Source organism: Squalius cephalus, assembly GCF_949319135.1.
Source record: "Squalius cephalus genome assembly, chromosome: 8".
NCBI classification, from domain to species: Eukaryota; Metazoa; Chordata; class Actinopteri; order Cypriniformes; family Leuciscidae; genus Squalius; species Squalius cephalus.
The window spans coordinates 33,654,117-33,726,205 of NC_137129.1; the positions used below are offsets into that span (position 1 = coordinate 33,654,117).

At 37.0% G+C, this 72,089-nt stretch overlaps 5 protein-coding genes across 8 annotated transcripts in view; 1 reads left to right on the top strand and 4 right to left on the bottom strand.

The window, feature by feature from the left end:
• Nucleotides 1–1,429: 1,429 nt before the first annotated feature.
• vamp1a (vesicle associated membrane protein 1a) lies at nt 1,430–8,409 on the top strand. The gene is made up of 6 exons (XM_079878340.1): nt 1,430–1,504; nt 1,733–1,748; nt 2,851–2,969; nt 3,456–3,614; nt 6,543–6,594; nt 7,321–8,409. Exons 3-6 carry the CDS (start codon nt 2,862–2,864, stop codon nt 7,335–7,337), a joined length of 336 nt encoding a protein of 111 aa, XP_079734466.1. The 5' UTR covers nt 1,430–1,504; nt 1,733–1,748; nt 2,851–2,861; the 3' UTR covers nt 7,338–8,409.
• Nucleotides 8,410–10,413: 2,004 nt separating this feature from the next.
• Nucleotides 10,414–13,045, bottom strand: LOC307162813 (uncharacterized protein). 3 transcript variants are annotated; one of them, XM_079878452.1, is made up of 2 exons: nt 12,919–12,998; nt 10,414–11,680 (listed from the first exon to the last, which is right to left on the bottom strand). In XM_079878452.1, the coding sequence occupies exon 2, from the start codon at nt 11,609–11,611 to the stop codon at nt 10,478–10,480; it is 1,134 nt and encodes a 377-aa protein (XP_079734578.1). In that variant the 5' UTR covers nt 11,612–11,680; nt 12,919–12,998; the 3' UTR covers nt 10,414–10,477. The 3 variants fall into 3 exon arrangements, with proteins under 3 accessions (XP_079734578.1, XP_079734579.1, XP_079734577.1); XM_079878453.1 differs by having other exon boundaries at nt 12,691–12,989; XM_079878451.1 differs by having other exon boundaries at nt 10,416–11,680; nt 12,914–13,045.
• A 2,214-nt stretch (nt 13,046–15,259) lies between these two features.
• Nucleotides 15,260–45,780, bottom strand: LOC307163038 (uncharacterized protein). Its single transcript, XM_079878853.1, has 3 exons — nt 44,738–45,780; nt 17,558–17,658; nt 15,260–15,337 (listed from the first exon to the last, which is right to left on the bottom strand). The coding sequence occupies exons 1-3, from the start codon at nt 44,896–44,898 to the stop codon at nt 15,285–15,287; spliced, it is 315 nt and encodes a 104-aa protein (XP_079734979.1). The 5' UTR covers nt 44,899–45,780; the 3' UTR covers nt 15,260–15,284.
• Nucleotides 45,781–55,226: 9,446 nt separating this feature from the next.
• On the bottom strand, nt 55,227–66,590 carry LOC307162848 (uncharacterized protein). The gene is made up of 18 exons (XM_079878553.1): nt 66,184–66,590; nt 65,827–65,974; nt 64,993–65,094; nt 64,723–64,806; nt 64,575–64,631; nt 64,302–64,385; nt 62,618–62,698; nt 62,341–62,436; nt 61,509–61,601; nt 61,300–61,383; nt 60,947–61,051; nt 60,539–60,691; nt 60,115–60,231; nt 56,949–57,041; nt 56,746–56,832; nt 56,539–56,625; nt 56,315–56,410; nt 55,227–56,230 (listed from the first exon to the last, which is right to left on the bottom strand). Exons 1-17 carry the CDS (start codon nt 66,230–66,232, stop codon nt 56,326–56,328), a joined length of 1,605 nt encoding a protein of 534 aa, XP_079734679.1. The 5' UTR covers nt 66,233–66,590; the 3' UTR covers nt 55,227–56,230; nt 56,315–56,325.
• Nucleotides 66,591–70,408: 3,818 nt separating this feature from the next.
• kmt2ba (lysine (K)-specific methyltransferase 2Ba) overlaps nt 70,409–72,089 on the bottom strand; it is a 28,657-nt gene continuing 26,976 nt past the window's right edge. For both annotated transcript variants that reach the window (XM_079878823.1, XM_079878822.1), the window contains exon 37: nt 70,409–72,089. This exon is cut by the window's right edge and continues 270 nt beyond it. In XM_079878823.1, coding sequence (XP_079734949.1) covers nt 72,084–72,089 — 6 coding nt within the window. In that variant the 3' untranslated portion in view covers nt 70,409–72,083.

Genomic DNA, 72,089 nt, shown 5'->3' on the forward strand with positions numbered 1-72,089 from the left:
TGTGCTCCAAGGCTGCCTTTATTTGATCAAAAATACAGTGAAATTACACTTTTAAATTGTAATTTAATCCTGTGATGATAAACCATATCTCCTGTCTTCAGTTTTACACGACGGTTTAGAATGCTGATTTGCTCCTTAAGAAACATATCATGATGAGCATTATCAATGTTGCAAACATTTCTGAACAAATCCTGATGTTTATAGACGTAAACTTCCAAAAAAAAAAAAAAAAAGATGCTTTCTTCAGTACATTAGTCACCATGCAGTATGTGTATCACATAATCCTGAATCCAAAAATTAGACCTTCGCCAAAACTCTAATCATTTCTCATGATTCATCCACTGCTGGGGAAAACAGCATTTCCTTTTTGTCCTACAGAATCTCATTATATTTGTTGATTGTCTGAGTCACAGTTTTGCCATTAGTGGTCAGCTCTTTGGCCATAGTTTGGGCAAAGAGCTGAATATTTCTCTCATTGATTGGTACTGTGAGCTCAGCAGTCATTTCAGTGATGCTGTTTCCACAGCGACCGGACTGTCTCTAGCACTTTGCTGAGCTTTGTTATTGGCTGCACTGCTTCCGTTTGCCGCTTATGCTGCCAACACTAATACTAACCTATAGTAGCCTAGCCTATATATCTACCTGAAGAGCTTTTAGCATAATGATTTTTGAGGTATCTCACCTCATGTCACAGCTCAGAAGGATTTGGAAGCTTGCATTAATCACATCCATAAATGAATCAAGCATTGCACAAGTTGTCAGTGAACTGTGATCAGATGTGCGGATCATGGTTGATGCAATCAGAAAGCTGGTGGTCTGTCCTAAAACATACACCCATTTTCCTGTGCCTCTCCTCCCTTTCTTACAGTTAAAATCCCAGGCCAGTGTGAGGGGGGTTGGAAGTGTAGCTACACTGTGCTCAACCACCGCAGTGCTGTCCCGTTAACGTTAGAGAGAGAGAGAGAGAGAGAGAGAGAGAGAGAGAGAGAGAGAGAGAGAGAGAGAGAGAGAGAGAGAGAGAGAGAGAGAGAGAGAGAGAGAGAGAGAGAGAGAGAGAGAGAGAGAGAGAGAGAGAGAGAGAGAGAGAGAGAGAGAGAGAGAGAGAGAGAGAGAGAGAGAGAGAGAGAGAGAGAGAGAGAGAGAGAGATCTTTCTCTCTTCTCTCTCTCATCCCCTCCCCTTCTCTCTCACTCAGGCATACATACACTTTCATGCGGACACGAGAGGACTATTGTTTTTATTCGTCCTGGTCGTTTTAATCTGTTCTAGAGAAGCGTTTATCATGCTTATGTCTCTTGGTTTAGGCCTACTGCTATTTCTAACAGCCTAACAAAAGTTAAATCCTGTCATATTAATCAAGTCGTCACTTCTGCGTATGTTTTTTCTATAGCCTACTTGCTCTCTGGAGGATATATAGTCGCATCCAGTGTGAAAAACTGAAGGAAGCTCTTCATACAGAAGATTGGATTTGTGTTTCGAGGCTTTGGTCGCCTGAGGCTCTTTCGGTAATGCAGCACTTTTTGTGATGACGCGGTCTAGACATCGCTTCATGATTCCATCCTCATGGGAATATTATATACAGCACTGATATAGAGTTTATTACGAGGGATATATAGGGGTTTTCTTCCTTATGTGTGTTTTTATCGTCAATATAGGAAGTTTGGCTTTTGACTACTAATCCTCTGTCCTCTCTCTCTCTCCGCATCTCGGTGACGACGATCTGTTTTATTAAGCACCTGCCAACAAAATGTGAGTGCACTGTATTTCTACTGTATTTAAATACACTTAAAAACAAAAACTCAGTATTTATTGAATTTTTGTTTTTAAATGACGTTTTATACCTGAGATGTATGCAATAGGCTATATATAGTTGGGGTATTAAAATGTTTTTTATATTTTTATTTTATTTTTATTGTGTTCTCTTTATTACATTTAGCAAAAGTAATTCAGCGTCTAAGGTTATTTTCTAGACAGTTCGTTAAAGCACCGCAAAATCTCAGATTTTAGAGCTGATACATCATAATTTGCCTAGACTTTAGTGCTCTGCTCCATCTATCGGAATTTAGGGGAAACTGCATCGAGAATGCTATTAAATCAGGGTCGTACAGCAGGCATACATAAAACTTATCTGCATTAAACTGTGCGATTTGGCTGTTCGATGATGCTAGATGATCGTCTCGCGCAACCCATATCGATTTCCAACGCCCGTATAAGACAGTTAGGCCTATCTCATTCACATAGGCCTACAAAATCTTCAAATGCGTTTTAAACAAAACACTAAAGTTAATTATTGTGGTATGTATTTATCGATATATATCCAATACTAATCCAACCAAAGTGCTCGAGCAACTTCTGTGTCTGTGTTTACAGATGTGAACACGACTTGTGTGTTTATTTAGCATTTTCTGACTAGCCTCGCTTTGACGGTTGTTTTTTTTTTTTTTCAAATAAAACTTCAAATAATCGTTTGGGAGCTTATAAAGCTTTTTTAAGGCTAAATGTGATACAGTATAATTCAATAAAACTCAAATAAACCTAAATAAAACTTGTAGGCTTATATCATTTAATAAAAAAATTTCATTGACAATGTCTTTCCAATGTCAATGTCACATCTATCAGGCTTTTATCAATGAGCGTTACCGCATCATGGCCTACTGAATTTAGGCCCAATTCAAATTAAATGATTCAAATTAATGACATGACATAGTCTAAAACTGACAGGATGTAGCCTAATATTTGTTTAAAATGACTGAACATTTTACAAGTCTCTGAATAAGCCCTTTGCAGAGCCAGTGGTGCAGAGAAAGGCTAAAACATATGCCGTCTCAACCCCTTTCTCCTCTTCCATCAGGTCTGCCCCGGATGCTGCTGCAAACCCTGCCCCAGAGGGTTGAGGGGGGCGCACCTGCCGGACCTCCCAATCTCTCCAGCAACCGTCGTCTCCAACAGACACAGGCCCAAGTGGATGAGGTAAACCCTGTCAATGTGACCTCAAATAAGATACTGAACAAGTAGGATGAGGTGAATTTCAAAAAAAGAGTAACATTTAGAAATATAAAAACAGAAATTGCTATAATAAAACTGAGACAAAGATAGAGATATTCTTCACAGTGGGCATAAATGTTGGACCTTGAGTAGAGGCCTATGGTTCAAGGAAACATGGACATGGACGTGACATTAGTAAACTGTCGATTGTAGCAGTGAGGGAGTCAGAGAGTCAAAGCTATCAAAGCTAGATGGACTATTAGTAGGACTTTCTTGGAACCATAAACATTTCATGAAGTACAATTTTGAGGTACTAGCCAGACTCTCATACAATATTCATCCTAGACTGCTTTCAATGTTTAGTGTCTGAAGACATTAAGAAATTTCCGTTCTAAGTGACTTTCAATTTCACATTGAATCTCTGATGTCATGCTGCTGATGTCTGTGTCTGTCTTCTGTAAATGTGTTCAGGTGGTTGACATCATGCGTGTGAATGTGGACAAGGTTCTGGAAAGAGATCAGAAGCTCTCAGAACTGGACGACCGGGCGGATGCGCTGCAGGCCGGAGCATCACAGTTTGAGAGCAGTGCCGCTAAACTGAAAAACAAGTACTGGTGGAAGAATATGAAGGTGCGCTCTGGGAAATTTAGCTGCTCGGGTCTGTTTATTTACATCTGGAGTCTTTGACCTCAAGTCGCATTTTATTTAAATCATTTTAAGATACCTATATACATTCACTCTGTTAGAATTAAATCACTAAATAGAGATTTGACCTCATTCATGAAACATAAGCAAAATGTATTTGTAAACCGTTATGTAAGCTGTCACATTCACTTCAATGCGGAAAACATAAGAGGTTTACGAAAGATCAGGGTTATTGTAGTTAACTTAAACTAAAACTAAAACCATAAAAAATGTGTTGCTTGAAATAATTTTAATTTTCCATTTAGTTTAACTTGATGTACTAAAATAACTAAAACTAAAACTAATTAGAATTTTTTATTATTATTATAAAAATGACAAAAACACACTACAAAATTACTAAAACGTGAACTAAAATTAAAATGAAAGCAAAAAACTAAAACTAAAAAAATCGAAATATTAATAAAACTATAATAGTACATCAATAATATTAAAATAGTATCTACACAGAAATTCATTGGCTTAAAATTGTTTGTTCACTTGTAATACTGAATAAGATTTAAAAAATCGAAATGATTATATTAGACTAACCTATGGATTAACCCTATGGAGTTATAGTTTAGCATCAATAACTAGTATTGATATAAACTAATAAAATAAACAGTGTCTCCTTTGCTTTGGTGTTTCTATATTGCCAGCAGTAAAGATGGCTCTGCTGACTCAACACTAAAGCAGGAGCGTTCTCATTTTCGACATAACCTGAATGCAGCCCGGCCCATAAGTCACAGCGCTGGCCAGCGTTCGAGATATATTAGGCGAGTTGCAGTTGTGACGCAAGCTTAGATACTGCAGTAGCACAATGAGTTCCGCCACTCCTGAGACGATCAGGAAGTTACCGTCAATCTTTAATAATTTACCCGTATAATTCCATGAATCATCTATTAATAGAAAGAGCTTTTTTGGAGCATGACTTGGATCTAAATATTTAAATATTTTTTGATTATAAATAGAGAATTCATTTATAATTTAATTTCCTAAATTCCTTTAAATAGAGATGTCACACTTCTGATATGTGACATCTTGTACAAGCCTGCATTGGTCCTCTGACAGCCTCACTTTTACATATTACTTTTTTATCTCTCCATCCAGCTATCTGTCAATCCATTCCCTCGGCATAGATTTATAAGCTCCCCCCTCACCTCACACCCCTCCAGATAGAATAAATTCATTGCTCCCTTCCACCAACCCCCCACCTCCCGGCCCAGATGGCCGAACAGCTGCCCGTCCAATCGCATCTCTGAGCGGGGTGGGGGAGGAGGCTTCTAGTCCCAATCTGGATTACAGCCTTTCTGGATTAAAACTCAGACGTGATTTGTGATGTAACCTGCTCTAATAATTCCCTTTCGCTCCTCCTCTCTCATTCCCTTTCCCATATCCCTGTCTCATTCCGTATCCACAGATCCTCCTCTTTTTATGGAAACGTCCCACTTTTAATCTCACTCATCCTGTCCCGCCTTTCCAAACCAGATTGCTTAATTATTCTCTCTCCTTTGTGCATTTCTTTACTCTTACTGAAGCCTTTCTTTTTGTAACTTTTCTCTGTGTTTTTAGTGGAGCACATCCTTGTGAAGGAGAAATGTTGATTCTTAAAGCTAATCTGCATTCATATAGGTCTTTATGGTTATTTATGTATTTATTAAATAGCATTTTAAATTGTCTGCGGTGTGACAAATGAAAAGTGAAAAGTATAAATGTTCCACGTTCTCTGTTAATATGAGGTCAGAAAAGCTGCATGCAAAATCATTTTTAAAATGCCGTTTAAAACAGTTTTACGTGGTGTATAGCATGTCATACTCTTCCCAAAAGATGAAATAGAAAAATGTAACTAGGAAAAGGGAAAATGGAAAGATGCTTTAAAAATGTTTTAGTATCGTACCCTTTTTTTTTTCAAAGATAAAATAAAAACAATTAAGGAATCGATCAAAAATGTGCCTATAATTCATAAAAAGAAATGTTATTCTTCTCTGTCACATGTAATGTAAACTGCTGGATAAATAAAAATATTTATAATCTAATAACTTGTACAGCACTGATATAGGAACATGTTTTTTTTTTTTATCTAAAGTACTCAAATTAATATTCTAATGAATGTCTTAAAAACAAAATAAATATTTTAAAGAAACTAAATGTATATTACAATTAATTTAAATATTATTTCCTTGATTTAATATTAATATTATTAATATTATTTCTTTATTTTAGTGCCTTCAAATCGATTAATTGCAATTAATCGCATCTAACATAAAAGTTTGTAAATATATAATATGTAATACATAATACATATGTGTGTGTATGTGCACACACACACACACAATTATATATATATATATATATATATATATGTGTTTTCAAACCTTTATGTTAGATGTGATTAATCGATTTGACAGCACTAGTGTATTTATTTTTATTTATTTAAAATGTATCTAAAGGTATCTATGTTGTAGCTGAACAGCTAATTGTTTGATTAAAAACATTTTATCTTAAATAAATTATCATCTTCATTTTGGAATTCTAATGGGTAACAATTTATTTTACAGTGTCCTTGTTGCACGTTACATTATTATAGGAATAACAGTCAATTATGCATAATTACATGCAACTAACCCTAAACCAATCCCTGATCCTGACCCTACCCCTACAGTAAGTACACGTACTTAATTAAACTTATATTATTGTATAATTACACTGTAACAAGCACACCTTAAAATAAAGTTCTATAAATTTATCGCTCTAAAAAAAGAGATACAAAATTGTATTGTATTTATTAACAGAATTGATTGAAACAGAATTGATTCGTTAGCTTTTCATCTTTAGAGTTTTAATGTATTTCCCTATTTTGTTCTTTTTATTTCACAGATGATGATCATGATGGGAATTATTGGGGTCATCTTGGTGGGCATCCTTTTCAGTGAGTAGAAACTATAATGCAATTCCACAAACACCAGTGTTGGCTGATTTACAGTAAAAATTTGAATCTTAATTTTCTTTTATTCCCAGCATAAGATGTTTTGCCATCTTGCATTTTGATCTGAGATTAAGAATTATTTATGGGCGTATTAAGTCATACATGTTATAGCATTAGTAAGAAGAACAAATCTTGTGTTGCAGCTGCTTCAAGCAAATACTGATCTTATTAAGATCACTTACTTTTAAAATGTAGCCTCGAAACCATCCTACATTTGATCTAAGATCATCTCTCAAATGTGAATGTGTGATTCAGAGAAGTGAACGCATGCACCAAAAAAACTTTTCCAGATGTGAAATCTATAAATCGCATATGATCTTGAAATTGTGCACATCTGAATGGTTTCAGATCTCCGCCTTGTAAACGCCCCCTAATTAATGTCATTTGCATATAAATGAGCAGATGTCAACGTCCAAATGCTTTACTTCAGAAGCGGCAAGTTTGCTTAGATTTCCAAATACTTGCAGCACTTCGACCACGTCAAACCGTTTTAAAAAATCTGAACGTTGGCGTGGACTTACGCGCACTCTAAGGTCAATTCTGTCTGTACGCACGTTTTATAAATAAGCCCTAGATTTATGCATCAAATTTAAAAGCCTAATTTCTTCCTGAATCAGCCTGGACTAACTAATTTCAATGATTTATTTCTCTTTTCTTGTCTTTTTCCAGTGTACTTCTACTACTGAGCCTCTCGTGGGACACACAAGGACAGGAGACTCTGGCTTTGTGTGAACTCCACCCCCCCCCCCCTTTTTTCCCCACCAATGCCTTTCATTGAATCCACCGTGTGTATGAGTGTGTGTGTGCGTGCGTGTGCAGTCATTGACGCAGTGCCTCTCCCTCCCTTTGTCTGTCACTGCATTTCTTTGTACCTCTCTTGAGTGCTTTGCAACTGTGCCCGAGCTTACTCAAAAACTCCTTCGGTTAGGACTATCTACGTACGGTTTTGGATTGGAGAATGCGTTGGTCCTTTTCAAGGCAAAAACAATGGGTGATGCAATAATATAGGTTTCTAGCGTTGTCCAAATGAACCCATGAATAACTAAAGAGGGAGAACGAAACACAAAGATCAATTTGAGTTTAGGATCAAGTCATGCATTTATGCACAAAAAACAAAACAAAAGTGTACTAGTTTACCCAGAAACAACTGTTGTGATCCTATCATTACGGTATTAACAAAGTGCAACTGCAATGAGAAGTTACAGGAAGTAAAAAAAATAATTAGCCTTGGTTTTTTATTGTTTTAGCCCTCCTCCATATAAATTTCCTAACATACCTGATTTCCTGCAAAAACCTGAATGACTTTAAATAGAGCAGTTACTATGTGTATTAAATGTCTTAAAGATAGGGTATTTCCTTCCACATCATAATGTTAAACATTTCTTGGATGATGCAATTTTATAATTAATTTTCACATTTAAAAAGTGAGGCAAGTTGTAGGAGTCTGCAGTCGACTTGAGTCTGGTCATAAATCGACACTTTTGCTCTTTGATGCACTGTTCATGTCAGCCAGATCAGTGGAGTCTGGAGGAACAAACAGGAATGGGGGGAAAAAAACGTAATATCAATGGAATATCATCAATCAATCTCACTATATATGGAGATTTAAGATTTTAGCAGTGACCACAATATAAAATAATGTGACTGAAATTTGGTTTGAGATTTTTACTGTGTTCTATTTTTTATTTATTAATATTTCTATATTTGAGATTTCGTGTGACAGTGTGGTCCACGTCTTAACAAAACGTGACCGATAAATGGGTAAAACGAGTGTTAAACTTCTCCTGACTTTACTGGCACCATGATGTTTTAGGTTGAATGAACAACTACTGATATGCAAACTTGGAAGATAACTGATAATGTGATTTAATGTCTTTGTAAATATTTGGGATTCAGTGTGGGAAGCGGATACGTAATCAGCACTGGAGACGACAATGTTCAGGGATGTACCTCTGCATGTGTTTGTGTTAAATATACATGGGCACTTTAACCACCTTCGTTATAATGATTGTAAGTTCATTAAGATTGTGAGAGGACTTTTTTTTTGTTTTGGTATTAAGGACATATTGTCCAGCACCTAAATCTAAGAATATTTGCTCTTATTGATGTGTACCATCTGTGTGAATAACATCCCCTACATTAAGCATTAACCCAAATTGCAAACCTAATGCAGGGCAGTGAATGTCATTCTCTTCAAAAAAAACAACAAAAAACTCCTGAATACATTGTGTTTTATGCAAACTATTCATTTGTAAATATGTGCTGCAGAGCTGCATAAAATAACACCCTGTCCCTGATCATTTGAAGCTAAGCTGCTAACTAGTGGTTCATTTTAAAGCATGTCTGCTTGCCCACCATGTGCTGATTCTAATAAAGTGCTGATGCTGTTACTTGCTCCTCCCCGTCTGTAGTTTTTATTTGGGAAACTGAAGGAAAGTCACTTCCACGTGCAAAATTCATAAATGAATGTCACGACAAGGCTTGGTGAATATGGTATGGTTTAATTGGTTATTAATCTGCAACAATGCTCATTCAAATCACAAAGTGAAATGATTCATACAAAGCGGCGATACAGAAATGTTTCGTACTACAGCACAGATGAGAAACCTAATTAGAAAGCGTGTACATGAAATGCACATAACGTCTATTGAACCATCATGTCGGAAACCGTAACAGGTTTTATTAACATGAAAACACTTCTAGATGCATGATTTCTGCTAAAACAATCTGTTTTCAGCATCTACTGGTACATACAGATTAAAACTAAATAATACATGAAAATTAATCAAGACAAGATCTACAGTTTATAACAAGAGAAATCTATACGGTTTTACACAAACTAAGCAAATCAAGAGGGAAAAAAAACTGGTTAAATGAGAAAAAGTTCAAAAAGACAAGAGATGTATATAAAAAGCCAAACATATGACATTTTTTAAATCAGGACCCATGAAGACTTGTCAAAGCAGAATATGAATGTATTCACATTTGGAAAAACAAAGGCATGTCTTAAAGAAGCAATCACATTATTTGAGCAAAAAAATGAGGGGGTGTAGTAAACTAAGCACTCGACACCTATAAATGACCAAACTATCAGGCAACTCGGATGATAAAAAGTAGAAAATGAGACTGTTTCACTATAAAACACTGAACTCGGCGGGATTGGCTTTACAGAGTTGAAGTATGAACGATGATAAAAGAAATAAAACTACAGCAAAGACGCACTTAACCGTCATCAAAAAGCCGCAGATTTTTCCACAGCCGCTACTACATCAAATTAAAACCATCTGGGCGATTTGAATTAAAAAGCCTTGAGTTTAAGAGCCTGTGCACACGGACTACTGTGCAGGTATGAAGACAGTACATCTGAAACAGTCTGGTTTGGTAGTTGCTTTGAAATTGTTGGCACAAACCATTGGTAACAAATAAGGTGTGCTTAGCATGGTAACGTTTTCAATGGAACCGTTAATTGTGCATCATCTTTTAGGATCCCGTGATGTTAACAGGCTACATACTTGTCCTTCGATTTTGCATGCTTAAAAATTTAGCAATTTTTTTCCCCATGCAAAATAATAATAATAATAATAATAATAATAATAAAATAAATCAATTGTGCTCCATCACATTGTGAGCAAACATTTCGGTTAATAATGAGCTTAAAAAGAAAGAGGAAAACAATACAGTCTGGCATGGCAGGCAACACCAAAAGCACACTTATCAGATTTAAAAAAAAAAAAAAAAATTGCAAAAACATTATTGACATAGCCTATTAAAACCCTTCGAAAAATATACCCACCAATTTTCAATGAAGCCCCCCCCCCCTATCTTTTCATTTCTTTTTTTTGAATTTGCCCACCATCTCGTTCTCACTAGTGTTGTTCACTTTTGAACAGTCGATGGCGTCGTCTTCCTCTTCGTCTTCAGGGTCTGCGTCGTTCTCGCTCGCCCTGGTCTCTTCTTCATCGTTCTGATTTTGCGACGAGTCGTCGGAGGTGCGGGACTGTTTGGGAGAGGGCGCGTCGGTCTCCTCTTCTTCGTCCTCCGGTGACGCCGAGGGGAGTTTTTCGAGCACGACCGCCAGTCTGACTTTGCTTGGACGACCTCTCTTACGGCGTGGGGCGGCGCCGTCGGCGTTCGCCCCTTCTGCGTCTCCACCTTCTGAGGTGCGAGCCTTGATTTTGCCTGAACCAGGTGGTCGGCCTCTCTTGCGGGGAACATCTCCGACTTTCTTTTCGACAATCTTGACTTTCTTTCCAGAACCTGGAGGCCGGCCCCTCTTTCGAGGAGTGCCGTCTGCGTTCCGTCGAATGATCTTCGGTTTGGTGCCAGAGCCTGGGGGTCGGCCCCTCTTTCGAGGAGTTCCGTCGGCCCGCTGAATCTTCTTCACCTTGTTGGCCGAGCCTGGAGGGCGGCCTCTCCTTTTTGGGGTCCCGTCGTCTGAGGGAATCTTGGCAGAACCTGCGGGCCGACCCCTCTTCCTCTTCATTGTGCCCATCGGCCTCCCTCTCTTTCGTGGAGAGCCATTAGCGTCAAGGCTGATTTCGCCACTACTTGCCTGATCGCCAGATTTGCGAGGTCTTCCTCTTCCCCTTTTTTCTTTGGGGCCTTCTGCGATGGGATGAATGCGGGGTCTCCCGAGGGGTTTTGACAGTTTTCGCTTGCGTTGTAAACTCAACCTGTTAAGTCTCTCTGATTCCTCCTCAGGCGTGAGAGGGATCTTTCTCGGCCTACCGGGCATTTTTATCTTCTTTGGTCGACCACGTTTCTTCACCTTGTTCTTTAAGACTATGTCGGGAGAAAAGAAGTCCACCTTTTTCGATGGCCTGGCATTGTGTGTCGGCGCTTTCTCTGCAGTGAACTTCTTATTGAGCGACCCTCGTGGTCTGCCTCTTCCACGTTTGGGTGGATGGGTGCTGCCGTTGGGCAGAGGGCTCTCAGATCCTTCTTTATTCTCAACCTCCATCACGGCGTTGCTTCTCGCTCCCAACTTCAGGCGTATCAGTGCCACACTTGTCTATTTGGTGCTGAGATTCTGAAAACAACGAGAGGGAAAAAAAGGTTTTACATGAAGACGCAAAACATTTGAATTAAATGCTTGAACAGAGAACTTTCAATAACCTCACATTGTTTTCCCTCCAAATCCGGAATTTACCATTTGACAACACAAATTAAAGATGTTTTTACGTTCATGGGGGAGAAATCTAGTTTCATACACCAACCTCAATGAACCTACTTTATTTTTGTTTTCTCAAACTTTATTTGAGAAGATAAATAATTTACTGCAGACCTAGCCAGATGAAAATTAAATGAAAGGAAAAAAGCACATTTGAAAACATTTAAACATTATTAGACTTTACAGGCCACAAAACTATATTTATTTACAATATTTTAATATAAATAAGATGATTTGGACATGGCTGCAGTGTTTGGGGAGTCATTGTACAACTTCACTGAATTCATTTATTTAGTTTATTCATAAAAAAAAAATAACTATGTTGATACTATTATATTATAGTAAAAAAACTATTCATAGTATTCCTAGTAAAACACGGAAGTAAATTAAGTTTCTCAACCAAATTAAATGGAGTACTTTAGCTGAGAATCAAAGAGCAAAACTGTCTACATTAATTTTAAATATAGACAAGTATTTAAATATAGAAATGCACTCACTGAAAAATATTTTATAAGAATGGAAGGGGTATGAGGTGCACTGGTGATTTTTTTTTATAATTCTGGGAGCAGTTTATTTAAAACTGACCGAATCTTTTGTAGCGCTGTTTGAAGACACAAGACAATAGAAAAAACCCATCACAGTATTTACAACAGAACACGCTACAGAAGTTCAAGCGCGTTGCTAGCGTACTTCATGCATGCTTAATGGATGCAAATGGACATCTTTATTACAGCAGGAAAAAAATGCATCGTTTTATACCGCGAGATCTTACATATTACAAAAAAATATTGACGATAACATTCTACTTGCTTTTAAAAATATATGGAGAAATAACGCAAAATTTGTGAGAATAATTTCGAAATACACACGATTTCATGCAGTATGACACGCATAAAAGAGCGGATGCTGTAGACTGGCTGCCATCATGTACAGTGAAGCCCGCGAGCTTTTGTAGTTCCAGGTAAAATGTGAGGCACTGGCGATTTTTGTTAGCTGCCTGCTAACCCGACTAAGACAACTTTTCAATGGAAAAAGAGACGGCTTTCATTCGTTCGATATTAAAAATCGGCAAATATTCGAAACACAACGCACCTTACTCGTAAAGCGCTTTCACAACAGCAGAGATGATCTTTTTCATGCATTCGACAATATTTTCGATGCAAACAGCATCGGACAGTGGGCGGGCGACTGTGATTATTTGAAAGGCAATGCCTGTTCTTCCTCGTCTCTCGCTCGGCGCCGACGGTTCATGGCACAGCGCCGCCCTCTGTACTGGAGTGCGCAAGCGCGAAGAATGAATGAATGAGTTAAATTAAATAAACAAATAAACAAGTTGTGTTTGTGTGAAACTGTGAATGTAATGTGACAGATCCAGATCATTTAAGCTATATTACAGTATAGCTAAAGACCTCAAGGATACAATAATTCCAGTTATGAGTTGCTGACAAGTAACGTGCAAAAGTGTTTTTTTAAGGCCTATCTTTATTTTTTTTAAGACATTTGTTGAATAACATGTCAAATGCACCTATTGTCTGACAGATATAGCAAAATGGCTTGAGATTTCACGTCTCTCTCTAAACACACACACAAAAAGAGTTGCCGCCCTTTTTAGCCAATGAGAAACGCACTATTCTCTTTTCAATCATTTGCCGCGTTTCGCTTTGCGAACATCCGGTTTGCTGGCATGTCTTGGGGGCGGGATTTCAGGGAGAGGGTTCTGGTTGAAACTTGCTGAAACAAAACAGCTGAAACATTACAAGGGGTAAAATAATCATAATAATCATAGAAATAATATACGTAAATAGTAGGCTAAATATATAGTAGTAAATAAATTGTTTAATCACTATCTTTTATGGTAAATAATTTGCCCATAAACAGATTTACCACAATAAAAAATTCTCTAAAAGCATAAACTAATTTATATGTGTGTGTGTGTGTATACAGACACACATGCACACAGTATAAGCTACTGTAAAAATGCTGGGTTGTTTACATTCAAATTCAACCGCCGGGTTTAAAATTGTCTGTCCATATTTGACCCAAACATGGGTTGAAACAACCCAGCATTTTTTTTTTTTAGAGTTATATATAGCTAAGTGTGCTATTAGTAGGCCTATACTTCTTTTAAACTAAAAATAAGAGAGTATACTGTCAATCTCCTTTAACTGAAACCGACAAAGGATTTTTTCTTGGTAATGAAGCTTCCAGACTAGTGCACACATAGGTCTATTACAAGAAGATACATAATAATAAAATGAAAGAATAAAAAAAAATGAAAAGTATAAAGGCACAGTCACAAGTCAGACTCAGCATAGACATTATAGACCTAGCCTACTCAAGAATACTTGGCTTATATTTGCCAATACTTGTATTTGATTGAGATAATTGTAAATAGCCTATTCTGCTAAGTTGTGATTCCTCAATATATACAGTCTAAATACATTTTTCACGTACTATGGATTTTTAAGGTATACTCCATGTCTTTCATACTATCTTATCTTCATGTTCAAGTTTATGTAACAAGTCAGCTTTAGGAAGAGCTTCCCTTATAAAGTTAATTTTATTAAGTAAACTTAGCTAAGCAGTTGCAATAAAAAAGAAAAAGTTAACTTAGACTGTTAATTTAGTTATATACTTCGTTTTTGTTTATGAAAGCACACTTTAAAGAATACTTTCAGTAAAATGTACTAGTTTAATAATAGCTTTACTGCAAGTATACTTAAAGGTTTTCTTTAAGTGAACTTAATATTATACTTAGTTTACTAGTGTGTGTATATATATATATATTTCACTTTAAGTATATGCACTGAATTTAGAGTGTGTTCAATAAAAATATCCATAAACTAATATCCAATAAGCCAAATAAACTTAAAAAAAACTGAAAAGTGCCAGGAAGTATTACACAATATCATATACAATACTTACCACATAAAGTGTACTTGGAAAATACACTTGAGCTTTTAAGTTTACGTGATAAAAACTTTTAATTATACTTTTCTTTTTTTGTAAAGAAAGGCCGATATAAGAATAAATGAATGGAATATTAATAAAGAATACATTTATCTGAATTATGCTGTCAGCGTTTTTATTTTTAATGTCACTGCCTTAAATGTGATGCCAGAAAGATCAAATCATTATTTTTTAAAGGAAGCAAATATTACAGCATATCAGGGCTCAAGAGAGACTAATTAAATGCATAAAGCATTTTAGAGAAAAAAAAAAAACTACGACAACAAAAGAGTAACATTTACTTTTGATTGTATTTATTGATTTGTACAGCACTTCATAATCCATTAAAATGTATGGTGATGAATGGGGCTGCTATTCTATCAAATATTGTGACTGAATTTGTATGTTTCCTGAGAATGACTCTCCTCCATTAAACACATCGCAGTGTAGAAAAGCACTAGAAAATGACTGTCAAGATGTGAAAATAGTCTCTGATGGGTGCCGAAGTTCCCCATTACGCATGGTGAGATTCCTCATTATCAAAAGCTGGCAAACCTCCTTCAGGCCCTGCATGGGAAAGAAGAACGTGGTTTGTAGGCACTGATGGCCCTCATCTCACTTCTAATGATTTCTTCAGCATTTTATGTTCCCATCTTTCCAAACACAATGTGAAATTGTATATTTCCTCTGCCTCGTATCTTAAAACAAGACATTTGTTAAGGAACAAATTGCTTTCCTCAAAATATAGGCAAATACACACACCAGTTCATGTTTGATAATGGTGAGGGTCTTATGCTGTAGAAAAAAAAAGGTTATTTGGTACCCTGCATGTGTTTGTCTGAAACATAACATTAAGAGACCACCTGCTGATTTCAATCGTTGTGAAACAGATTTCTGGTGTGCCTGTCAAACGAATCCACTGCATACCAGATGGTGAAAGCTGATGTTCCGTATCTGATGTCTCAAAACCCCAGCAGAAAGGAGTGGGACTGTTTCTCTTTGCCTACTCAGATCCAGGGGACTTTATGGAGAGAGCCTGTGCTTTGCGTATAACTTAATCATAACCGTTTGGTTTCATGGTTTGAGGCACTGATCGAACAAAAGACATGAACATATGGTTGGGAGAAAATGTGACGCAGATTATATAATACGGTTTATATATACAGGTTTGCTTTGATTTTCAGGCCACTGCACAACATTTCACATCGGATTTAATGGTTTATTTTCAGGTTGCACAATGCAGAACCAATGTCTAAATGAATTTATACACACACAAAAAAATCACATCTGAACTATGCTCCTTGTGAAACATGTGTTAACAACAACACTTGAATCATACAGCCTACATAGTATCAAACTATATCTAATTGGAAAAAAACAACGCATATACACTCTCTTTATGTTCACTCTGTCTCGTTGCTGTAAAATACAATTATCCTCACTGCAGAGAAACACCATGTCTCGTACGAGCTGCTCCGGGGCAACATCCATCACCAAAGCGTTTGGCAATAATGAGCACAAGATGGCAGGCTAGCCCGTAAAATGGTTTCATGGAACAGATCCACATCGAAGCCTCAGGAGAAATGTATAGGGGTCGTGAACCTAGGCTGGATTTGGATTGGTCGCTCCGAGTGGTCAGGGCACAAAGTCAGCCAATCGGCACCGTCCCCGACAGCTGCGTCAAAGTGGTCTGAAGCTGATGTCACTGCTGTCTGGAAATCTGGGGAGCCGTTTCAGGTAACGTGGAGTAGAAGTAGCAAAGCGAGTTTAAAAATCACAGTCAAACAGTCGTGCTAACGGCGTGCTTGTGGTAACGTCAGTCACGACGCAATACGTGTTCTGAGGAAAGATCTGAAGGTCACTCGATAGGCTAAATCTGCGAATTCATTAGAAGTTACGTGTCAGTCTAATCATGTGTTTATATCGACTTTGCAGTGATGGCATCATATACAGCTGTGTTCCCAAGGACCTCACCTGTGACCTTTAAGACATCACAGGTTAAGGGTCTCAGGGACACAGACGTACACTAGTTCAAATTCAAAGTATTCGGATGAACTCAAAAGTGAGGGGGAAACTCCCACTTTGGGTTCGTCAAAGTTTGTCCCACAAATTGCATGTCATTAGACTAGGATTTCATTGTACATTCTCAAGTAGATATACAGAAATAATTAAGACCACAGATTTATGACACAGCTTTTTATTATTTATTTTATTATTTTTATTAAAAAAGTATAATTTCCCACACCTTATGATATACTGAAATCTATCTATCTATCTATCTATCTATATATATATATATATACATATATATATATATATATATATTATTTGGAGTCTGTAAGCTTAAGGTTTTTTTTTTTTATGAATTCAATTTAGCAAAAGTGACAGTAAAGAAAAAAAAATTGCTGTTCTTTTAAACTTTCTTTTTATCGAAGAATACTGGGAGAAAATGTATTGCGGTTTCCACAAAAATAGTAAGCAGCATGACTGTTTTCAATATTGATAATAATAAATGTTTCATGAGCACCAAATCAGCATATTAGAATGATTTCTGAAGGATCATGTGACGCTGAAGCCTGCAGTAATGATGCTGAAAATCCAGCTTTGCCATCAGAAATTACATTTTAAAATATATTAAAATATTTTTTCACTTTTTGATCAAATAAATGCAGCTTTGGTGAGTATAAGAGACAAACATGTTTAAATCTTACCGACCCCAAACTTTTGAACATTCTTAATGATAACAATTGATCTTGGATGAGGACACTTCATCACCGTCCTACGTACCTTTGTCAGATTTGCCGAAAGAAAAAGTAAATGAATCGACCTCACAATGACGGTTTCTTCTCCGAATCGAGTGACGTCTCTGGATGTCTGGAGGCTGCGACCTGTGGCAAACAGAAACAAGATTTAACATATTAAACTCATTTGGACCCTCAGGAATTGACAGCAACTGCCTAATTAACACTGAAATTAAGGCTTAGCATCTCTGCTTCAGCACCATAAAAGAGTGCGCAGTTTGTTCAGTCCGGCCCCCTGGTGGCAGACACCGAGCACGACGCTTGAACCGAATGAACTCAAAGACAGATATGCACTGCCAGCAAACTGTCTCTGCCCTCTCTCTCTGGCTGCCCTCCTTTTCTGCCAAGCCACAAACACAGAGGCATCGGTGTGTACGCCAGCGACATATATCTATAAATGTGCGAGGCATATCATAAACCGCCTGGCCTTTGTGCGGCAGATCGTACGGCATAGGCGGCGCGTTGCGGATCTAAGATGTATAGGAAGCACGTAGTCCCAGAAAACTGCAAACGCTGCTCTCTCTTCCTCTGTCTGTCTCGGTCTCGTAGTGCCCCAGTTTTAAGGCTCTTTCCAGAGAAGAGTGGAGGGGGAAACAGCAGACAAAAAGGCAGATTTGGAAAGGCATGCATGGAAAAAACAACAGTTTGCAGGGTTATAAGGCAAAGTCAAACGTTTAAAAAGCCGAACGCAGAAGTCGAAACAGCACTGCTGCTTCTTCTTCTGCAGTCTTTTGCTCACTGTTCCTGCTCGTCCCAACCTAATTTATGGCTAAGCGCGCGCTCACGGACACGCACGGTGCACCTCGTATGTTATACACTTAAAGAGTTGTCACGAAATCCGCTATAGTGTCTCCCGAGCGCAATCCGACGTTCGCTTCCTTAGAGCCGTACGATAAACTAGTTTCCTCCATCCCTGTTTGACTTCTATCTCCCCCCGCGCTCTCCTCTCTTCTTCTTCTCTCTCCTAGCGTGGCGTTGATGCTGTGACACTCGTGGCGATCATGAGATAGGTGCGCTTTGAGCAGCCCACCATTATCTGATGCCGTCCCCTCTTCTCTTCCCTTTCTCTCCGTTTCTCCCTCCCTTCCTCTCATTACTCCTTCCTCCCGCCCGACAGAAACCATGTCTAATCCCCCCAGCATCATAAATCAGTGTCACCTAAACACTAACGCACCCAACCAGCGTGTGCCGTGGACGTTCAGACCTAGTGCTGCTCCCTGTCGTCACTGTCCCTGCCTCCGCGTCTCGCTCCGCTTCCTCTAACCAACACCCCCCCCCCCCCCCCCCTTCTTCTCCTACTCTCCTGCATTTTGTCCATAGAATATCTGCCGTTCTCTCTCTCTCTTCCTCCCCCCCCCACAGCAATGTCTGGCACTCGAACGCAAGAACAGTCATAACACCTTGTGATTGATCTCAAGGCTTGGAAGGGTGTCTTTGTGTGTGAAATGGAACAGATGAGACAATATGGGATAGATTGGGAGATTGGGAGTTAAAGATCATTTTGGGAGATGGAGAGAAAGAGAGATTCCTCTCCCAGACAACAAAAGCTTTGAGGTGATTACCCTTGCAGTAATAAAAAGTGTCACCAGCCATCATGCTGCATTATACTAAACTCCTTCCTTTGACAGAAAGATCTGATCTAATGACAACTCATTAAAGGCTGTTGAGGAAACTGTGCATACATGTTAGGTTACACATTTCAATTCAGACTGTATGTAATATGGTACATTTATATGAGCTAGTAGGTTACATAATAATCCTATAGCCTACTTAGTTTTTAACAATATACACTGGGGGCCGATAATCTGAGACCACACTAGACATATGGGATTTAAAACTGGAAATAAGTAGGACATTTATGTTTTATTTTAAAACAATAATGATGATAAAATAAAAAATTAAGTTATTACCTACGTTGAGTTTAAAAAAATTAAGATTGTGTGTATTTCTAGGTCATTAAGCAAAAAATTAATTTGTAACATCGATCGTGTGACTCCTTTACAAATTATGTATAATAATACATATAAAAAAATACTAAAATGAAACAATAAAAGTCTCAAATTAAAAGGAAGGAAAAATGAAGGAAAATGAACATTATTTAGAACAACAACAACAATAATAATAATAACGACAAAATGAGGAGGGAAATTAATAAAAAATAATATTTTGTTTTTTTTGCAATCACTTTTTAATGCAATTACTTTTTATATTCTTACATATGACGCACTTTCAGCACGTTTATCTATGATATACTTTTAAGAGTAAATAAAATGTATTGTTCTGTGTAAAATGTATTACTATTATTATTTTACGAGATTGTAACGCGATGGCTGTAATAAAAAGCCAAAAGATCAGTCTTTAATGACAAACACTCAGTAGAACACACAACCAATACCATAAACAATACAGGACAAAGTAGTAAGGAAAACTCGAGGCTTGAATAGACAGGTAATGATTAACGTAACTTAGGAACACGTGCAAACTCGATGAATTACCAAAGGAAACACAGGTAAAACAGGAACAGAACACAGAGAAACCAAAACCAAAAGAGAACTACATGTCACAGATATAGTATATGAATAGATAATAATACCTTGAGAAAGCTATACGTTGATTCCGACTCATCTCAAGGGAGAATATGCTCAGCTGGTAGGCTATAGGATTCCCTGAAGTACGTGAGGCAGCCATCTTTGTTTCAAGGACACTTAGTTCCAGAAACACCTGGCAGCAGAAAATCTACAGCAATATAAATGAAATTCTTGTGATTTATATGTTACTTGGTAAATTTTTACTTGGACAATTTTGCCATAATACACACTTATGAATAGCTAAGTTTCCATTCACCTATTTTTTTGTGCATTTTGGGATCTTGCATAAAAAAAAATGCTGAATGAAAACAATTCCATGATGCGCATAAATTCACGTAAAAAACGAATGCACTCAATCGAGGCGTACATTTTTTTAATTCGATAAGACGACATGCGCATAAACTACGATGGATGTAAATTTACCGAATAAATTCCTTGATGCACAACAAAATATTCGCATGACTTTACGTCAACAGAGGATGTGATTGGATAACTGGACTAACCAGCGGACCAATGTCTTTGCACAGTATCTTAGATGTTGGTTTGGTCATTCTGAAATGCTTGAGCCAAAGTCATTATCAGAATGATTTGATTTAATTCCCTCTGTTTCCCAGAAACATCTCACATGATTGCGTTCCCTAACACCAGCATCCGAACGCAAGATAACATGACAGTGTTTATTGCGTTTCAACTGCACACTCTGAGATGCAAGTTTGTACGAAATGTACGAAAAAAGAGCCACAGTGGCTTCCCCTATTCCATCAACTTCCATTTTTATTACAGATATTTTGCGCCATTTTCCTATGTGGTTCTCTTGAAATATATGGGACGGAAACGCTGCTTCATTAGCCAACGTTTTATTCGATATTCCAATATTCCATATTCCGCATAAGTAAAATTTGAATGGAAAAATAGCTAATGGCATCAATAGAGAAAGATGCTGTTTGTACCCAGATGGTGTAGTTACGACATCTACCAGTAGGGGTTAACTAAGTAATGCTAGCCAGTCAATTCATCACCACTGGCTTCATCTTAAATACACAACAAGTATATAATCTCCAAGGATCTGAATACCAACAGCCTGTGTACAATACATATTCATGATCCACATTGTGAATTCACAAAACACACACTGATGAGGGAGGCGAATAAACAAACAAACAAACAAACAAACAAAGTTATACAACCAATCATGGCCATATTGAAAAGGGAAACAAACAATTAGACGGATTAATCAAAAGATAACGAGCCAAAACACCAGAGACAGACAAAGTGTTTGGGGAAAATCAAGTGAGCAAGAATCAGGTGATTATGACAGAAAGCATGATGCGCTTTTAAAAAATGGATGGGGATCAAGGTGATGCTTCCAAAATTTCAATACATTAGCTTGCATTATGATGCGAGATATTAAGAAAAAAACATCCCTTGAGACACCTGTTCTAGCATGCCATCAAATGAATGCATCAAGATCTATGGTGCATTTGTTTACGCCACTCAAATGATTCTATTATATGATCAAACATTTGAAAAATCTGGAATTTTCCATCAAATAATAGTTAGGCTTTTATTTTGTGCCGGTTTTTTTATGTGCACAGGACCGTTTCTTTGTTCTCGAGTCAGTCTCGACCCAGTCTCTCCTGAGTGCGATTCCTCTGTTTCTCGTAATGTGGAGCTGAACGTATTAGTGTGTGTTTACGTGTCTGGAAAAGAACGACAGGCACAGATTGCTGATATGTGCTCTTTTTATCTCTTAGAGGAGAAGGGCAACGCAATGCGGATCCTGGCAGACCGTGTGAGCGGCCAGACAGTCAGCGGGACAGACAGAGGAGGAGGAGACTGTGCTCATTCAGAAGAGTGCTGGAGAGATGACTGAGGGGCTAATTGCAAACACACACTGACCACACAACTTAAAACCAATCCTAATATCCTGCTATTATTATAATGTATGTGCTTGAGAAGAAAAGAACAGCAGTTTGCACCTGAATTCACACTAAAATGAGCTAATCTGAAGATTATGGGTAATGGAAAATGGATAATGAAGTGCTGCCTGGTTTTGTCTAAAATACTTTCAATATTGAGGAAAAATGAGAAGAATGAGAGCCACAACAGTGCTAATGCCATAAATACCTGTGCGAATTGAGTCATTTTTTCAATGACAAAATACTTTCTCCTCTTCCAGTTTAGTCAGCTATTGTGAGCTTATCTACAGAACAGCTTGTGATCAAATAAAAAAGTGAAATGCTTTACCAACATTTATCCACAATTTTTTTCTCCATTGAAAAGATTTGAAAGTATCTGTATCTTAATAAACATGTCAATTACTACATAATATTATATAATATTATATTATCCTCCATTTTTTCAGAAATAGAAATAATGATATAAAAATTCTGGGCTAATTAGAATGTTTTATTAAAACACTTAATTACCTTAAGGGGTTTGTGTGGCAAGCAGGACGAGGCCGGTGGTAAGTGATAATATCCTGGCTCTTCCCAGCTTTATAATGGGAGTGAATGGTACCATGTTTTTGGCACCCAAAAAATCCATTAAAGGAACACTATGTAGCTTTTCAACCTTCATAATATATTTCCAAGACCCTTGTGATGGTACATCGACTTACAATAGGTTGAATGACACGTCTGCCATAGCCTGACGGGGTCTGTATCGCTTTTACTGGCACTATGTAACTTCGGGGTTCGGGTAGTATCCCGAGCACAAAAAGAACTACAAAATTCGACTGCTTTACGGCATACGTCACTTCCCCCACCACTTCCTCAAATTTGGACGTGAGAGGCCAAGCAGCGTTTGTTTTCCGGCTTTCGTGCTTATGTTTTTGTCATGGGGCTGTTTACACCTGGCCACTTCATGCGTTTTCTCCAGCCTGATCTCACGGCAATTCGTATGAATTCTACGAGGTGGCTAATTTTTGCTAAATCGCACATATTTTACGAATTGCCCAATTCGTATGAATTCATACGAATGACCTACCCCTGACCCCGCCCCTAAACCTACCCATCACGTGGGCTTAGACAAATCGTACAAATTCGTACGAGTGAGGTCGTACGAATTAGCCACTTTTTTATCACTCGTACGAATTCGTACGAACTGGTCGTGAGATAGCGTTGGTTTTCTCATATCAGATAGCTATCCGATCGTGAAAAGACCAGGTGTAAATGCCCTCCGAAACGCATTCAAGACGGATTTGAATCCGAACGCTCAAACCACTTCAGGAGACGAATTCCGCATTCCAGACGAAACTGGACAAGTGTAAATGCATCTGGTTGTTGAAACCACATATGTAAATTGTACTCCTTCCAAAAACGGAGGGGTATTTACGACAGTGCAAGTATTCCACAGCGACTCTAGGGGTCGCTGTTTGACAAAAACACAATTTCTACACAGTGTGCCTTTAAAGTAATCCATATGGGTTTGAAGGGTTAATAAAGACCTTCTGAAGCGAAGCGTTTTTGTAAGAAAAATATCTACATTTATAACTTTATAAACTATAATCACTGGCTTCCGTTAACGGCCATACTCGAGTTGAGTTTCAGCTGAAGAGTGACTTCTGACCCGACGCATGACGTATTTGACGAACGCGGAAGCGCAGAGGATAGAGCAAATAAAAACACCGGTCATGAGAATTTTTTAAAGAGAAATGTCGGAGGAGTTTGAGTTTGTTACCCAGCCCTATTTGTTCTCTCTTCCGCACGAACTAGACTTGCGTACGGCTGTTGCTGGAAGCCAGTGATTATAGTTTATAAAGTTACAAATATGAATATTTTTTGAACAAAAATGCATCGCTTCGCTTCAGAAGGCCTTTTTTTGGGCTTCAAAATCTAAGTTACCATTCACTCCCATTATAAAGCTTGGAAGAGCCAGGATATTTTTTTGGATTTTTTAATGCCGATTATTATTATTATTAATCTAGTTCATTTTTTTTATCACTGACAGCACTAATAAAAATAAATAAAAAAGAAACATCAATCAGTCTTATTCATGTTTATTTTTATAGAAAATTATGAATTACATATTTATTTATGTTGATGTCTGTGCAATTTATGTGCATTTAGCCTGGCTCTGCCATCCAGCACCCCCCATAACCCCCCCCCCCCCCCCCCCCCCCCGTCCACCAGCATTTCAAACATTGCTTATTAATATATTTTTGCTGACATTAATACAATTAAATGTATTACTTAAAACTACACTTACAGCAGTTGAATGTATTCTATTTTAATTCTACTTCAATGCAATGGCATCGAGCGATTTTTGCAGGTTGTGCAAAAAAAAAAAACATGAAAGTGAGTGGTATTTACACCCACTCGAGGTGTAACTAAAGTAGCCATTGAGCATCGTCGAGAGGTTAAAAGAAATTGGATTGACGGTCATGCAAGAGACTGCTTGCCGTCGCTTCTCTATAATCGTGTTAAACCCGCCAATAGCGCGCCAGGTGGATAAGCCAGTTTGTGATTGGTCCCCGCAGATTTGTAACGGAAGCAGGATAGAAGAATGTACAGGTTTCCAGCCTGAGCTGCAGGGCGAAATCAAATCGCCGGGAGATCGGGCTGGGTTTACCCAGTATAGCATTCCCTGGGAATTGAAACCAATACTTAGTGTTTCTAGCAACACCATCCTCTATACTGTTTGAGCTACAGGTTAAACAACCCTATTAGGTACAAAAAACACATTTAACCTCTTGTTTATTTTCTCATGTCAATCTATTATCTCCACCATGTTGTTTTTAATTAGGAATTTACTAGACTTCATGGATTTGTTGGAGCCCTCTTGTGGATGGGGGCATTTGGGCACTCACCCAAACCGTCCATATGGGAGATAGGGGTGACTAACAGCCTGTTAATGAGCGCAACAAACACTGAAACTACAAAAACAACAACAATGAAAGTGCTGTGCGGATTCACACCATATGTTGCAGCTCAATTTTAAGGCAAAAACGATTGAAATGCTTGTCTGTATGCATCTGATGGTCATTCATACTCACCTCGACGTAATGGTGACACCGCAGGGAAAGCTAGAAGGTTGTACAGTTAACTCCAGGCTGATTATGATGCAAAACCATACAACCAACTACCTCAGCCTGCAGCGCACTGACTCGTGGTTCGATTTCTATATACTCTCACAGTCAGGTGTCAATATATTTCATGCATAATGTCTTCCCCTACTGGACAACTGATGTAAAGCAACACATCATCCACTTTTGAAAAATGATATTACTGATAAAGTATTAAAGTAAAGTAAATTAAAATATTTGATGAAAGGTTCTTTCGGATGTCTTGATTGACTTATGGGGTTAATTCACCTAACTTCGCTCATTATTTACTCACCATCATGCACCAAACCCACCATCCGAACTCGTAAGACTTTCATTCGTCTTCGAAACTCAAATGAAGATATTTCTAATGAAACCTGAGTGATTTCTGTCCCTCCATTGAAAGTCCACACAACCAAAACTTAGATAGTTCGAAAAGTTCATGAAGACATTGTAAAGAGTAAACCATATTTTGTTTAGTCCAAGTTTTATGAAGGAGCACAATTGCTTATCAGACATGACACGGAAGCTCAAATGTGCTTTGTTGACGTGTAAAAAACCAATGATGTTTCTTCTTGCGTGTCAAACGAGTACGACTGAACTCTATATATGAAAGCCTAAATCAAACCTTTTCAAACATATAAAGTGATTGTGTCTCTTCAGAAGACTTGGATTAAACCTTTTGATTTATTTTACAATCTCTGCAAGGCCTTTTTGAAAGAAGTTTTAAGGAGGGACAGAAATCAGTTTCAGTTTCATTAAAGTTTCATAAAAAATATCTTCACTTGTGTTTTGAAGATGAAAAAGTCTTACAGGTTTGGAACAACATGAGGGTCAGTAGGTTGATGCTAGCATTTTCAACTACCCCTTTAAGGAGTGCACTATGGGAATGCATCCTTTTCTTATGCCCAGACATACACATCTTTATTCTTTTCATAGCAGCCATAGCCTTGAAGTCTGGAAAACCTGCATTTCATTCTACAGTGTTTTTGTCAACACGGAGTGTTATGTCGAGGGACATGATTGATTTCTCGACTATTATTTACTACTAATTTAATCATTATGGTGTTTTTACAATTCAAATTCTTACATTCATTCCATGTGTGCACTGAGTCCTTAAATGAAGCTGAGAGAAAATCTAACTATTCTAAGAGAAGGAACTGGTATTTAAAACACAATTCAAGAGACTGACATGAAACTTTTCATAGAGAAAACAAAATAATCAGGATGGATCAAGCCATAGTTATGTTTATGTTCAAAGTCTTACTTATTGCACTACCGAAAACAACCGAAAAGAAAGTAAGATTTGGGGCGCTTGAAGTACTTGGAAATTGCACATGCTTAGCGAGATGAAATCAATAAATTTCGTATGTAGTTCAAACAAGATAAAGGCCCTTCATCTGTTTCATTTTGAACTTTTGTCTGACACCCTGGAAAATGAATCCAGCCTGTGGATAAGTCTATATTTGCTTATCTCTAGAATGAAGAATCTCTCATTTGTAACCACAAAAGCTAGTTTATCTGCAGACAATTACCAGAAACTTGGCACCAACTTTGAATTAAGTTATAGTTCACCCAAAAATGAAAAAAGTCATTGTTTACTCACCAGCATGTGGTTCCATTAATGACATTCATTCTGTGCAAAACAAAAGGAGAAATGTTTTGTTTTACATACAATTATTATAAATGAGGATTTAGAAAATTACATAAAAGCACCACTTAATCATAGCTGACGACTCGTGCACTATATTCCAGTTGACAATAGTGTATTTTACATCACTTCTATGAAAATCTTAAAATCCCCCTTAGAAGTAGCAAGTTGTAACGGTCTCTTTCTGTTTTGGTTTCGTTTTAATTCGGTTCCTGTTTGCCAGTGTTCCCTGTCATTATTAGGGTGCGTCTTAATCAGCTCCCTAGCTCAGTAGTCAGGGCACTGATCAGGGAGTCAGCCATTTTAAAAATCATTCCAGTGCACTGAAACATTCGCTTCCTAAAAAGTCCCACAGTTCACTGTGAAATCCAGGGAGCATCGATCCTCACTATGTTCCCTTAACGAAAGCCCTGAAGCGCGAAACATAAATCAAGTGAGCCAACTCACATGATTGAGATGCACCCTCAGTATCCTTGGTTGCTGATTTGAGTTCCACACCTGTTCGCTGTTACCTTGTTACCTCCCTGTGTTTATAAGCCCTAGGTTTTCTCATGCCTTGTCCACACTAATATATTTCAATTTTTGTTTTTCTCAGTTTTGGCCTTCTGTCCACACTGAGATGGAGTTTTTGTCCTGCAAAAACTGAGCTTTTTGAAAACGCCTACCCAAGTGGATAAATTTGAAAACGGTGTTTTTGCGTTGTAGTGTGGACTGTGAAAACAGAGGTATTTAAAAACCGATGATGCATGTTTAGTCATGTGACACATATTGAACCAATAGATATCTATGTTTATACCGCTATTGTGCCTGTTATGTGCTATTCACCATCACACTGTTGCTAAAATGTTACTTTGCACACTCTTCATATCGCAGTCCTGCAAAGATAACAGAAAATGTCCTCGTAATTGCTGTTCTGCGGCAAAACATGAGAGCAGTTGCGTTTTAAAATGTTGAGAAAACACTTGTTAAAAGTTAAATGATTTCTGTTAATCCAGTGATCAAATGCATTGTGGGTCCCAGTTTTCAGTGATAGACATGTGACTAGTCACATGGTCTGTGTGTGCAATACACTTCTGAAGGTATATAAGCAGTAGGCTTTTTTTTTTAGAAAGGAACATTTTAAATATAACAAAGAAGTAGAATCACTGAATTATGAATAATTGACTGCCATTGTGAGAATAACATGCAATCATGTAATTGAAAGAAAAGTAACATTAGTCTGATTACAATTTTTAAATTGTAATCTAATTACAAGTACTTAATTTTTGGAATCCGATTAAGTCATCCAGATTACATGTAATCAGTTACTACCCAGCACTCTCCATCTGTACCATCTCAGTGAGCTTTTATGAGGGTTTACGCATGCACAGTAAGGTGAATTTAGCGTTTTCTAACATTTCGGTGTGAATGAGAAACTTCTGGAGAACGCGTGTGGAGGGAGAGCGTTTTGAAACGATAACGCAGTTTTCAAATGTATCCGAATTAAGGTAGATTGAGTTATCAAAAGACTTTCTGAATTTCGTGTTTTACACTACCTTACACAAGTGAGCCGTTTCATGTGCAAAACGTTCTTTTGTTTCTTCTCAATGAAAGTTGATCTCTTTCACAAAACAAGACTGAATGATTTGCTTGTGAATCAAACTAATGCGGTTCTTGAGTTCAAATCACTCATGATCCGTTTCGCATCCGTTAACAGCTCACTACAGGGGAAAATGATCAGATTATTGCAATTTTTGAGTGAACCGTTCTTTTAACACGAAACGGTTAACAGTCACACTGTTCCCAGACAACTGCAGACACATATGTTGGACAGCTCTGTTCCTCTGACAATGACAGAGATCTCCAGGGTGAGATGTGAATGCGGTCCAAACATTAACTGAGCGGTCTATTCAGGTCCTTTCTCATTCTCTGTCCTTTTCACAGCCAAACGCATTCATTTTCCAGACGCAAACTAAACTAAAAAACTTGACAGTTGATAGCCTATCAACTGTCAACATAGTTGGCCTATGGATTTGTGCCTTCTGCTCATAATGTTGCAGTTGGTCACTTGTGTGGTTTAATATCCTTTAAGACTTTTGTCCTTCTCTTTCTGGCTCGGCTCCACCCTATCTTCCTCCCTCTTTCTTTTTCTTTCTCTCACTGCCACATTCACAGTCCAATCACGTGCGAATGCGGCACGGTGGTGCCAGTGCCAGCTTTTTGCCAACCTGAATGTGTGTGTGCGTGTCTTTGCCAGCACGAATCACTGGGACATCAGGTCAAACACACTCGTCATGATCTTAATTATCAGACCACAAAGTGATGAAGCTGCCACAAATCTTTAGGAGTTTCAAAGTGTTTTCAGTTTAAAAATTTTGATAAAAAAGTGGCATTGAGAAGGATTATTTTAGATTTTGTATAAAAAAAGCACAACGTGAAAAAATTAAACGTTTATCACATACATTTAAGTTCAATTTAGGGCCAGTTAACAAAAGTCTTTCTCATTCCCTCCATCTATGTCTCTTTTACTTACTCTATTTTATCTCTTTCTGTTCATTTTCGTTTTTTTTTTTTTTTTTCAATTACTCTATCTATTCTTCAACCTCATCCAAACCCCTCTTTCTCCCCGAAAGCCTGAGTGTTTGTCTGCCGATACCTTATTCAAAATGCCAGGGAATGGCAAGTTGCTATGGGAACTCGCTGCTTGGCAACTTGCTGGCTTGGCGACGTGCCCATCGGTTGCCAGGGCAGTGTTGTCAGTGGCAGCAAAGTGCCGTGCCAGCTGTGTGCGACTGGATGTGTCTCTATAATGTGTTCATTTTGTTTGAGTCTATACCTGTAAATTATATGTAAGTAAATATGCATTTAACCATGGCTATGAGATTAAAAATGATGCAGAAAAATGTATTCGTAAAATCCATAACTAGACGAGAACGGCGCATCGAAAGTGGAAATGCTCTAAGTCTTTGTACAGCATGCGGCGAATCTCACGAAACCACGTAAAAAAATTATTTGTCCGTATAGAAACGTAAGCATATTATTAAGATTATTAAGATTTTCTTGCACAACATTATTTTCACAAAAAAGAATGTAAAAAAAAAAAAATCACTCTCATCAAGTAGAAAAAAAACAAAAAAATGTGTTACTTCAATTTAAAGAATTTATACACCATTTTAGTATTTAGTATACTTTAGTATAGTCTATAATTTATGTAATGCAAATTTTTGTATTGCAGCACAGTATTGAGAATAATAAAAAGTGGCGCTTGTCATGGGAAAAATGGGAATTCCAAAGATCGAACATCCAAAGATTTTGGGAGAAGAATGGCTTAATTTAATGAAAATATGAACAAAAATTAGGCTTCATTTTCTTTATGCAAAATATAACTTTTTCCCCTCTGATTTTGTGATGAAATATGTCCATGTTTTTGCAGGATTTCTCTCTTAAACATTTAAATCATTAGTTCTAAACATCAAAGAAACGTTTGAAATTCCCTTCAGTCACAATGTATGACAGAGAGATCAAGATATAAAAGCAAAGAAAGAGAAAGATGGTCATTTTCATTAATGACCACTATTATTACCGTACATGCTAGAATTCCTTCAGTCATTCCAGTCCTGGAGAAACATTCTAAACTGCAGTTCCAAAGCATTCCTGCCATCAAAAAAGACATTAAATATTGATAAATATCTGGAAAGATTTACAGGATAGGGAGTTGGCAATTTATTTATTTACACAAAACATTTCTCATGCCTTAACAAGATATACCTGCCAAAAAGGCAATAAAATGCAAAAGTGAATCGTTCTGAAAGTGATTCCAAAGATATCGTTTCTCTTTGCCGTTATCGTTATAGTTGTGGTGTGTACTCTGCTATTCTTTAATATTGAGAACGATTTTTAGAACTATATCTTTATTGTTATCTTTATAGTTATCATCCTTGGAGTGAATGGGTCTTTACACTGAACAATACAAGCCAATAAAGACTAGAAATGGTAGGAAAGAATGCAGATGACAACTATTACCAATAAAAAAAAATCTTGACTAAATTCATTAAGCCTCACAGAAAAATACCAAATGAATATCTGCGATCCAATTCTAGTTGCAAAGTACATTTCTCAGCGCATTCAAGAACGCATGCAACAAATGCATTCAAAGCAGCTTTACAAAGACTAGCCCCACAGTGAGCAAGCCAATGCTGACAGTGACAAGGATAAACTCTTTAAGCTGTTCCAGATGTATGCAGAGAAAAGGCAATGTACAGAAGAGGAATTTGAAGTGTTTTTCATACTATTTCTACCTTGAAAATATTCTAAACTCTTCAAAGCACTATTGAAACAAGTAATGTGATGTGTATAAGAAAGAATAAGGCTAGATAATATAATGCATTATACCTATTATAACTGAATCTTTAAACTTAAAGAGTCTTTTAATTTAACAGATTGAACATGTTCTCCATTCAATTATTTGAGCCACAAGTAATTGAATCATGGTACTTTGATGTACATCATGGTACTAAATACCATATACCATGCTATTTAGATGGTACTCAAAGTAATTAGCCTTTTTTTAATGCTTAAAATGCCACAGAAATGTTTATGAAATTGCAAAAATCCATTCAAGATACTGTACACCAGGGATAGGCAACTCCGGTCCTGGAGGGCCACTGTCCTGCAGAGTTTAGCTCCAACCCTAATTAAACACACCTGAACTTGGCAATCAATGTTTTCAGGATTACTTGATAGATACAGGCAGGTGAGTTTTTATCAGGGCTGAAGCTAAACTCTGCAGGACAGTGGACCGAAGTTGCCTATCCCTGCTGTACACTGTAAAAAAAAAAAAAGTGTGAAAAGAAAAGATTATTGGAGCATGTTTTACAAGAAAATACTATTTGTTACTACTTTCATGTTTAATTCAATCTGCTATTGCCATTTCTTTTAAATTAATTGTGAAATTTACTCGCAATGAATTTATGTTGAACAAAAATAATACAATACAAATAAATATAAAAAATAAGATGAAACCTTAAGTAACACTTTATTTTGTGATATATATATATGTGTGTGTATACAATTTTTTTTCCCCATTTGGTTTTTCTGAGTTGCGCTGCAAAAACTCCAATCAATTTCTATAATACTCACAAATGACACACACACAAAAACATCCTTTTAATAACGATGATCATTTTTCTTATAAAAGAGGCTCTTCAGAGGTTATCAAGGGACTGCAGCTTTCATTTTGTCACCAGTCAATTCCTTCTCAAATCTTTCCTTCAGGACAGTGATCAATATGGCATCTGTGCCTCCAGTCTACATCATTACACAGTCTGATGGAGGGACCTGGTGCTAGTGTGTGTTTTCAAACCCTTTCCACTCTTTAAACTTCGAAATAGTGCTGATTTTTTAGTGAAAAATCATGTTTAAGAATGAAAAATCTTTCATGAACTAAAGAAATGAGTGGTTTATGGCGTGTGAGTCTGAGTGTGTGTTGGCAGTGGTCTGAGCAGTCGGTGTGTCCTTGTGTTTGCACAATGCGGCAGAGGGCGGATAACTAAATCAATAAGAAACAAATGAATTCAGATCAATATTGAGTCGAGTGATGGATAAAAGGGGATGAAGGAGAGAAAGACTGACAGAGGGAAAGACGGGGAATTCAGGGAAACACTCAAATAGCCTCTTAGACAAACTAATGCACTTGAACCTTCAGATTACACTGTAAAAAATGAAATGATCAATAAGTTATGACAACATGTGTTTTTACATTGCTTTAACTCATCACAATAAGTTAAGCTATTTTCAACTTCTTTTATAAGTTATTCAAGATTCAACTGATTCAGTTTAATGTAATTTAAGTTTAAATGGCTTAAACATCCAAGTTGATTGTACTTAAAAAATGTAAGGCAGTAGGTGCTTTGCAAGTTTGCTTTCCAAATATTTATGAGCTGAAATATTCATATAAATGACTACCTACATTTTTTATTTTAATAATACTATAATACTCCAAAGGTAGGTAAAGGACATGCCAAGATCTGTGCTGGTTATTCTCTTTATTTCTCTATATCTCACCCAAGAACTCACCATGGAAACCATATTTTTTATAAAATATCCTAGTAACTACATTTATCATTAGTGCTGTAAAGCATATTCATAAAAAAAAAATTAAAAAAAATACTGTGGGCAGTACCATGGGATCAGATGAGAATATCATGGTAATCATGGAAATTTCAGTATTTTCCTATTCATATTCAAATACTATGGCATTTAGGGTGTTCACACTTGTAGATCGGTTCTCTTGGTTCCTTTGGTCCAGAACAAAGAAAGAAAATGATACATTTAGTCCTGGTTTGCTTAACACTCACACTGTCATTTTTAATTTCTCCGTTCCACTTAAATGAAGACCTGATGCAAGGAGACTGCGGTTCTGATGCCTGTACCGAACTGTAAAGGGCAAAATAACTACTATGATGAGTAAAAACATGTATGCTTGATTTTAGGGTCGCATCTTGTCTTGGGTCCGTGTTGCATTCATATTTCAGTCGAACCACCCCAGAGTTCGTTTGGAAGTGGACCGAGACCCATCTTTTCAGAGGTCTCGGTCCACTTGTTTGGTGCGCACCAGGGTTCGGATGGCAGCGTTCACACTTATTTAAATGACACGCACTAAAAAGCAAATCGCACCTTCTTTTAATTGAACCAAACATGCCAAGTGTGAACACACCCTTAGATAGCAATTCAACAAATACCATGGTATATCCATTTTAAAAAATGGTGTTTCCAATGGTACTACTACAAAAGTAATTTTAATTTCCTGTTTGATGACAGTGGTGGCCAAGTCACCACTGTTTTAGTGACTTGTTTTAGTGTTTTTCTTAATTTGATCAAAGTTGAAAACAGCTCTGCTGCTTAATACTTTTGTGAAAACCGTGATACAATTATTCAGGACTCTACAATGAATAGAAAGTTCAAAGAACAGCATCTATTAAAAAAAGAAATTCTTTGTAACAATGTAAAAATGTCACTTTTGATTCATTTATTATGTCCTGGCTAAATAAAGGTATTAACTTTTGAACAGTAGTGGATCCAAGAAAACAAAACCGCAAATGATCTTAAATTATGTGCTAATCCTTTTAAAACCACGAAGCCTGAATCCATATATGCCTCGCTCACTTCCTCTTTTACACCCATCACTTAGCAAAACCACCTCATCTGTTTGAAATCACCACAGACTCTTAAATATGATTTCACCCTTGTTCATGTCATCACACAGTCAGCCATATAACACATCTATAGGTCTCAGCTTAACTCCACATCAGTCACTTTCTGATACAAGTCCATTGAGGTACATTGTTCACAGAAACAGCTAAATGCTATATATTTCCATATGAACTTGGACGGAGGGAATGAGTGGATCACTTCATAAGGCTGGTCACATATCAAAACACAATTTATTTATTTGCTTGCTGCATTACGTGATACAGCAAAATGTGTGTGTGTGTTTAAGGGGACATTAAAGGAGGAGGACAGAAACGGATGAAGGGATGGAAATCTATAGTAATTGAACTATTCTGCAATCAACATTCAGTTAAACGAGTGACTCATGCAGCGGAGGGTGAAAGAGAGAGAGAACAATGCAGGCCGAAGAAAAAAGGCACGTATATAGTGACAGCAGATTCAGTAGCAGCCTGCGTTTTTAAATGTCTTAGAGCCTTGAACCTGAAACTTAATTATACTTACTCTTAATTAATTTCTTAGTCTGTGCATCTTATTTCTGTGGCATTTTTTTAGGCTTTTGTGTATTAAAGAGATAGTCCACCCCTACTATCCCTTTAAGACAGCTGTACTGTTTATTTGTGTGGTATAAACCTTTCTTTATCTATTATAGTGGACAAGCCAATTATAATGCAGTGTATACTTGACCTTGACACCTAACTCGTATTATCAAGGTGATAATGGAGTGCATAACAGCTATATAATAAACATGTTTACATCATGCAATATTCACTTCAACCATCACAACATCTCTTATTATACAGCCACAAATACTGTAGTTGTCCACAGAGTAGATAGATAAAGTATTGATTAAAAATGCCATGCATTTGACCATGCACTTTTAAACTTTACTTACATTCTTATGGAACTGGCATTTCTTCCAGCAGAGTAAGAACTGTGATCTGAAAAGAAAATAGGGAGAGAAAATAAAGTGTGATATAAAGTTCTGACTCATGTATCAATTCAAGGTCTATATAATCTACATTCAAGACATTCAGCCACAAATCTCAAAACAATTTCATTTAAATTCAATTTAATAACGATATTGTGAAATTCAATCAGTAGCATCACAATCCAGCATCCTGAATCTAAATTCAAACGCATTAGGAATAACTAACCCATGCACACACTGTAAAACAAATTATAGGATCAATAAGGTAAGACAACAAAAGCACTTTTCAACCTTTTTTAAGAAGTTATACAAGATTCAACTCATTTTCGAGCCAGTAAATGATGGATGGATGGATGGATGGATATGTTATTTGGGTTAAAAGCCGAGTGTCTTGCCTCTAATGCTTGAATTGAATTTCTATGAGTGTCCCAGAGCTCTCTTGAGGGTCTGTTTAGCCACTCAGATCAATACGACTTCAGAGACCGTTTGCACAAAATGAGTGTGAAAAATGTGTTGTGTAAAGATGGATTGTTAAAGGGATAGTTCAGCCAAAAATTTTAATTCTGTCATCATTTACTTACCCTCATGTTGTTCCAAACCTGTATGACTTACTTTCTTCTGCAAAACACAAAAGAACATATTTAGAAAAAAATGTCTCAGTGTTGTTGCTTTGGAACCCAATGTTCTTTCAAATATCTTCTTTTGTGTTCCACAGAATACAGAAACTCATACAAGTTTGGAACGATATTAGTGCGAGTTAGAATTTTCATTTTTGCCTAAACAATCCCTGTAACAAATTACAATTGCGTATTACAGTAACAAAAAAAGTGTTAATGAAATGACCACGACTGAACGCCAGATCCCCTTCGCACTGTAACACGAAACTGGCCAATCAAATCATAAGAGACAGATGTGCTGCCCAATTACTGTAGCCCTTTGAGAATGAGAGCAACAAATCGGACACGACCAACAGTACCAGGCACTCTAATGCACCGATAACAGACACTGTCTCTGTTTCTTTGTCTCTCATGACACACACACACACACACGTTTGCATGTAGATGAACATACTGAAGTATCTATGCATGCATACCGTTGACACACACACACTTCAACTCGTTCACACACATACAGTCTCTCTTCTTGTCTCGCTATCCCTCACACCCAACCCCCCAGCACCTCAGGGTTTGAAATTCATGTGCGAAATAAATAGAGAGAGAGAGAGAGAGACAGAGAGAGAGAGAGAACACATGGGGTAACGCAGGAGGCTGGTGAGGGAAGGAGAGAGGAAAAGGGGGGGAGGGGAGAATCGAGCAGGAAGACAGTGACATATGAGGACAATAGAGGCAAAAAGAAAGTCAAAAACGAAAAAGGAACCACGGCATCTAATAAAAGAGAGCGACTTTGGCGGGGCAAATGTAAATGTCTGCAAATGTCTGCATCAACCTGGAAACATTCCAACACACGCACACACAACATGTGGACACATTCCAGCAAGCTGCAGCTATTAACCCTTACACCACAACTGTACTTCCATAATTACTGCTTCTCCAAAGAAACATATGTTCAGACAGACCGCTGCTACCCCCCACTAGATATTAAGTGCAGTATATTATGCACACTATCAGGCCCAGTCATCAGATTCTTCCTACACAGTGAAATGTCATTGCCTCTAACAGTGATATTCTCAATGTCATGACAACTCACACTCAGACAATAATATCCCAAAGCTGTTCACACATAACCACTTCAACACATCGCCCCAGCTTTCAGAATAAGGGTCAAGGTTTTTCAATGACCAACTAATGAACTTTGAAGCCGAATGAGTTGCATACTTTCATCTGGTATTGTCTCTGAAAGAACACATGCTTTCACCATTGCATTATGTTAAATTGAGCTAATTCTATTTATTTTAATCATAATCAGTAAAAACAAATACAAACCACACTAACATTAAGGTAAATATTTATAGTTTTTTTTAATTCTCTGGCAGATGTTTATTGAAGAAATTGCCTGTATATGACTACAGAAATTGCTCTTAATTGAAACAATAGCAACAGAAAGCATACTATAAATTGTTTGAAATTAATTCATATTTTGTACATTTTCATATTATATTAAATGATTAAATGATATATTATTATATTATGTTATATTATATTATATTATACACAAGTATATGACAAAAACATGCACATTATATACCTTGGCAAGCAATTAAAAGCCGGCAAGCTGCTATACTGGAGAGTGAAGCAGCAAATCTAAGCTAATATGTAAATCAGGCTAAGGGTTTTTAATAAAATATTTGCTGATTCCAGCTCCAAACTTCCACTGCAAGCATATTTTAGTCTGTAAACTAAAAGTTGCGAATTGTGTTTTTCTCTGGTTGTAAAACAGATTGTTCACTCTATAGTGTCAATTGAAGTACAAAAAGTTAAAGCTAACCATCATTACAGACATAAGCATTACATGCATCAGACCAACATTTGTGTTATTGTGTTTGACAATTTGCAAAGTTGATCCTTCATTAATGCAGATTTAGTGCTCTAGTTTTAAGTGGCGGTAGGATTACACAACAAACACACATTTCTATGTGCTTTCCCTTTGGTAAAGATGCATATTCAGTGTTTTTCAAAAATGCCTCCCGATCAAATTAGCGGGAACAATGAACCTGATACTTTAAACTGGTAAACAGCCTCTTTAATTTTCAGCCCATGATTTCCAAATGCATTGTTTTATGCTACTGACTGGAAATCGTATCATTCAGCTAATTGAGACATCTGGCTGAATCATACGCCACTGTGAGTTTGTACTGAGTGTGTGTGCATCTGAATGAAGAGCTATGTGCGGCTGCGGTCTCCCGGCACAGCTCTGAGATGCAGGGGAGGATGATATGAACACGACTGAAAGATGAATTATGAGATCCTTGCCAGTATTAAAACAAGAGCCAACGCTCTCAAAACATCTAAATTTCTCCCCAAACTCAAACTGCAATTTTACAACCTCTGTCTAATTATGAATCACATTCACATTGGCACTGAACCGCATAATCATCTGCTGATAGTAACCAATACAAAAACAGTATTTTCCTCTCAATATAGTCTATCCCATCCAAATTGAAAAGAACAGTAACAATTATTGGATTCTTTGTCCAATGGATAAGACGTAAGCTTTGTAGTTCAAATAATATTCATGCACCTGTGTTCTCCTTGGGTTCCTTTCAAGCTTGGACAAGCACAGCAGACCTTAACTGACATTCCCCATAGGGTTTTGTTTTAATCTTTCTTGAGGAATTCATCCGCCTGCACGCTGGTGGACTGCTACTGAGCTCCAAACGTCTCCTGTGGCTACACTAGAATTGAGATGTCAAATTATCAACCAATTGCTGACACTGACACCGGGCTCTTTTGCTGGCAATGCTCCCTTTTTGGAATTTAAACTGCATATTTTCCTAAAGGATCTATTTCTGAGAAATTTCATGGAACAAACAACTTATCGGTCCAAGATTCTGGGAAATGTGGAAGTTTTAGGTACATGACAGATTCTCCTCTTCAGTATTTTGTTCACCAAGTTCCAGAAAAGCTAACGTTAAAGTTTTGTCCCTGGAAGCAGAGTTAGCCTAAATACTGCTCATCAATTTATAGATCTCCCAAAACCAGACAATACATCATTAACTCTCAAATCAGATTTTCTGAATAAGTGAGAACAATGTGCCTGAGTCTAATTTTATTTCTCAATTCTACCAACCATTGCTTTTCCTTTCACAAATAGACAAATCAGCTAACTATGCTAATTGGTGCCAATACTTAATTCTCAAAACTATGTGATGACTGAAACCTCGTAGGGTAATGCAACTTGTCTTTCAAGCAAGATCTGACCTATTCAATATTCAGTTGCTGCCATAGATACCTATAGATGCAACTAGATATGGGTCTAGCAATCATTATTGTCAAATTGCAATTTATCACCTAAAGTATTTTGTAAATGTGCCTGATTGCATTTGCTCCACTGCTTTGTTTAAACCATATTGTGCTATTGTGGTGAAGTTAAGACGGCTAGAGAAATAGATGATGATGTTTATCTGAAATATGCTGAACATTTGTTATTGAAATGTTCGCAAATCATTCTTTCTAAGAGGTAAAGCTTTCCCCATGCAATAGTATCGTCAAGAGGTCAAAAGTAAATGAAAGTTCCTCACAAGATATTTCACTTTCGCGTGTTTCATCCATCTCTCTTAACGGAAAGATCCAGTACAATCCGGTGACTGGGGATCTCCTGAGGTGTATGCAATCCATTACAGTGTGGTATGTGGTTGAATTTCATCCATTATGAATGAGAAATACATGAGATGGAGAGAATGGAGGGAGGGAGTAAAAGAAGGAGTGGGAGAGATTGACAGACAATGGAATGTTGAAATGTTCTACAGCCTGATCTAGACATTTTGCGAAAGTTGCGACTGGATAAGAGAAGGAATGGTATACTGAAAATTGTTTGTATTAATAAAACTGTCAATATTAATATATACCACTGAACATCAAATTAATGTACAGCTGAAGTATGTAATTTCTGTGCCACTTGCATCAGACCCAGCCCAAACTAATACTATTGGTTGAGTTAATGTTGCTATATCAAGTAATGTTTTGATAGCACATTGATTTCAGAACATTGAGATGTTTTTTTTTTTGTTTTTTTTTATTCAATATGTTGAAAATATTACATACCAAAATTAAACTACACATTTAATTTAATGTCTCAAATTCTTTTAATCTCAATATCAAGATTATGTCAATTTCAATTATGGATTCTAAAAATAAAAGGGGTGTAACAATTCATGCATTTTCTTGGGATAGGTTCAGACTGCAAGATCAGATTTTTGAAAGTCAAGATCAGTGACTGTCCGCACTTTTAAATGCAAGTGATCAAATAAGATATGTGTGTCCAGACATAACCAACCTATCTGCATGGGTTGCTTTAGTAATGACGTAGGCGTACCCACGTATGTGACGAGGCTTTCAAAGTGGAAAAATGGAAAAATGGAGGTGCATCATCTTGCTCTCCAAATAAGCTGTCGAGTTGCGGTGCAGAACTCCTCCGTCGCACAGGAAAACGCAGAAATCTTTGGACATTCCAATTGAAAACTATGAATATTTTCGGCACCAGTTTTGACATTATTGTTATATGCCGCGTTAAGAATAATGCAAAAGACAGTTTGAAATTCTATTTCATGAGGTTTTTTTTTTGCTGTCCAGACCCAAAAACCCATCTGGATAAAATCTGGGTATGCAACAAAAATGAGTTTTAAGTAGTTTAATATTTAATTATTTAATATAATCAATTAAAAGTGCTAACTGTAAATATCAAAACCATTGTGACAATATTTTAAAAGATACAATATTCAAAATATCAAGTATCTTTTTTTCCATCCTTAACAGGATTGCACTGGCTCTACAGCCCCTACGCAACTCTCACTGAAATTAAAGTAGTCTCTCATTCTTCATTTTATTTGCTATTTATTGAAAGTACTTTAAAAGTTCTGTATACGCATTTGTAAGTTACTAAACTGAATGGCTATTCACTGTTCACCCTGAATTGACTTTTGAACTGATTTGAATGAGACATGAATGTCGCTGAACAAGCATTGAAGTTTCTATAGACAGTTGATATGCAATACCCATGGGGCTCTGACATGAACAAACATGGGTAAGACTGATGAAGTTTCTGACCTTGATATTGGGACAAGGCTGATGCTAATTTACACACTGTTTTGTTACAGAGAACCATGGGAAACATTCCACGATGACAACTTTGTAAGAGTGATGAGCCTGAAACAAGGCCACATGGTCTGCTACACAGAGATTGGAAATTCAAAATGTAAATAAAAAAGCTGAAGAATAAAGCTAACTATTATATTGGCAAAATATTTTTCAGTTGTCAAAACACAAGCTTAAATAAACGGAGATATCAATTTCATATACTAGAGTGATTCAAAAATCTGAGACCACACTGAAAATTAGTGGTTCTAAAAGAATTAGGATTTTTGAAACGTTAAACAAAGAAACATTATAAAGTAAAGTGAATAAACGATATTTAACATTCTGCACCATTTCTATGTAATCTATTCAAATAATCTAATATAAGTGACCATGTGGAAAAGATCAGATTTCCTTGCTTCCATGGAAAATTCTTAAAAAATTAAATTCACAACTGGATTGTTTAATTGCATGTTGATCATGCTGTTATTTTAGCAACAAAGGAACTTACTTATGGAGAAAAACGCATGTTGAGTCGTTTCTGTTGAGCTGAATCAAAAGAAGGTACAATGCTTAGTTACATGACTGTGATTCCACACACTTCTTAAATTATGCATCAAAGGACTTCTTCAGCTCCAATCCATAAGTTTCAAATATCCTCCTGATAACAAGTTGAGCTCCAATAACAGAGTTACCACAGAAGCCTGGGTTATGTAACGTTACATAACAGACAGGCGGTATGAGTAATATTTCATAACACTAGAGACCCTAACACCATGGCATCATCTCTCCTTTGCTCTTTTCTCTCACTTCATCTCTCTTCTGATGTTGAAATCAATGGCGTTATTTTCCGGAAAGTCCCCTTGACGGCCATTGATGGCTCAGTATCAAACGGAGCGTGTCGTTGCGGAGCGGCTGTGTTTTTCCCCCCTCTGCCTCTTGTCTGTCATGCACTAGACTAGACACTTTCCTCATCCAAATTTTGATATCAAAGAGTCATCAAATTCATCCCCCACCCTCGACTCTGCTCGCCCTGACTTCTCTCTCCCTTCAGTCCCCTTGAGTGCTAACAGGGTCAGGCTAGGGTCACGGCACAGATGCACGCCATCCACCAACAGGCCATGGCAAGCAACCAATCACAGACAGCAGACTGCAAAACCACTATCATGATGATTATCTGAAGATAATGGATTTTATATATCGCTGCAGATTAATAAATATCAACAACAAGCTCTTTGTTAGATCAGACGTTATAAATATGAAAGCGACAAAATATACAGTAGATACATAGCAGCAACACCGAGCAGACATATTCGACCACATCCTCTTTATATATATTTTTTTCCATCCATGTTACCCCAATAATATAAAAGCAAAATATAAACATGTTAAAATGGGAAACATAAAGCATGAAGAATTAACTAATATTAAGATGTTATAAATGCTCTAAAATGTCCTTAGGGTTCAAAAGTCAAACCAATACAAACAAAAATAGCAACACCACAAGTGTAAAGAATTGAAAAATTAACATGAACTAACAAGAATCAAAAGAAATCAGACCTTTCATGCAAAAGAATTCACATGGTCAGTATCACTAATTAGATTTTTGAGAAATACCAAATTTGCAATGTGGTGTCAGTCTTTTGAAATCCAGTTTTTGCTTATGCATTTAAAATTTATTAAAGGGATAGTTCACACAAAAATGAAAATTCTGTCATCATTTACTCACCCCCAAGTTGTTCCAAACCGGTATGAATTTCTATCCTCTACTGAACACACAAAAAAAAGATATTTTGAAGAATGTCGGTAACCAAACAGTTGATGGGCCATTGTTTTTCCATACTATGGAAGTCAATGGGGCCCATCAACTGTTTGGTTACTGACATTCTTCAAAATATCTTCTTTTGTGTTCAACAGAAGACACGATCATCTCTTCATGATTATATTTCAACAACGAATTGGAGTAAAAACATAATTAAATTGAGAAGTTAATGCAAAAACTGCCTTATGTGCAGTTAATTTATTATTTGAGTGTTGATTATTATATCTAAAAATAAATAGCAACTGAATTTAGGCTAATAGTCTGGGCTCTGTTTTTAACCTTTAATATTGTAGTAATGTGCAAGTAAGGGCTCCCTATATAGTTTACAACCTTAGCAGAGATAAAAAAAAAAAAAGAAAAAAAGTATCCTTAATAAACTTTTAAATTATAACTGAATACATTTAAAGACAGAGACACAATTTGTTCAGTAAACCACTGTTTAATAAATAAAAAAAAAAGCAATTTTATGTTTAGTTTTCTTCACTCTGCTGTACCAAACCGTGAAGTCAAAACCGAGGTACGTACCAAACCGTCAGTTTTGTGTACCGTTACACCCCTACTGATGTTAGTTAAGGAATACATAGTTCCTTTGAACATAGTCTGTCCATAAAAATTGCAGAGCACACAGAATGCTCATAAACACAATACAGATACATACAAAACATTAAACTATATGTATCAAAATGATAGTTAACACAAAACTGATTTACTCACCCTCATGTTGTTCTAAAACTGCAACGTAAAAGAAGATATTTTTGAGAAATGTGTGTAATTGCCCATACAATGGAAGTCAATGGTCATCAAAACAGATTTTCCTAAATGCCTTCTTTCGTGTTCCACAGAAGAAAAAAGTCATACAGCTTTGAGACAGCATGTAGGTGAGTAAATGATGACAGAATTGTCATGTTTGGATGAAAAATCCCTTTATTATGTATAGTTCCCCATTTAAAATGCAGAGCAAAAATGTAAACTTGCTTGAGGAGCACAACCTTACGAAAACCACAAACACACTTATTCTCATCACAAAATGCTAACAGACACACACCCACACACGAACAAACGTTACACCTACCAGATCCAGGTGCATTAAGGACAGCAGCAGCAAATGATCAAAACCAGACACTCCCTCTGTACAAAAATGTGGAGAGATACCACAATAACCCACAAAAATATCATCCAGAATGAAAGGAGGGAGACATTTCTCAGAGGAAACAGAGGTACGAACATCACGACACACACAGACAGAGCTGGAGCATTTGGCTTTTGTGCATTTCAACAACAATGTATCTGATTTAATGCCTCGATGCAGCGAGCAAACCCCTGGATGAGATGTGCACTTTACCACACGTGTCCACGAGCTCGGTCGCTCTTCGTTAGCGGTTCCGACGATATATCGTCGCAAACGTTTGCAACAAAAACGGTTAAGACTGTTACTTTTCCGAACTCAAAAACTGAGCGTGCCTTTTTGCCTAGAGCTAACTGTACAACTATGGCACACATACAGGCCCGAGATCTGTGGCCATTGTCTCTGATTCCCCTGAGCTAGCGGTCGACCGGATGGATGGACAGTTGTGGGGGTTCCCGGATGAAAGGATGATGGGCAGAGGAAGTTAGGGGCATACTGGGAACGGCACGCAAGACAGAAACAGGGAAAGAGAACGACCCCCACAATTCCAAGCACGGTTTACCCTCCTGCATGTTCAAGCATGCATGGTGACATACACACGCACTCACGACACACACACGCATGCATGCAGAATCACTTACAGGCAAAACCTAACGTGCAAACTAACAATATATTTGCAGCACAAGCATTAGACAAGGAAAAGTGAAGGAATGAAGAAACGATAAGTCCGTTCTCATCACACATGCTTTGATTCTTTGCTCCGCCGATGCCTGAACGCTGCACATCCCCAATATCAGCCCCGCACAATATGAAACAAGGCAACCCACAGAAAACTATACGGTTATTCAACGAGACGAAATTGCAGGAAACAGAAATAGAGAAAAGGAGAGAAAAAATAACGCTTTTGAACATGATTTCAAAAAGTGAACGAGAAATAGTAGGAGAGAATGAACACAGAGATAAAGTTGAAAGATCCAGATTGACAGAATGCGATAGTGACTGATGAAAAAGAGAGAACTAGAGGGTTAAAACAGAAAGACGAGAGTACCAGTCTGGTCGTTCCTCCTCCTTTTCCCGCGGTTTCGTCGATCCCACGTTTGGTTCTTTCTCTCGTTGCTCCGGGTCCTTCCTCCTCTCCGCTATCCCAGCAGCAGTCACTTCTCTCATCTCAGTGTTTCCTTCCAAACCACGTTTTTTCCTACTACCCATCAGCCCATTTCCTACTGTTCATTCAGTACATACTGCTTTCACACTATGAATGCGAGATTTTTGTGGGATAGGGCTGGAAAAATATTCAACAAAAAACATGAATAAAAAATGTTTTGAATGTAAGTGAAGTGCAAAAGAGAGCGGACCGTGACCAGGCACCGAGACAAGTAGGAAAATGAGCTGTTGAAGGGGCCTGGTATTTTAGGGAGGCACGCAGAGGGGTGGGGGGACCATTAGGAAGGCTGCGCGTGTTTCTCCGTCCAGGAGGGAGGAACACGGATGAAGCTGCCAGGCTGCGAGGATGAGAAGCACTGCAGTCGCCGGAGAGAGGAAGAGAGAGAAAGAGAGAGAAATCGTAAGGGCGCATGTGTACGCGAGCGACCGCATGAGGAGGTGGGAGGGGAGAGAATGACAGAGAGGGAACGATAGATAGAAAAGCGAGGCTAAGGGGTTCACGGGAGGGAGGGAAGAAGGAGGAGTGAGCCATAGCCGAGAGTTCAGGGGAGGGGGCCGGAATACATTTTCTTGTCCTCCGCTCTCGTCTCCCGGCGTTCGATTTTCTTTCATTTGTTCTTGTGTGTTCTTTTTTTTTTTTTCCAATCTCACCTTCTTGGTTCCAGGGCAAATATCTGTGCCTGGAAAAGAAGAGGATATTCCAGTCTGTGCTTTCCCGTTCCGCTCTCCGTCTCACTGTCTTCCAGGTCATTTTCTCCACATGCACTTGAACTCCAAATCCTGTCTGCCGGCCCCTCCCCCCGACCTCTGTGACTCGCTCTCCTTTGCTCCTTCTGATGGAGGCTTGAAATAGTGCTCGCAGAGTGTAAGTGAGAGTGAGAGCGAGGACGAGGGGGACAGAAAGGGAGAGAGACGTGGGGGGAAGGGGAGAAGGTTTACACGAACAGACTCTGTGCCGAGAGTGAGTGTGTGCGTGCATGTCAGACTGAGAGAAAATGAGAGGAAGAAACCCTGTTCACATACATGTGTTCAGAGATTTGGTTCTCAGAAATTACAGCGAACTGCACAAAACATTAATTCTTGGAACCAGTTTTAAACAGGGGCATCTTTTGTCTTGGAGGGGCCATGGCTCACTTGATACCCTAGGCGAGATACGATATGAGCAAAAAAAAAACTCTTTTTAACAACTTAGTAACTCTTTACATATGTGCTAAACTTCTTCTAGTTTCTAAATAAACTGAAACTGAACGTGATCATCATGGATTTTCATTGCATGGAAAAGACATGAGATTTCTATAATAGCCTGATTTCACAGGACAAAGTCATACAAGTTTTGAAAAAGAGTAGATGACTGAATTGTCAGTTTAAAGTAAATTAACTGGTTGGACTTGACCACATTTACACATGTTAATGGGTGGTTATGTCATAGAATTGTAGACAACTAGTTTTTTACCTACGATAATATATATATATATATATATATATATATATATATATATATATATATATATATATATATATATATATATATATTAGGGCTGTCAAAAGATTAATCGCGATTAATCGCATCCAAAATAAAAGTTTGTTTTTAATAATATATGTGTGTGTACTGTGTATAATTCAATTTGTATATATAAATACACACACATGCATGTATATATTTAAGAAAAATGTGTTATTTATATATAAAAAAATATATATTTATATATAATATAAACTATATAAATATATATACAGTATATGTATGCAAATATTTCTTAAATATATAGGCTACATGCATGTGTGTGTATTTATATATACAAAATAATTATACACAGTACACACACATATATTATGTAAACACAAACTTTTATTTTGGATGCGATTAATCGCGATTAATCTTTTGACAGCCCTAATATATATATATATACAGTGAGGAAAATAAGTATTTGAACACCCTGCTATTTTGCAAGTTCTCCCACTTAGAAATCATGGAGGGGTCTGAAATTGTCATCGTAGGTGCATGTCCACTGTGAGAGACATAATCTAAAAAAAAAAAATCCAGAAATCACAATGTATGATTTTTTAACTATTTATTTGTATGATACAGCTACAAATAAGTATTTGAACACCTGAGAAAATCAATGTTAATATTTGGTACAGTAGCCTTTGTTTGCAATTACAGAGATCAAACGTTTCCTGTAGTTTTTCACCAGGTTTGCACACACTGCAGGAGGGATTTTGGCCCACTCCTCCACACAGATCTTCTCTAGATAGAGTTTGAGCTCCCTCCAAAGATTCTCTATTGGGTTTAGGTCTGGAGACTGGCTAGGCCACGCCAGAACCTTGATATGCTTCTTACAGAGCCACTCCTTGGTTATCCTGGCTGTGTGCTTCGAGTCATTGTCATGTTGGAAGACCCAGCCTCGACCCATCTTCAATGCTCTAACTGAGGGAAGGAGGTTGTTCCCCAAAATCTTGCAATACATGGCCCCGGTCATCCTCTCCTTAATATAGTGCAGTCGCCCTGTCCCATGTGCAGAAAAACACCCCCAAAGCATGATGCTACCACCCCCATGCTTCACAGTAGGGATGGTGTTCTTGGGATGGTACTCATCATTCTTCTTCCTCCAAACACGTTTAGTGGAATTATGACCAAAAAGTTCTATTTTGGTCTCATCTGACCACATGACTTTCTCCCATGACTCCTCTGGATCATCCAAATGGTCTTTGGCAAACTTAAGACGGGCCTTGACATGTGCTGGTTTAAGCAGGGGAACCTTCCGTGCCATGCATGATTTCAAACCATGACGTCTTAGTGTATTACCAACGGTAACCTTGGAAACGGTGGTCCCAGCTCTTTTCAGGTCATTGACCAGCTCCTCCCGTGTAGTTCTGGGCTGATTTCTCACCTTTCTTAGGATCATTGAGACCCCACGAGGTGAGATCTTGCATGGAGCCCCAGTCCGAGGGAGATTGACAGTCATGTTTAGCTTCTTCCATTTTCTAATGATTGCTCCAACAGTGGACCTTTTTTCACCAAGCTGCTTGGCAATTTCCCCGTAGCCCTTTCCAGCCTTGTGGAGGTGTACAGTTTTGTCTCTAGTGTCTTTGGACAGCTCTTTGGTCTTGGCCATGTTAGTAGTTGGATTCTTACTGATTGTATGGGGTGGACAGGTGTCTTTATGCAGCTAACAACCTCAAACAGGTGCATCTAATTTAGGATAATAAATGGAGTGGAGGTGGACATTTTAAAGGCAGACTAACAGGTCTTTGAGGGTCAGAATTCTAGCTGATAGACAGGTGTTCAAATACTTATTTGCAGCTGTATCATACAAATAAATAGTTAAAAAATCATATATTGTGATTTCTGGATTTTTTTTTTTTTAGATTATGTCTCTCACAGTGGACATGCACCTACGATGACAATTTCAGACCCCTCCATGATTTCCAAGTGGGAGAACTTGCAAAATAGCAGGGTGTTCAAATACTTATTTTCCTCACTGTATATATATATATATATATATATATATATATATATATATATATATATATATATATATATATAGATGCCTCATTAGCGGTTGTTTCTATGGGTCGCTAATACATAATCCGTCCACCATATTGGAGCGGTCAAAGCCAGTCCATGAACATTCAAGAGCAAGTTGACTGAGTGTCTGCAACCTTAGTTAGACATATATGAATATTTATATTTGCAATAGACTCCAGCAGATGATTTTGCTACACTAACACAATACAACAAGACAAAGTAGTCAGCTAACATCACATTAAAAAGTTACGATAGTAAAAGTAAAACATTAAAAAAGTACCATTGTAAAAACCTGTAATATTGAGTTAATACATATAAAAACAAACCAAAACATTCTCACCTGTGAAAGGTTATCCCATTTCTTCAGGATTTTAAATCTCTGCGGTTTCACAACCAGAAGGTGCGCAATGTGGTGGCATCATTGATTCTTCCTGTGAGTGACGACACGCTGACCGCTCCAAGATGGCGGGAGCGCCGACGTGTAGGGGGCGGTCGAATCTATGAAGATAACAGGGTTCCCACACCTTGGTTAACTTCAAATTCAAGGACCTTTCAAGGACTTTCCAGGTCCAATACCCTTAAATTCAAGGATTTAATGGGGGGACACATTTCAAGTGAGAGCAAGGTTACATCGTGTTACCTTGTAAGATACATTGTTACAGTTTTGCGCATGTGAACATCATGGCAACGTACAACACAAAGTACGTCACGCGGGAAACACTTAACACGTAAATGCGCGTAACTAACGTAAATAAAGCAAGCTAGTATGCATAGGCCATGAAGTGTTGGCGTAATAACATTAGCGAACCAGAGGGTATATGGAATTTTTCCCAGAAAACTTCTTGCACAAACTAAATTCAAGCACTTTCAAGGACCTGTATCTATGCGTGTTTAATTTCAAAAACTTTCCAGGGCCTTGACATTTTTTTTTTTTCAGATTCACAAACTTTCAAGGATTTCAAGGACCCGTGCGAACCCTGAGATAATCATGCAACTAATTATTAGGTTATCTTGTTTCTTTAAGTTGCATTCAAAACCTAACAGATAAAAAAAAATCTGGTGGGTCTAAAATAAATACAATTTTTGTAGTGCAAATAGTGATTTCAAACTAACCACAAAAAAGTTTAGAGAAATTAAAAAACAATGTCACTAGAGACTTCATCTACGAGACATCAAATAGACATTGGGTATTAAAGACATACAAAAGAAAACACATTTGGGCCAGAAGGTATTGATTGATAATCTGTTCAAATGTAAAGACATATTATTGCTGGGAACTAAAAATTTACAAAGTTAAATAATAAAAACTTCCACTTCTTAAAAGATCTTATTTACCTGTAGAAATATCAACTTCAATGCATTTTGAAAAGGTAGGCCTAAACCATCTACAGAGGTATTGCATTCCAGTCCACAAATGAAACTGGAGTGACCATCAATGAGATATCAAATAGATCAAAAATGCAAAATTCTGTTGTTAATTATACAGCAGTCCATTCAAAAGAATTAAATTGTAACTTACATTTTAAACACCATTGCAGTTATTCCAACTCCACCTTTGTTTTAAACGAAGCCAAAACAGATTCAAACTGTAACACATATAGGCCTATATATTAATTATTAACATTATTAATAAATATTAATATTCATAAATATATATATAGCCGAATAAATTGGCTGCGTTCACACAGTAGCAGAAAACGGTTGTCAGTCCCGTATTTGAGTCCTTAACACGGTTACGTTCACACTCAGTCCAGTTATTTACGGTAGTGACAACACTGGCCAGTAAGTTAACTGATTAACCAACAGATTTTTTTTTTAAATGGATACTGAATGGAAACAAACAGACTTTATTACAAAAAAAAAAAAGTGCTGAACCATGAAAATGTACTGTACTTATTAAATTAAATAAATACATAAATATTAATTAAAATATTAATATTAAATATTCATAGCCTATACTAATTATAACGTTTTTATTCATGTAGCCTAGTTCAAGTGCATCAACTAATGTTAACAACATGAGTAAATGTTGAAATTAATCTAATAAAGAACAATACCTCTACAGCATGAATTATTAATGTTGCAGATGGATTAAAGATGGTCATTTTAAAATATCTACACAAAAGCCATTGCATTGAAATTACATATAGGCTAGGCCTATAGGCTTATATATTGTATGCCTTCACAATTTATTCGATTCTATTTTCGAACACTTTATGATTATCTAATCAAAATGTTACAGAGAAGATAAAAAAAAAGAACTGAAATCGCGAGCATTTCTGATTTGTGTGTTAGCAGCATTAACATTTCAATTTGCTTTCTCACGTCACTTGCTTTATATAGTATGCAATTTTCCTTTCAAACGAATGCATAAAAATGACCAGCTGGATATAAACTAATGCAAACAGATGGTAAAAATCGTGATATTAAACATTTGGGTCGGATTTGCCTGTATTTTTCACATTGTTTTAACCGTTTGAGGTAATGTTAGCGTCTTCTCTGCCTCGACGGCAATCATACAGTCATACAGTTACTTACAATTATCTGCAGTTCTCCACGAATACAGCATCTACTCAACAAATTATTTACTTTATAATGACATGAAAAAATGTACTGTCGATTACTTAATAGATACCTTAACAGACGTTGTCTGTTTTAAAACTGCATCTGTCCCGCTCAGTGCCGCGCATGTCAAGGTCAAAACAAACAAACTCCACGAGTTTTTTATTTCGCCTCTAGAGGCCGCTCTCGTAATCGGTTGATTGAACGATCCAATGTCTCGCTCATAAAGACAGTAACTTGTCGCCACCTACAGTTAAAGAAAGAGTCCGCACCACTAAAGCACAGATTGACCCAAAATGTCAATAATAACCAACAATAACCAACTTCAGAAGAACCACATGTCCTCGCTGCAGTCTGCACCATAATGACATAGGCCTACTGGATGAAATCCAATAGTGGACACGTGACTTTTCCCCCAAACCAGATTAAGGTACATGTTTAGGGGTTAGAATTTGTTGTAGCGTTATGTAGGCAATCAGCACAGTCATTGATAACAGTAATAAAATCTTTAGAATATGATGATGCAAGAAAGTGTTTATGCTAACACGTTTATGCAAGTGGGACAAGAGAAGTGATACAAACAGATACAAAAAATCTGACTAGCTAATTAGCTCAGTAACCATTATATCATCAAGACAATTGTGTTTTTAATAAAGCAAATGAATACAATTTCTTAAGGTCTCATATTTTATAAAGGCCACAGTGAGCGCTAATTAAAGTCTAGAGCAACCTAATGTTTAAAGACCTGATAAGCCAGGAAAAAAATGTTAGTGAGATAACAACCCTGCATTAACACCACTGTGCTGTGCCCTTCAATAAGACACTCAACCTCAAGCTGCTCCAGGGGAATCGTCCCTGCAATTAGTGTACTCTAATTCACCATAGATGAAATACGACTGCTAATCTCGCTTAACAGGGCCGGTTATGTCCTGTTGCGTTAAAACTAAGCAGTAATGTGTGTAATCCTATTAATTATTGGTGCTTGCTAGGGCTAATATTGTTATTTTTTTCCTCTTACCTTCTTTGATTTGTGCATTTTGGCTCTAATTGATCAACACACATGATAAATATCAATCTATACATGCCTTATGTCATCTGATTGACAATTTAAACTTTTTTAGTAAATAAAATAACTTTATTATAAAAGTTACTAGTTTAGTTACTAAGTTACTCTACCAGGTTGTGGTAAACGCCTTTTGCTATGAAATCTGGAATTCTTTTTTATAAAATAAATGTAAGAATAACTCTTACTGTATATTGTAAGTATAGGATACAACAGGCTTTTGAGGAGCATTTATTTGTACATGTCTCAATCATTACTGGATTGCATTGTATGTTTTGAATGAAAACTACAGAGCTTAAATCATAAAAGTAAGCATTTAAATATAATCTTGCTAGACATATTAAAAATATGATATGTATTTTATGCAGTTTGCCTCCTATACTGTTTTGAAGATATCATTGATTTAAATTACAATCTATCACATTTCATAATTTTTTGGCCCTCTAAATGACAACTTCACCAAATTGTGTATTTTTGCTCAGTTTGAGCCTCTAAATATAACGGGTGTTTTTTCATCCTCGAGTGTGAGCTCCATATTATATTGTTCTATTTGAGCCATAAAAGCCTGATTTTTCAAATATGCTACAAATCATTAAACACATATGCAAACTTTTTATATTTTGTAAAAAGGTTTAGTAGACTGTTCCAATAAACTATTATTTCATATATCAGGTTTTACAGGGTTAAGATGAAAAACAAACCCCTAATCATATTACACCTTTGGCATTTAACTAGTCAAGTCAAGTCAAGTATATTTGTATAGCGCTTTTCACAATACAGATTGTATCAAAGCAGCTTCACAGTATTAAATTAAAATAATACAACAAGGTTTGTTTGTAGTGGAATTTATTGATTGATAAAATTAAATTAAATATCCCCAAAATATCCCCAACTGAGCAAGCCAAAGGCAACAGTGGCAAGGAACCGAAAAACTCCATCAGGTGACCTAATGGAGAAAAAAAAACCTTGGGAGAACCCAGGCTCAGTCGGGGGCCAGTTCTCCTCTGGCGTTTATGAACTAGAGGCCGGATTTAACTGTAAGATTAAAAATATTATATGAATGCCTGGCTGAAGAGATGCGTCTTTAATCTAGTTTTAAACTGGGAGAGCGAGTCTGAGCAACGAACAGTATCAGGAAGACTATTCCAGAGTTTTGGAGCTAAATGTGAAAACGCCCTCCCTCCTTTGGTGGATCTGGATATCCTAGGTATGACCAAAAGCCTCGAATTTAGTGATCTTAAAGGAGAACTCCGGTCAATTTTAACATTGAGCTCATTTTTTTGTACATTTGGAGTGCTGTCAATACAGAGAACAACGACAAAAATCGGTGTTGCCTACACCGTGTTATCCTCTTTTTAAAATTTGCACCCTGTTGACTTCAATGGGGCAAGTACTAAACCTGCTTTTAGCCTCTTAACATCCTTGATGTGTCATTACAAGTGCACAGAAAATGTGAGTGATTCCTTCAGAGTGAACACGAGTGAATCTGACTGCAGTAGATGTGAAAGAAATGTATAAAAATGATGTTATTTAAGCCAGCGCAAATACCTTTGTTTACATCCTGTTTTTCGGTTGAATCCAAAGTAGTCGATTGCAGAGTTCACACGCATAGGTTTAATACCTATGATCACGCGCGTGAACTCGGCAATCGACTACTTTGGACTTCAACCGAAAAACAGGATGTAAACAAAGGTATTTGCGCTGGCTTAAATAACATCATTTTTATACACATCTTTCACATCTACTGCAGTCAGACTCACTCGTGTTCACTCAGAAGGAATCACTCACATTTTCTGTGCACTTGTAATGACACATCAAGGATGTTAAGAGGCTAAAAGCAGGTTTAGTACTTGCCCCATTGAAGTCAACAGGGTGCAAATTTTAAAAATAGAATAACTCGGTGTAGGCAACACCGATTTTTGTCGTTGTTCTCTGTATTGACAGCACTCCAAATGTACAAAAAAATGAGCTCAATGTTAAAATTGACCGGAGTTCTCCTTTAAAGAGAGCGATGGATTATAGGGCGATAGAAGATCCGTTAAATAGACTGGAGCTAAGCCGTTTAGGGCTTTATAAGTCAGTAGCAATACCTTGTAATTAATACGGGACTTTATAGGTAACCAATGTAGTGATGTTAAAATCGGTGTTATATGATCATATTTTCTTGATCTAGTAAGAACTCTAGCGGCGGCATTTTGGACTAACTGTAGCTTGTTTATTGAGGATGCAGGACAACCAGCTAATAAAGCATTACAGTAGTCTCAAGGTCATGAATGCATGAACTAACTTTTCTGTATCAGAAACTGATAGCATATTACGTAGCTTAGCAATGTTTCTAAGGTGGAAAAAGGCTGTTTTTGTAACATATGAAATAGGATTTTCAAAAGACAGGTTGCAATCTAGTATAACACCCAGGTCTTTTACTGTAAAGGATAAAGTAGTCCTAGTAGTCCTAAAGTAGTCCTAAACTAGTCCTGCACTGGTTGTGCTATACCACAATTCATGTAACATTTTTAAACAAAAATTATTTATTATAAGCCTATTTAAAATTTTAAATATTTTATTTGGGATAGGTTTTTTTTCTGAATCAGGCAAGTAAACAACCACCTAACAATATATCTAGCAATGCACTAAAAACCACCTTAGCAAGCACTTAGTAACACCCTGGCAACCACCAACAACACACTAAGGTTATCCCAAAGTTACCGTAGTCAGCCGGATCCGGTCCATATCCATATCCAGACCAGTTGGTAGACATGCACCTAGAGATGACCACAACAGATCCTAAATGATATCAATCCACAATCTGACTTGTGATGTATGTTCGCCTAGCCTGAGAATAATTGGCCCCCTGAAGTTTTATTGCTTAGTTGCAGGGGACACTCAATATTCAGCAATGTTATTGATCTGACTGCTCTGACACTATGAGAACTGAATTGAGCTGGATGATGACATCACTGTTTCTGCAGTGCTGCTTTATAGCTGAACTGAACTCAATTCATAATTGATTCACTTTACACGTTTAACTGAACTGAGTCAATGCTATGACTTCAGCTGAACAATGACAATATTGTCTTTTTAGAGCTGCTTTACAGCAGATTTGAATTCTTTTGGCATTATTTAATTTCATTATTTAATTCATTATTGAATTTCATTTAGCATTATTTTGATATGTATTACTATATTACTTATATGAATTTTCATTGGCTTAGTCCTTGTGAGGATCAAACCAGTAACCTTTTTACTTGCTCATTAAGTATTAAACACCACACTATAATATAACAACAAAGCTATCATTGACAATAACAATATATTACAAGTTCCACTCAAGTACTGTATTCAAACTCGTTTGGTTCCTCCACCAGCAGCCAGGTGCACACATGCATCACCCTAGTGCTGATAAAGCTTCATTTTTTCATTTCAAAATGCTTGTACATCTATCTTTTGTTGCCTTAATGCTCATTTTCTCGCCACTTCTACTTTCCCCTTGGTCTCCAAACAAATCAGTCACTGTGACAGCACTGCAAACAGAGGTGAGCTGATGCAATAGAAAGACCCTGCTCCAGATTGAATGCTTCTGCTGCTTAAGAGCTTCAAGTGTCTGTAATTATACTCAGAAATACAGCCACACAGATCTAAAGCAGACATCAAAATAAGACATTATTGTAAATCATATCCTCTAACTACAGAAAATAAGATCGGATGGTATAATGTTTTTATTTGTGTCTATCATGGCGGCAAAAGAAAGTGGTTCTGGTTGATGTCCACATTATAGTGCAGGTTGTGGAAGCAGACTGTCAGCGTCCTCTGCTGGTTGATGGTGAAATGAACTAGCTGAATGTTTTTCCCCCCTTTATAAGCTAAATTAATATATGTCAACAAAATATTATATGTATATATATGATTTGTCTAGGAAGTGACACCAAAGACAATAATTAAAATATATAAAATCTGGTTAGCAAACAGACCGTTTATAATCTGAACTATATAATACAGCAGTCATAAACCGGTTAAAATCTTGTCAACACATTTGAGAAACAGCATCAGATGCATCCTCACAATGAAAGAGAATCTCTCAAGTCAGAGTTCATCAGGGCTGATTTCAGCAAAATGACAGAAAGCACCAGAAAACTCCTGTAGAGGTTTAAAAAAGGGTAAGGAAGGGTGTCTCCACTATTCACATTCCAGTCAACAACTTCAGGGATTGAGCACTGGCAATTATACTAGAAATAGAAGAGGGAAAGTTACAAGGATTAATCATAGGACACGGGATGGCAGAACCATTTAGAATAGAATTTACTTCTTGCCTTGTGAGAGATTAATCAGACAGCAGAAAAAACAGAGTATTAACCAGGACACTGTTTGTGGCAGAAAAAGCCAGCAGCATTAATTTGCCAAGAGTTCTGGAATTGCAAAATGGAAAAGTTAGCCATTTACTTTTCTAGATTTTATGGTATTTTATAGAATATTTTTGTAACTCATTTTGGAATTAAATATTTCAGAACTTTGAAAATGAAGCATAAGGTCTTACTCAGTGGAAGCCCTGATCCTTTCCTCCAGACCATCGACCTTTTTTACATATTTGTCGAAGACCATTTGTGTGACACTATTAAAGACTCTTTATAACCGTGAAGAAAACAGAAAATGTGTTATTTAGTTAATTAACAGCATAATTGTAATAGTATTATGATACAATTTTCAGACATTTTTAATGTAGCCGACATGTGACATTTCTTACTTTTGTGCTTCATCAAGCTTCTGTTGAGTTATTTCTCCACTGTCAGTTAATTCTTTAATGAAAATGCTCTTCGCTTCATCCCATTGCCTATTTAAAATAAAAAATAATTCATAACTTGCTGCACTGTCATAACGTGTTGTTTGGAAATGTCAGGATTTTCTTTTTTCTTGTTTGAGCACAAAAATATTTCTGTTACGCTTTACCCTGCTACTTCCTCAAGTCCAAATTTGTTATTATGTCTGTTGATCTCGATGAGAACTCTGTCCCAGATGTCAAAGCACGTTGCTTTCATTTTGCTGTTGCAAACAAAAAGAAAGAAAGTGGTTGGGATCAGTTTTAATTAGAAACAATGCTTACACTTTATTTCGATGGTCCACTTTAGAGCAGAATTAGTTGACATGTAGTTGCAAAGTTACTTATAGTTAGTAGAATACTTAGTTAATCCTTAAACGCATACCTTGAATGATTTTAGTGACCCGGGACTACCCTCTTCTCCTGATTCATTTTTTTAAAGTTTAACCTTTTTATTATTCCTCAATCAATTCATAATATACAATATAACAAAAAAATATTATAAAATTATAAAAGAATTCCTGTTTTCTCATTCATTTTTTGTACAAATTGTATAGGGTCACTAATGACCCAAGGTGTGTAACAGTGTAAGTATATTTATTCTGCACAACAATAATAGAATCTTTGATGGCTGAATAAGTGCAATTCACCTTTATTCATAATGATAAACTGACATTTCACTTATAGGGCCCTATTTTAACGATCTGAAACGCAAGTATCAAGCGCAAAACGCAAGTAACTTTGTGGGCGGATCTCTTACCATATACCAGCGGGATAAATGACTCTTGCGCCCGACGCAAATCTAAAATGGGTTGGTCTGAAGTAGCTTCATTATTCATAGGTGTGGTTTGGGCGTAACGTGAAATAAACCAATCAGAGCGTCATCTCACATTCCCTTTAAGAGCAGGCGCGCTTGTTCTATAGCGGATTCCTATTATAACGGCGGATTTGCCAGGAGCGGTTCACAGCCGAGGAGAGCGACGTTCTCGTCAGGGCCGTAAAAGACAGAGAAGTGACGTTGGGGATGGAGAAACACACCCAAATTAACTTCGGTTAAACAGGCGTATGATAATTTGGGTAAATGTGTAAGCTAGATGTATGCTTTTATAATAAACTATCTATCCAGGGTTCTCAAGTCTCACGCATTGGCCGTGAGACACACGCAATTCAACCAGTTCACACGCTCACACGCCACACCGTGTATTTCTCACGCTGAAAAAGGCAATGCCAACCAAGTTGTCCTGCAAGCTTTATATAACGTTGTATACGAGGCGCGGGCACACAAAGTGAAGTTTACTGCCGCCAGCACGTATCTCGGCCAGATTGCGTTCGTTAATAGGCGCGCGAACACACGGAAGTTGACGGAACATTCTCGGCCACCGTACGTTCGTTACTAGGTAACCAACAACATCGCGCGAACACGGCGAACACACGTCGTGAATGATGGAGAAAGTAAGTTGGAAGAAAGCTCGTCTTACATTTTTAGGCTAGAACATTTAATATATAACCCATCGTATACATTATTATTGATGTGCACAGTCAAAAACTCTACAACTACTTTGCAACCAGGCCAGAAGCTTTGGCTCAGTTTGGCTAGCTTACGTTATCTGAAACTAAGGGAAATGTTAGTGGGTATGGGAAGGAATGAAGATGTATTTCTTTATTTTATTTTAAATAAATTTAAATGTATTTATTTTATTTTAAATTATATATTATACTGTATTAATAGTCTTTCTAGTTACATTAAGGCTATGTATTAAAGCAGAGTGCTCTAATATTTTATATCCTGTCAAAACATATTAATTGCCATTTGTATTTTTCCAACACTTACAACACAAAACACATTTCATAAGCTGGAGTGTGTACTCTTGTGTATACACACACACACACACCTTAATAATACTCTAATATGTTATTTGTTCACAATGTCCCACCACACTTTAAATCATTATACCATTTCAACTAGACACTGTTCAAACTATATGCAGCAATTTGTTATATTTTTGTAATTTGCATAACTTATTTGTAATTTTGATATTATAAATATAACATTAAAGAGTAGGCTATATTTGATGTGATGAATTTCTCTGTCATTTATCAGATTTACCAATTGTTATATTTTCAATTTGTGCTGGTTAATTATGAACAATGGGTAAAATTGGGGGGCGGGGCCAGGTGGGGGCGGGGCTCCATTAGGGCTCCTCCCCCAACCGCATGTGATCTCACTCCAAGCTTTTGATAAAACTTGAGAACCCTGATCTATCTATCTATCTATCTATCTATCTATCTTAATAATGTATGATTTGCAAAAATGAAAACTGCTGCTTCTGTGTAGATGAGAGAATCGAAGTGTATGCGCGTTGTGCACACGCTACATTGATTTTGGCCAAGCATGCGCCCTTAAAATAGCATATGAATAACATGCGCAACGTGCCACTGACTTTAAACTAGTTTTTTTCGGTCAGTGGTGGAATTGTTTTCTAAACCTGTAAAATAGCATGAGGGAACGTTTGCGCCGGAACACGCCTCCTCTTTGCGCTGAACCGCCCTGGGGAGCGCAAGTGTATTTCCTAGTTTACCGACGTGCATCTGTGGAGGGAAAAGTCCGCTTTGCGCGAGTGCAAAATAGGAATGATACATGCGTCGGTGTACAAAGTCAATTGCGCTGGGTGCAAGATAGGGCCCATAGTTACCGCAGACAGAAAACAAAAGAATAGGAAGTATCATCAGCAAAACTTGAAATTGCTCAGCGATTTAATGCAGAGCAAGTACTGAATGCAATCAAATATTAGTGTCACCATCACTTGACGGTGGATCTGGTGAAGAAGCTGTCAGCGATCAAAATATTGACTTTGAAGATGTTGAAGATGATAGTTTTGAGAACATGTTTGAGATCGTAAATATGAGCCAGATGCTGAATGTACTGGGGAATGAGCTTTGACGAAGACAGTGATGAGAAAACATCTGTTCAAACTGAACCCTTCCAAGCTCCAAAAGGTAACAAAATATTCTTTATTTTATTCTTCTGTAATTGGTACTCTAATATCAGGAGAGTTTTATATTATCGCGACAGGTAGAAATCCATCATGTTAGATATAGATCCGGATCGCTTAAGACCCAAATATGTAATAATGTTTGTGAAACATTCATGCATTTAAGGGTTAATAGAATGTTTAAAGTGGACCATCGAAATATGTTATCAAACAAAATCTTCATAAATTGTTTTGGCATCTCAGAGAAACCAACTATACAGTTAATCATACATACCTACAAATATCAGGACTTTACGTATCTTACCGTAAATGTCGCAGTGGGTCCTCACTTTCCACATCTGATGTAATTTGGTTTTTCTTGTTTATGGAGATATGCAAAATTTCATTACTAAAAATATTCCATAATTCATTAAGCATACCCCTGGAACACGACAGAATGGGGAAATTATTGCATTTATGATCAAATGATAATGATAAATCATTAGATGAACCCAGACAGCAACATAGTGTGTCGGCCCAAATCCGGCCGTGTGGAATCCATGTGTACCAGATGTGGGCCGGATCTGGGCCGACAATATGTTGCTGTCTGGGTATATTCATAACTTTAGTTTATCTGTACATTACTGTCGTTGTACAGGTGCAATTGCTCAAATGTGTTTTGTATTTGGGTCTCTATGATAGACATTTATAGTGCCCAGATTGAACAGTTCAAACAAGTGTGTTCTTACTTCAAATTGTACAAGATGTCCTCGCCTACTAATTCAGTGAGTGTGTCATCAGTGCCGATAAAAAAATCATTGACTTCAGACATTCCAAGGCCACTTTCAGACAATCTTTCATAAATCGGAAGAGGATATACTGTCGCCATCTTCATAATGGCCCTGTGTAATAAAAGAACAGATTTAATGGGCATACATTTATGTATCTATATATTCAAAGGATGTTCAAACAGACTAATAAACTGTAATGCAACACATTCATAACCACACTATAAACGTAACAGCATTATGAATGATTCATGGATTTTTGTCCACGCATATCTAGTTGAATCATGCCTTGGTGTCTGTGGTCTCAGTTAGTTATTAGTCATTTATTATGTACAGTGTGCATTGAATGAAACGTACTGTCATACTCACCAATTGGATTGATTGAATCTGTCATCTCCAAAAATCCCATTACCAAATCGATCATATTCAAGGGCAGCATTGTCAAAAAGATCACCAAAATGCTGATTTGCCCAGCTGGATAAAGAGGAGTTAGTCATAGGTGTTACGAGACAGCAGTCACAAAAACAGTGCCATTGCTCTGATACAGTTCTTGTTTCACCTGTGATGCTATTTCCACAGAGAGAAAAGCTCATAACCCAAACACAACTTCCTGAAATCTTGAGACCTTTCATGTGTTTTTCCTTACCAAGCAGCAAACAGCTGTAAAATGGTATCACAACTGAATTGAAATGACAAAAATTATATATGTGATATTTTCTTACGTCCAGGCTTGAAGTCCTGTCTCTGGGTTAGTAATCATGTGATACTTTTCAGTGTCTTTCAACACTCTTAATTCCTTCCATTTCCTGCAAAACAAAGGACTCAAAACTCAGTTCATTATACCATTTCTTCTGTATATTCATCATTTCACATTTTTCTTTATTTAAGACTACCACCCGTATCAAATACACTAATGTGATGTTAGTCTTACCGTACAGCAGCTAAATACTTGTTATGGAATGGCTGGCTCTCAGTGTATTCCAAAAGTTGATCCCAGTAAAATGCAAGGACTCCAGAGGCAGTTCTATGAAACACACAGTCCGTAAATTACAGAATAACTATTATTAACAAACATATAGCTTAACAGCTCAACATTTTCAAAGATGAATACGAGAACGTGAGGGATGTATCTACATAGCACAGCTGATTGGTTGCTGTTGCATGCAGAGGCCAATGAGCTTGCGTCTCAAACATTCAAATACTTGGCATTGTTTGCTGTTACAGTCTGCAGCGCGCTTTCAGAACCCACCCCCTTCCCCAGCTCCACCTGTATAGATCTGCTACATGGTTAATTAATGTATGTTACATGTCCAGCAACAGCAGCATGTCTTACATGCTCACAGCAATGTCTGTGAATGTATTAGCAGTAGCAAGTCTCGGTACTTGCTCTGCAGCAGCAGCAGCGTAGCAGATCTATTCCGCCAAGACCAAATACATTAACACTGCCATATCCATTACCATACAAATCCCTATTACCATACCAATCTCCCGAGAGTTGTCATGACATAATGATTTTTATACTGTACAAACTGAATATTTATCCCATAACCCTAGCCCTGAACACATCCCTCACAGAAAACTTTCTGCATTTTTACATTTTCCACAAAAAAACTTTCTGTATGATTTATAAGCTGATTCCTCATGGGGACCAAAATATGTTTCTGGTATTACAATCCTTGTTGGGAAATTTTACCCCCATAACGTAGGATATACCAGGACCACACACACACACACACACACACAGTCTTGCTGTGTCTCCTTACCTCAATGTTATCAGAAACTCATCCTTCTCTGTCTGCCTCTCTAAGGTGGAAATTTCCATGGCCTTCTCTTTGACCTGATGTATAGCCATTTGTGCTCTAAAAAGTATTACTGAGAATTAAACGATGGCCTACAAAAATCTATATTTGCCATCTGAGTGTATTTGCATGTTTTACTCTACAGGAAAATGGACCTGCATGAAAGAAACAACTTAAATGCCAGAAGTATCACTGATTTTGTATGCTTTGAACCAGCAATGCATGACAAAGCAGGTCTTACTCATCAAAAAGTTGACTGAAGTCTATCTTCCCAACTTCCAAAGCAACTTTTAGGATTTCAACCACATGAGGCTGTGCCATCCTGTTAAAACAAAGAAAACAACATCCTGTCAACATGAAAAATACAATAAGGTCTGATTAGTTAACGTTAGTTAACAATGAGCAATACATTTGTTACAGTATTTATTAATCTGTCAACATTAGTTAAAAACACAATTGTTCATTGTTAGTACATGTCCATTAAATATTAACAGATACAACTTTTGAAATGAATAATGTATTCGTAAATGTTCTACGTTAGTAAAAAAAAAATGTGTTCAGGTGAAGACATTTCAATATAGATTGTTTTTTAAATTTTAGACAAACATCTTACACAACACATATACACTCACCAAAAGGATTGTTAGGAACACCGGTTCAATTTCTCATTAATGCAATTATCTAATCAACCAATCACATGGCAGTTGCTTCAATGCATTTAGGGGTGTGGTCCTGGTCAAGACAATCTCCTGAACTCCAAACTGAATGTCAGAATGGGAAAGAAAGGTGATTTAAGCAATTTTGAGCGTGGCATGGAGAGTATTTCACAATCTGCTCAGTTACTGGGATTTTCACTCACAACCATTTCTAGGGTTTACAAAGAATGGTGTGAAAAGGGAAAAACATCCAGTATGCTGCAGTCCTGTGGGGAAAAATGCCTTGTTGATGCTAGAGGTCAGAGGAGAATGGGCCGACTGATTCAAGCTGATAGAAGAGCAACTTTGACTGAAATAACCACTCGTTACAACTGAGGTATGCAGCAAAGCATTTGTGAAGCCACAACACGCACAATCTTGAGGCGGATGGGCTACAACAGCAGAAGACCCCACCGGGTACCACTCATCTCCACTACAAATAGGAAAAAGAGGCTACAATTTGCACGAGCTCACCAAAATTGGACAGTTGAAGACTGGAAAAATGTTGCCTGGTCTGATGAGTCTCGATTTCTGTTGAGACATTCAGATGGTAGAGTCAGAATTTGGCGTAAACAGAATGAGAACATGGATCCATCATGCCTTGTTACCACTGTGCAGGCTGGTGGTGGTGGTGTAATGGTGTGGGGGATGTTTTCTTGGCACACTTTAGGCCCCTTAGTGCCAATTGGGCATCGTTTAAATGCCACGGCCTACCTGAGCACTGTTTCTGACCATGTCCATCCCTTTATGACCACCATGTACCCATCCTCTGATGGCACCATGTCACAAAGCTTGAATCATTTCAAATTGGTTTCTTGAACATGACAATGAGTTCACTGTACTAAAATGGCCCCCACAGTCACCAGATCTCAACCCAATAGAGCATCTTTGGGATGTGGTGGAACGGGAGCTTCGTGCCCTGGATGTGCATCCCACAAATCTCCATCAACTGCAAGATGCTATCCTATCAATATGGGCCAACATTTCTAAAGAATGCTTTCAGCACCTTGTTGATTCAATGCCACGTAGAATTAAGGCAGTTCTGAAGGCGAAAGGGGGTCAAACACAGTATTAGTATGGTGTTCCTAATAATCCTTTAGGTGAGTGTAATTTATAATTACATCTCACTTTAATTTTGCATATTTTTAAGATATTTATGTCATATAATCTGTATATTATTTTTTTGTTTTACAATGGGAAAGAAACTGTGAAAGAAGCTTGAGGTCATACTTCTTGGACAGAAGGTGACCGAGGAACCCCACGGGATCGCTGTAGATCGGAGGAGCTCCTGGAAGGTAGCGTGACTCCACATGTCTGCATTAAACAAAACTAATGAGCTATATGATTGAGTTATCAATGATTGAAAATAAATCTGGAGAAGGTTGATCTGCATGTTAGAGGTGATGGATTTGAACTGTTCAATGGATGCATTTTTATACTAGCTATTTCAAATCAAATATTTTCAATCATCTTGCAGGCAAAAAACTACAAAAACATGCTTACTTCCAGAGGTCCACCATTGTCTCGTTTTTGATGATCCCTTCAAACATGCCAAATTCTCTGTAGAAGAACAGTCATAAGTCTTTTGTGACATGAGACGTCATATACTCAATGTTTTTCAATAAATGAATCAGCTGAATGGCCCTCATACCTCATAGCATACAGATTATGAGGAAATGCTTTAAACAGGCGATACCAACCATCTCCATAAAGACCACCCAGTCTTTGAAAAATGCTGTTAAACACACATAAGCAAATAAACTGATGTTATCATTTGAAATAGTTCAGAAGTAGAAAATATAACAAGAGTTCCTTAAATCTGACATGTTCAGCCTTAGCAATCAGTATTTCAATGTTCAAGATCACTATATAATTATAAAATGCAAAGCTTTTTGTATCAAGTGGATAAAGTTCTACTTACAGCAGCGCCACTATGAAATCATCACGTCCTTTAACTCTTTCCTCAGCACTGATCCTCTCGATCAGCTCCTTCACAGAAATCCACAAGTCTTGCAACTCAGTGCTGTACAACACAGGAAACAAGAGTTGCGTTAGGAGGGACTGCATTTACACTCCAGACACAGAGAAAAATCTGGTCCAATTATAAAGTGTTATTTTGAAGACATATTCTGTATTACATTTTTCACAAGCGTTTTTCTCGCGTTTTAAATTACGTTTAAATTACAACATTGTGTTGTTTTAGTGTTGAAGAAAATATCCGTAAACAATTTTTTTATTCTCACAGTGCATATTTAACTGTATATCATCCCATTATTTTAGTTTTTATTTTAGTTTTATTAATATATAAAAACATTTTTTTTTTTTTTTTTTAGTAATTTCGAGATTTGCTTTTGTCATTTTATTAGTTTATTTTAAAAAATGTAGGCTTATTTTTTTTTCTCTTTTTAGTTTTTATCTATTTATAGTTAATTATTTTAGTGCAGTGGTGCACATAAGGTGCAAATAAGTGCAATTAGCAAAAGATGATAATTACACTATAAGTATAACCTCAAAAAGTATTTTCTTTATATTAAGTGCAAATAGCAATTATACTAAGTTTTAGTTATTTGTTTTTATTTCATTTTAGTTTTTATTTATTTTAGCGCTTTAACTTTTCAAACATTGCAACATTTCAAATTTTTCTCATATTTATATATTATTTTATTCCAGCTTTATTTCAAATAACGGAAATGTTTTAATAGTTTTATTTTTTTAGTTAACAATAATAACCCTGCATCATACATTTCTGGTTTACCCTGTTTCGTTGATTTTATGTTCTTCCACAACCCTCTCTGCTGCTGTCTTTAAATTGTCCAAGAATTTCAAAAACCCTTCAGCTCCCATTGTGAAGAGTTTGTCTGCCATTTCATAGTCTTCATCTGTCAGGCTCACACTCTCCACACCTGTATAAGAAATCAAATCAGAATCAACTAAATTATAATAAGCAATAGTAACATTCAATGACTGGATACGACCGCAGCATATGTTTAAAAAAACATTGAGAGATTAAGATTATCACTCTTTTAAGAGAGCTGCTGTGTCTAATAAGATATATCAGATACCACCGGATTACAACAAATTAAAAAAAATATGAAAAGAAACATTAGCTTACCTTTAGAGAGAAGAACAGTTAAGATTAAGATGGCCAGTGACTTATTCATATTGCTGTTTCTTTCTCAGAACAAAAACTGAATAAGAGAAAACGATCACAACATGTCCACTGTGGACTGTCCGTTAACGTCAAGAGTCAAATCCTAGACTGAACTTTATCTCCATTGATATGAACTTTCATCTGTGCAAATACCTACTGAATTAACATTGCAATCATGAGAATCGGTTCAATGTTAACTCTTCTTAAGGTCACAGTAGAGCAGACAGTGCATGTTTAAATGCCTCTTTTCATTTGAAAGTTTCTCAACAACAGGTTTGGGTCAGGTTGATATTTTGGTAACTTTGTTCCGACACTCTACTAACTATAAGTAACTTTGCAACTACATGTCAACTACAAGTCATTAGAGTATTAGTAGACTGCTTAATATCTGCAGCAACACCCCAACAGACATTCTACTGACTATATGTAACTTTGCAAGTACAACTTATTCTACCAACCCGAACAGTTTATTAATACTATAGTGAGAGAAAGTTGACATGTAGTTGAAAAGTTACTCATAGTTATAGAATGTATAAAGTGAAGAATTGAAATAAAGTGTAACAATATAGTAAATAATAAACTGTATAAATATTTGACAGTAAATATGGTACAATGTCAGATTGCAAGGGCAGTTTTTTTTTTTTTTGCGCAAGAAATGCAATCTGTCAATATTAATGTAGGCCATGAGTTCAATGCACTTTGCCAATAATGTAGATCAGTGTGAAAGTCCATGGTTTTGTGTGCTTCTGATCAATATTTCTTCAGTCAACAGCAGTTTTTAGGGTTAGTAAAAGGCAGCCAATCAGGATGCTCCTTCTCTTTTCCGCTAGTGTTAATATTGTTTATTTTTACATACTGATAAAATAGACTTGCTTATCATGCATCATTTTCAAGATCAATTTGTCTTAAATTTACATCAAATGATGTCACATAAAAGTCATTCTGATGTGGTCAGTGTAACAAAAAAAAGTATTCACCAATATATGCCAGTATAAAATCAATTTTGTAGTTTTGTTATTGTTGCTATTTCATACTGCAGGGACACATTTTTGATGAGTATTTTTGATTTTTATTTAATTTGCACTTCGGAGACCAGCTAGTAAGATAAGCGCACTGTATCAAATGATTCATTTAAATGTTAGTACATAGTAGTTAAAGACACTTAATATTAAGTGGGACAGTTACACTTAATAAGTGAAAATTAACACATGTAAATAGATCCAGATGTTGTTGATTAATGAGTTCAGATGCTGGAAGATGTATAACAAATCTAAATAAACAGTTTTTATCATGTAAAAACAAAGTTTACAGTGGAACAAACCTTTTTTACTCAGTATCTACTAATGTATTTTTATTTATTTATTTTTTTCATTTCAATAACAGCATGTTAAGTACTGTTAAAAATACATTGCTGGTATAATTCTACTTATTGACAGCAGCTGCAATCATATGAAAGAATAAAAAATAAAAAAAGGATAATTGTGACTTTTCATCTCACAATTTGGACTTTTTTCTTTTTTCAATTGCAGGATATAAAGTCAGAATTGCAGGATACATGCAATTGCGAGAAAATGTCAGAATAGTGAGCTGACTTTTATTCTTGGGACTTTATAACTCACAATAGCGAGTTCATATCTCACAATTCTGACTTTATTTATTATAAATATTAGTTTATATCTTGCAAATTTTGATTTTATAACACACAATTGTGAGTTTAGGCTATACAGTGAGGAAAATAAGTATTTGAACACCCTGCTATTTTGCAAGTTCTCCCACTTGGAAATCATGGAGGGGTCTGAAATTGTCATCGTAGGTGCATGTCCACTGTGAGAGACATAATCTAAAAAAAAAAAATCCAGAAATCACAATATATGATTTTTTTAACTATTTATTACTATGATACAGCTGCAAATAAGTATTTGAACATCTGTCTATCAGCTAGAATTCTGACCCTCAAAGACCTGTTAGTCTGCCTTTAAAATGTCCACCTCCACTCCATTTATCCTAAATTAGATGCACCTGTTTGAGGTCGTTAGCTGTATAAAGACACCTGTCCACCCCATACAATCAGTAAGAATCCAACTACTAACATGGCCAAGACCAAAGAGCTGTCCAAAGACACTAGAGACAAAACTGTACACCTCCACAAGGCTGGAAAGGGCTACGGGGAAATTGCCAAGCAGCTTGGTGAAAAAAGGTCCACTGTTGGAGCAATCATTAGAAAATGGAAGAAGCTAAACATGACTGTCAATCTCCCTCGGACTGGGGCTCCATGCAAGATCTCACCTCGTGGGGTCTCAATGATCCTAAGAAAGGTGAGAAATCAGCCCAGAACTACACGGGAGGAGCTGGTCAATGACCTGAAAAGAGCTGGGACCACCGTTTCCAAGGTTACTGTTGGTAATACACTAAGACGTCATGGTTTGAAATCATGCATGGCACGGAAGGTTTGCCTGCTTAAACCAGCACATGTCAAGGCCCGTCTTAAGTTTGCCAATGACCATTTGGATGATCCAGAGGAGTCATGGGAGAAAGTCATGTGGTCAGATGAGACCAAAATAGAACTTTTTGTCATAATTCCACTAAACGTGTTTGGAGGAAGAAGAATGATGAGTACCATCCCAAGAACACCATCCCTACTGTGAAGCATGGGGGTGGTAGCATCATGCTTTGGGGGTGTTTTTCTGCACATGGGACAGGGCGACTGCACTGTATTAAGGAGAGGATGACCGGGGCCATGTATTGCAAGATTTTGGGGAACAACCTCCTTCCCTCAGTTAGAGCATTGAAGATGGGTCGAGGTTGGGTCTTCCAACATGGCAATGACCCGAAGCACACAGCCAGGATAACCAAGGAGTGGCTCTGTAAGAAGCATATCAAGGTTCTGGCGTGGCCTAGCCAGTCTCCAGACCTAAACCCGATAGAGAATCTTTGGAGGGAGCTCAAACTCTGTGTTTCTCAGCGACAGCCCAGAAACCTGACTGATCTAGAGAAGATCTGTGTGGAGGAGTGGGCCAAAATCCCTCCAGCAGTGTGTGCAAACCTGGTGAAAAACTACAGGAAACGTTTGACCTCTGTAATTGCAAACAAAGGCTACTGTACCAAATATTAACATTGATTTTCCCAGGTGTTCAAATACTTATTTGCAGCTGTATCATACAAATAAATAGTTAAAAAATCACACATTGTGATTTCTGGATTTTTTTTTTTTAGATTATGTCTCTCACAGTGGACATGCACCTACTATAACAATTTCAGACCCCTCCATGATTTCCAAGTGGGAGAACTGTTCGACCTCTTATTTTATCCATCTTACTGTCGGTGTCATTTCAGACATTTCCAAATTGAAAAATAAAAATAAAAAATACATGTGAAATCCTTATTAATAATGTACATGGAACTAAATTGTAACATACAGTATAGAGATTAGTTTAGCATGGACAAGATTATGTTTTATTCAGAGGTATTTTAGAATCAATGACATACTATGATAGCTTTTTTAATATTTTGAATTTGTATTTGGTTGTGTTTGTCATTATTAGTAAGCACACTGATGAAGTAAAAAAAAAAAAAAAATATATATATATATATATATATAGTTTAAGAAAAAGATTGTTTGTAGTTTTATATTTAAAAGTTTAAGTTTATTTGTTCAATATGTTAACTAAACAAAAATAAGAATGGTCTTGGCAACCAGCTGATTTTTTTTAAAGGGTTTATTTTAGTTTTTTATGGTTTTAGTTATAGTTAATAATGAATCTGGTTATGCCATCTGTTATATTATTAAGAGAAATAAACTGAACCATTGGAAAATGTTATAAAAATGGCATGTCAAAATGAAAATCTAAAATCAGATTGAATGATTCTGGTCAATTATCATACAGGTTTATGATAAATAATAAAAATAATTGAAATGTAAATGTAATTAAATTAAATTACTATTATCGATATAAATTAAATAACTAATATTTATTATTATGAATTCTAATAAATATCTCAACTTCATAATAAATGTACTTTTTGACTTTCCCCCTTCCAAATTTAAATTGACCTTGCCCACAAATCCACCATTGCTAAATAATAAATCTTAAAAATGTTCAGATGAAAGTAAAAATAAACAGTTAATAATTCCAAATTAACTATTTGCAAGATTTTTAATGGGTCAAATCAAGCTAAAGTTCATTAAAGGCAGAACGGAAGCCATTTTTTATTTAGTATAACATGCTGTAATACAGTAAACATGATCAATTTTGCTTTCATGCGAACTTAAAATATTTAGAACAAAAAAAATTTCAAGAATGTACTTTGTTCAAATATCTTTATCTTTATTACGTACAGAACATCATAAATAAAAAAAAGTGCGTAGAAAAATTGAACAGATTTAGAAATTCTTGTATACAACTATACACAAAGTTTCACTTTGAGTTGGATCACGTTCAGTGATGGAATCAAGCCTCAGTCTTCATTTTTAATAAGCACACTTCAATTCTGTACAAAAGCACGAGGGAAGAGGGATCCGGGAATTCTCTGGAAAAACAAAGAAATGAAACAGACAACCCCTACAGTCACGTTGCATAAAATCAAAGCTATTTCGGGATTATCCCAGCATAATTTTTACTACTGTTTGCACTGTAACTTCACTAGCTGTCACTGGTTTACTGAGCTACTGAGGTAGTCAAACAAAATGGAAATGAGAGTCGGCCTAAACGCGCTGCATGAGGAAAGGAACAAACACATGGCTATTAGAAGCAAGTCGGCTGTTTCAAGCTAAACCCGCCATTCGTGAGTATGGGTTTGTATATTTCTGTTAATACTTGTGCGTGTTTTGATCAGGATGGGAGTTTTTTGAACATTTAACACTGCACAAGTCATCCTAATATGGAGAATATTACAATAGACCCATCCAAAGACTGACCTTAAGATATAAAAGCACATAAAAACAGTGGGTTCTTAAAATCAATGTGTCAAAAATTGGGCTTTGGGTGAAGTCTTATGAAGAAAGGTAATCTGTACATGACCCAGAATGCTGCAAAACTGTCTGTACATGCATTCAGAGCAAAGGTACTCTATCTCTACCAGTCAAGGGAATTAGTTTTTTTTAAAAAGCACGTTCTAAGTGACGCATTCATTTGCATCCATGTAAAAAAAAAACACTGTGAAATATACAAATGTAAATGTTCTGGAAACATACAGGCTCCTGTTTACAAACTATGTTGTGTGGCAAGATTGTTCATAGTTCACCAAAATGTACATCTGTTCAGGAGAATATGTACAGTGCCAACATTTCTGAGAGGGGGGGGGGGGGGGGGGGGCGGGGGGGGAGCAAAGATTATTAAGGTGCTATTGAGGATGACCCATCACAGGAACTCCTCTGATTCAGTAGCAAAAATAATCACACCCTTTGAAACTTCAGGGTATCTTCCACTATGAAAACCTCTGTACATTAGTTCTGACAGCTAAAGGATTCTTCCAGAAAAGATCTACTGTATTACCAGTGGCAAGATTTGAAAGGCATGCTGGGGAAAACTGGTGAAATAGTTAAGTAAAGGGTATTCGTTTGAGGTCACAATTTTTAATTGTTAAATCCAAGCAATCATCTGCCTCATCCAGTCCAGGACTTTCCAGGTTGTCGAATGTTGGGGTAGGAAATATAGCTCATACGAGGTAACCAATCAAGTTGTGAGTGGTAGTCTAAAAACGCTACACACCTGGCCAATCAATATAAATATGGTGTATCCTTCATCTCCATACCCTCAAGCACGTGTAATGAGAGTCTTCCTTCAAAAATAGTCGCCCATACCAAAATATCCCCTCACAAACCTCCTATTTCCACCCATGTGCCAGAGTAAACCACGGTGACCTTAGTT

Bases quoted from the DNA above. Each gene is read 5' to 3' on its own strand.
- vamp1a (XM_079878340.1), top strand. From the start codon at position 2,862: ATGCTGCTGCAAACCCTGCCCCAGAGGGTTGAGGGGGGCGCACCTGCC. The intron at 2,970-3,455 runs GTAAACCCTGTC...AAATGTGTTCAG, and splicing joins CACAGGCCCAAGTGGATGAG to GTGGTTGACATCATGCGTGT. The intron at 3,615-6,542 runs GTGCGCTCTGGG...TTTATTTCACAG, and splicing joins ACTGGTGGAAGAATATGAAG to ATGATGATCATGATGGGAAT.
- LOC307162813 (XM_079878452.1), bottom strand. From the start codon at position 11,611: ATGGAGGTTGAGAATAAAGAAGGATCTGAGAGCCCTCTGCCCAACGGC.
- LOC307163038 (XM_079878853.1), bottom strand. From the start codon at position 44,898: ATGGGTAGTAGGAAAAAACGTGGTTTGGAAGGAAACACTGAGATGAGA. The intron at 17,659-44,737 runs GTACTCTCGTCT...TGTTTGCCACAG, and splicing joins GAGGAGGAACGACCAGACTG to GTCGCAGCCTCCAGACATCC. The intron at 15,338-17,557 runs GTACGTAGGACG...TTTCCCATGCAG, and splicing joins TTTCGGCAAATCTGACAAAG to GGCCTGAAGGAGGTTTGCCA.
- LOC307162848 (XM_079878553.1), bottom strand. From the start codon at position 66,232: ATGAATAAGTCACTGGCCATCTTAATCTTAACTGTTCTTCTCTCTAAA. The intron at 64,386-64,574 runs GTAAGCATGTTT...TGTTTAATGCAG, and splicing joins ACAATGGTGGACCTCTGGAA to ACATGTGGAGTCACGCTACC. The intron at 60,692-60,946 runs GTGAGTATGACA...TTTATTACACAG, and splicing joins AGATTCAATCAATCCAATTG to GGCCATTATGAAGATGGCGA.